Source organism: Rutidosis leptorrhynchoides, chromosome 9 (genome assembly GCF_046630445.1).
Source record: "Rutidosis leptorrhynchoides isolate AG116_Rl617_1_P2 chromosome 9, CSIRO_AGI_Rlap_v1, whole genome shotgun sequence".
Classification (NCBI taxonomy): domain Eukaryota; kingdom Viridiplantae; phylum Streptophyta; class Magnoliopsida; order Asterales; family Asteraceae; genus Rutidosis; species Rutidosis leptorrhynchoides.
In genome coordinates this window covers 8,974,600-9,046,688 of record NC_092341.1, presented here as the reverse complement: position 1 = coordinate 9,046,688, position 72,089 = coordinate 8,974,600, and the positions used below count along the sequence as shown (strand labels likewise).

Genomic DNA, 72,089 nt, shown 5'->3' with positions numbered 1-72,089 from the left:
CGGAGGATATGAAAAACAATTAAATAAACTAAATCGAACTCGTGGTATTTAAAAAGATGTGGCCAGTACTGTTCCACCATGCGACTCGCATGAGTTTGAAGGGTTTGGCCATGCGAGTCGCATGAGCACCCTTGCCAGCTCACATTGCTTTGTCCCACTCTGCCGACATGGTTAATATATATATTTATTTAATTTAAATAATTAATTAAATATTATATTTAATTTACGTTAGGGGTAAAAATATTATTTTTACAAAAATTACTTTTACGTCGTCACTCAACAAAAGTCCCGGTTCCAGTTTTCCAAATAAAGTTTCGTACGCTAAGAAAACTATCAGTTTACGTTTTGGGACTTGTACCTTTATCAAAATAATGGGTTTTAAATTATAAAAACAATCCCACCAAAAATGTAACTTAATCTTTTAAATGTTGTGGTCATTTACTCGTATAAATAAAAGTTTAATTATTTGTCAAAATATATTTTTAAATTGAAAACGTTTAATATTGTTTTGTAAAATACATATATATATATTTTGAATACGTTTTATTAAATATTTGTTTTTATAAAATCACGGACCGTTACATTTATCGTTTAACAAAAGGTTTCTAGAAAAGTTACGACTTTTAAAAAAAAAACGTTAAAACGTTTAATCTTGTTTCAAAACCTATTACGTATCTAATACTTTGTTTTCGTTTACTATTAATAAATATAACACATATACAAATAAATGTTCGTGAATCGTCAGGCTTGGTCAAAGGGTAACTAATTATCCAAATGAAGATTTCAGACTTTCTAGACTCAACATTAGGGTTTTTGCTTATCGTGTCGGAAACATATAGAGTTTAGGGTTTAAATTTGGTCGGAAATTTCCGGGTCGTTACAAGAAGAAAGACAACACCAAACAATTCCTTGCAGAGAGACTCAAGAGCCCTGAATCAAGAACATCTAAATCCGCACACAAATCTCCTACCACCAGCACAACAACTGGAACTCCAAGCAAACGCCCCACTACATCTCCTCTCTTTGGATCTTCAAAGAGGATTACGCGTTCCAGCTCGGTTAATCCTGCTGAATCCGAGACTGGTAATTTTCACACTTTGCGTTTTATTAGTTTTGCTCTAAGCGACACCTATAGTGTATTTGATTCTAATGCGTCTTTCTAATACGATTTTTAGCAGAAACAATCATTACCCCGCCACCAACAACGCAATCAAGCTCTCCACCTACATTCGACCTTTCCAAGTATGAAGATATTTGGCGTACTCCACCCAGCGCACTAAAATCCATTTAAGTGGATGGCCTTAAAGGCTACTTATGCGTATCCCCAGAAGCTGCTCTGGATCAACGACAGCACATGAAGCTAGCCCTCCCCCATGATCTGCGCGATGAGTTTAGCAAACTCTCTCACAGCGACGCATTCAACTATTTTGCTCAAAACTTCTTTATGACATTTGCATTTGCATTTGATGCAATGTCCCGTAAGAAAAATTTCTTGATTTTTTGAAAAAAGAACAAACCAAACACGCAATCACTCAATCACAGTTATCCTCCGCCACTGTAGAGTTACAAGCAACAAAAGAATCCGTAGAGGATTTGAAGAAACAACTGTCTGAAAAAGCAATTGAAAAGGACAATCTTCAAGCATCACATGATACCATGAAAAACAAACTCCTTCAATCTCAAGCAGATCTAACTACAGCCTTATCCGCGAAAACAACTGCGGAATCTAACTTTGCAAAGCTTCACGAACATTTGCCTGAACTTGGGCAAAAAATCATGGATTCAGACGATGTTTCCCAACGTTTTGAAACTTATGTTACTGCACTTCAACAACTTGAGCGAGTGAAGTTTTTGCAAGAAATTAGAAAGGTAACTGTACTGACGGAGCCAATGCCGGAATATATTGAAAACCTGATTTGCCCTCTTGAAGAGGCAGAAGAGATGGTCGCATTAGCCAAATAAGCTAAACCCTAATTTCTAAACCCAAAACCTTAATTTCTAAACCCAAAACCTTAATCTCTAAACCCAAATAGCTAAACCCTAATTTATAACCCCTAATTTCTAAACCCTAATTTCTAACCCCTTAAAAAAAATCAGCAGCTAAACATTCAATGCATTGAATGTTTTTATTTTTTTCTTCGAGCGTTTTCCCGCCAAAATAATGACATTCATCAGAAAGTGTTTTTTTTAAATGCTCATATTTTCATCTAATCTATAATGTTCGTGTACAAAGTTTTTTCAAAAAACGAAAAAAGTTTTTTCCCCTCACTTCCCTCCAAAAAGGTGTTTTCCTCTTGATTAAATCTCTCTCTCTATCTCTCTCTCTCTATATATATATATATATATATATATATATATATATATATATATATATATATATATATATATATATATATATATATATATATATATATATATATATATAATCAAAAGGAGTTCATCGGAAAAATTGAACCCGTTAAACCTACAACTCCAATAACATACGGAGTACGAGCTAAACTAAACCATCAACCAAAAGGAAGCGCAAACCTAAAACAACACAAACTAAATAAAGGGTAACCAATATACATAACAAAATAAGATTAGAATCCATCTAAATTGAAAATCAACCACTAAGACTGAAATGTCCCGCTCTTATTGATTAAAAACGTTCCATATTAATTGATTTCGTTGCGAGGTTTTGACCTCTATATGAGACGTTTTTCAAAGACTGCATTCATTTTTAAAACAAACCATAACCTTTATTTCATAAATAAAGGTTTAAAAAGCTTTACGTAGATTATCAAATAATGATAATCTAAAATATCCTGTTTACACACGACCATTACATAATGGTTTACAATACAAATATGTTACATCGAAATCAGTTTCTTGAATGCAGTTTTTACACAATATCATACAAACATGGACTCCAAATCTTGTCCTTATTTTAGTATGCAACAGCGGAAGCTCTTAGTATTCACCTGAGAATAAACATGCTTTAAACGTCAACAAAAATGTTGGTGAGTTATAGGTTTACCCTATATATATCAAATCGTAACAATAGACCACAAGATTTCATATTTCAATACACATCCCATACACAGAGATAAAAATCATTCATATGGTGAACACCTGGTAACCGACATTAACAAGATGCATATATAAGAATATCCCTATCATTCCGGGACACCCTTCGGATATGATATAAATTTCGAAGTACTAAAGCATCCGGTACTTTGGATGGGGTTTGTTAGGCCCAATAGATCTATCTTTAGGATTCGCGTCAATTAGGGTGTCTGTTCCCTAATTCTTAGATTACCAGACTTAATAAAAAGGGGCATATTCGATTTCGATAATTCAACCATAGAATGTAGTTTCACGTACTTGTGTCTATTTTGTAAATCATTTATAAAACCTGCATGTATTCTCATCCCAAAAATATTAGATTTTAAAAGTGGGACTATAACTCACTTTCACAGATTTTTACTTCGTCGGGAAGTAAGACTTGGCCACTGGTTGATTCACGAACCTATAACAATATATACATATATATCAAAGTATGTTCAAAATATATTTACAACACTTTTAATATATTTTGATGTTTTAAGTTTATTAAGTTAGCTGTCCTCGTTAGTAACCTACAACTAGTTGTCCACAGTTAGATGTACAGAAATAAATCGATAAATATTATCTTGAATCAATCCACGACCCATTGTATACGTATCTCAGTATTGATCACAACTCAAACTATATATATTTTGGAATCAACCTCAACCCTGTATAGCTAACTCCAACATTCACATATAGAGTGTCTATGGTTGTTCCGAAATATATATAGATTTGTCGACATGATAGGTTGAAACCTTATATACGTGTCTATGGTATCTCATGATTACATAATATACAATACAAGTTGATTAAGTTATGGTTGGAATAGATTTGTTACCAATTTTCACGTAGCTAAAATGAGAAAAATTATCCAATCTTGTTTTACCCATAACTTCTTCATTTTAAATCCGTTTTGAGTGAATCAAATTGCTATGGTTTCATATTGAACTCTATTTTATGAATCTAAATAGAAAAAGTATAGGTTTATAGTCGGAAAAATAAGTTACAAGTCATTTTTGTAAAGGTAGTCATTTCAGTCGAAAGAACGACGTCTAGATGACCATTTTAGAAAACATACTTCCACTTTGAGTTTAACCATAATTTTTGGATATAGTTTCATGTTCATAATAAAAATCATTTTCTCAGAATAACAACTTTTAAATCAAATTTTATCATAGTTTTTAATTAACTAACCCAAAACAGCCCGCGGTGTTACTACGACGGCGTAAATCCGATTTTACGGTGTTTTTCGTGTTTCCAGGTTTTAAATCATTAAGTTAGCATATCATATAGATATAGAACATGTGTTTAGTTGATTTTAAAAGTCAATTTAGAAGGATTAACTTTTGTTTGCGAACAAGTTTAGAATTAACTAAACTATGTTCTAGTGATTACAAGTTTAAACCTTCGAATAAGATAGCTTTATATGTATGAATCGAATGATGTTATGAACATCATTACTACCTTAAGTTCCTTGGATAAACCTACTGGAAAAGAGAAAAATGGATCTAGCTTCAACGGATCCTTGGATGGCTCGAAGTTCTTGAAGCAGAATCATGACACGAAAACAAGTTCAAGTAAGATCATCACTTGAAATAAGATTGTCATAGTTATAGAAATTGAACCAAAGTTTGAATATGATTATTACCTTGTATTAGAATGATAACCTACTGTAAGAAACAAAGATTTCTTGAGGTTGGATGATCACCTTACAAGATTGGAAGTGAGCTAGCAAACTTGAAAGTATTCTTGATTTTATGTAACTAGAACTTGTAGAATTTATGAAGAACACTTAGAACTTGAAGATAGAACTTGAGAGAGATCAATTAGATGAAGAAAATTGAAGAATGAAAGTGTTTGTAGGTGTTTTTGGTCGTTGGTGTATGGATTAGATATAAAGGATATGTAATTTTGTTTTCATGTAAATAAGTCATGAATGATTACTCATATTTTTGTAATTTTATGAGATATTTCATGCTAGTTGCCAAATGATGGTTCCCACATGTGTTAGGTGACTCACATGGGCTCCTAAGAGCTGGTCATTGGAGTGTATATACCAATAGTACATACATCTAAAAGCTGTGTATTGTACGAGTACGAATACGGGTGCATAAGAGTAGAATTGTTGATGAAACTGAACGAGGATGTAATTGTAAGCATTTTTGTTAATTAGAAGTATTTTGATAAGTGTATTGAAGTCTTTCAAAATTGTATAAATACATATTAAAACACTACATGTATTGATGTCAAAGCAGAGGGGTATAAAATACTATTAATTTTTACAAGGAAACACTATTAAATACGATACAATTTTACACAAGATATTTATTTATTTATAGAATGGATATACTTAAACCTTGCTACAACACTTATAGGCAGTGTACCTAATCGTACAGTAGTGTAGTTTTTAGTAAGTCCGATTCGTTCCACAGGGAAATCTTTAAACAAAGCTCAACGCTATATTAGTTTACTTTTATAAAAATACAAACATATATATAAGTAATATTATTATTATAAAGGGGGGTTTTTACCGTTTAATGACCGGTTTGTCGATTTTAAAACTTTAGTCGCAGTTAAAACCTAATGTAAAATATAAAATAAATACAAGACTTAAATTAAAGCGTAAAGTAAATAACGATAATGAAATTGCGAATAATAAAAGTGCGATAAAATAAAATTGCGATAATTAAAAAGTACGATAATTAAAAGTGCGATTAAATAACAATAAATAAAAGTGCGATAATTAGAAGTGCAATTAAATATAAAATAAAGGAAATTAAATATGAAATAAAAGAATTATGCTTATTTAAACTTCCGTAATCATGATGTTTGACGTGTTAATTTTAGTTTTATACCCATGGGTTAATTGTCCTTTGTCCTGGATTATTTAATCTGTCCGTCTGGTTTTTGTCCATAACAGTCCATCAGTCATAAATATAAAGTGCAAGTGTCCTCATCAAATTATTCTTATACCCGAAGTTAAATATTCCAACTAATTGGGGATTCGAATTGTAACAAGGTTTTAATACTTTGTTTAATGAATACACCAGGTTATCGACTGCGTGTAAACCAAGGTTTTACTACTTTGTTAACAATTACACCAATTACCCTTGAATGTAATTTCACCCCTGTTTTAATTATTCTAGTGGCTATTAATCCATTCCCGTGTCCGGTTAAATGAACGATTATTCGTACATATAAATACCCCGCCCATCGTGTTCGATCGAGTGTATATGGTAATTTATAGGGACGCCCAATTGTAAATCTTTATATTAACATTAACAAACTTTCATTTAGTTAAACAAATATAAAGCCCATTAATAGCCCATAGTCTAATTTCCACAAGTGTCGTTCTTTTGTCCAAACCCCAATTATGGTACAAAGCCCAATTACCCAATTTTAGTAATTAGCCCAACATCATGACTACTTCGTTTTAAATAAGCATAATAATAACTTAGCTACGAGACATTAATGTAAAAAGGTTGAACATAACTTACAATGATTAAAAATAGTGTAGCGTTACACGGACAGAATTTCAACTTACACCCTTACAACATTCGCTAACATACCCTTATTATTAGAATTAAAATTAAAATTAAAATATAAATTATATATATATATATATATAAATTTTACGTATGATAAGAGAAGAAAAAGATGATGATTTTGATCAGAATTCGGTTGGCTTTATAGGTAGTTTTCAATTTTGGGGCTCCGCGACTCGCGGTGAAAACCTCTTCAAACACCGCGACTCGCGGAGGTTACTTTTACAGCTCAGTCCTTGGAGTTTTTCTCTGCCGACGGTTTTTTATTTATAAATATAATATATATATAATTAATATAATTAATTATATATTATATTATATTTATATACATAGTTAACTTGTAATTTTTAGTCCGTTGCGTCGAGCGTTAAGAGTTGACTCTGGTCCCGGTTCCGGATTTTCGAACGTCCTCGCGTACAATTTAATATCTTGTACTTTGCGTTTTGAATCTTGTACTTTTGTAATTTTGAGACGTTTCTTATCAATAATTGGAACCTTTTTGATTGTCTTTTGTACTTTTGAGCTTTTTGGTCATTTGCGTCTTCAATTCGTCGAATCTGTCTTTTGTCTTCACCTTTTATTATACAAACGAATATCACTTGTAAATAGAACAATTGCAACTAAAAGCTTGTCTTTCTTGAGGAATAATGCTATGAAATATATGTTCGTTTTTAGCATTATCAAATATTCCCACACTTGAGCGTTGCTTGTCCTCAAGCAATATTGTCTTGAAATACTAGAATCACTTCTTTATTCTTCACACTTTGTACATCAGTGATTTCTATACGGCGGTATAAACAATGGTAGTAACGATATGGTTTACAGTCCCACATGACTATAAAAATTTAGATCCATTAAGGAAATTGGATCTTTATGAAAACATTTGATCTTTTGAAAATTAAATCTAGTTTTTACCCTAGATAAGTTTTCCGGAACAACCCTTTACCGGTATTTGCAAAATATTTTTGTGGGTTTGGTGGGTTTCAGATTTGAAAATTTTAGCTCAACACTTATGGTTTTGTGTTACCCACTTGCTAACCTTGTATTAGGAAAGCAACACGTCCAGTTTACTTGTTCCGTATATTACCTTTCGATAAACTACCGTCCGGTTGTAAAGGAAAGCGTTGAACAAGCAACTGTTAAGGCAATGTCCCGTGACATGCTTTTAATTATGGTCTATAACGTGTCGGGCGCAATTACTATCCTTGGTAGGAGCAATAGTAAAGCTCACCCTTATAATTTTTCGGTCTGGCACAAGGTCCTGTCTTTGACCACTATGCAACCACCGTTCTTACGGTTGACACCCGATTTAGTTCAGGTGACCTAATGAATTCCAGGTGAATTCCTAGGATTTTACGTTCAATGGTAATGAACGCATTGAAAATAGGGTTTTCAGAAAACAAATCGGTTTGTAATTTTGATCAAAATATTTTCTCGTTCAAGCTCGAGTTTAGATATCATTGAATTCCATGAGTTTGAATTCTCAATCTTTAAGGTCAATCTTTAGGATTGAGTAATATCAGTCTTAAAAGCTGATTTTTAATCTTTAAGGAGATTATCCTTTCTGGGGATCTGATTCATTAGTCTTATCCAGCTAATTTGCATGGTGCCCCCCCATTATACGAGATAAATCCTTCTCATGGTTAGGATAAATCTGACCACTTGGCGACCCTGTTTAATGCTGAGGTCCGTGGATTTCCTGCTGATTTTAGTGATGACTTTTCTAGATTTTTCGTCAACCTACAGCTGGTCTGGACGACAACTTCTTGACCTAAATCAAGAAGCGCGTGTCTTTTTCGGAAGACTTTACTTCCTTTTAGTGATGGAATTGATTCATCGTGTAGATCCATCTCTTCTTTTCTTTCATCGGGTAAAACAGTTTAGTTTAGTTCAAAGCAAAAGTATTTTCAGTTATTTGTTACAGATATATGTGACATATGTTTAAAATAACTTGGTAAATTTTCCCGCACTTGGCTTTTATTTTCCTTTTTATCGTCCTCTATTCCATTTTAAATGAATTTTAACATTTTAGTTTGTTTCTTAATTTATGTCCTTTCCGAGGTAACAATAATTTCGGTGTTAAAACCTAGTTTTATCGTTCATAAATATGTATAAACATGATTTTGTCCAAACCCCAATTATGGTACAAAGCCCAATTACCCAATTTTAGTAATTAGCCCAACATCATGACTACTTCGTTTTAAATAAGCATAATAATAACTTAGCTACGAGACATTAATGTAAAAAGGTTGAACATAACTTACAATGATTAAAAATAGCGTAGCGTTACACGGACAGAATTTCGACTTACACCCTTACAACATTCGCTAACATACCCTTATTATTAGAATTAAAATTAAAATTAAAATATAAATTATATATATATATATATAAATTTTACGTATGATAAGAGAAGAAAAAGATGATGATTTTGATCAGAATTCGGTTGGCTTTATAGGCAGTTTTCAATTTTGGGGCTCCGCGACTCGCGGTGAAAACCTCTTCAAACACCGCGACTCGCGGAGGTTACTTTTACAGCTCAGTCCTTGGAGTTTTTCTCTGCCGACGGTTTTTTATTTATAAATATAATATATATATAATTAATATAATTAATTATATATTATATTATATTTATATACATAGTTAACTTGTAATTTTTAGTCCGTTGCGTCGAGCGTTAAGAGTTGACTCTGGTCCCGGTTCCGGATTTTCGAACGTCCTCGCGTACAATTTAATATCTTGTACTTTGCGTTTTGAATCTTGTACTTTTGTAATTTCGAGACGTTTCTTATCAATAATTGGAACCTTTTTGATTGTCTTTTGTACTTTTGAGCTTTTTGGTCGTTTGCGTCTTCAATTCGTCGAATCTGTCTTTTGTCTTCACCTTTTATTATACAAACGAATATCACTTGTAAATAGAACAATTGCAACTAAAAGCTTGTCTTTCTTGAGGAATAATGCTATGAAATATATGTTCGTTTTTAGCATTATCAAATATTCCCACACTTGAGCGTTGCTTGTCCTCAAGCAATATTGTCTTGAAATACTAGAATCACTTCTTTATTCTTCACACTTTGTACATCAGTGATTTCTATACGGCGGTATAAACAATGGTAGTAACGATATGGTTTACAGTCCCACATGACTATAAAAATTTAGATCCATTAAGGAAATTGGATCTTTATGAAAACATTTGATCTTTTAAAAATTAAATCTAGTTTTTACCCTAGATAAGTTTTCCGGAACAACCCTTTACCGGTATTTGCAAAATATTTTTGTGGGTTTGGTGGGTTTCAGATTTGAAAATTTTAGCTCAACACTTATGGTTTTGTGTTACCCACTTGCTAACCTTGTATTAGGAAAGCAACACGTCCAGTTTACTTGTTCCGTATATTACCTTTCGATAAACTACCGTCCGGTTGTAAAGGAAAGCGTTGAACAAGCAACTGTTAAGGTAATGTCCCGTGACATGCTTTTAATTATGGTCTATAACGTGTCGGACGCAATTACTATCCTTGGTAGGAGCAATAGTAAAGCTCACCCTTATAATTTTTCGGTCTGGCACAAGGTCCTGTCTTTGACCACTATGCAACCACCGTTCTTACGGTTGACACCCGATTTAGTTCAGGTGACCTAATGAATTCCAGGTGAATTCCTAGGATTTTACGTTCAATGGTAATGAACGCATTGAAAATAGGGTTTTCAGAAAACAAATCGGTCTGTAATTTTGATCAAAATATTTTCTCGTTCAAGCTCGAGTTTAGATATCATTGAATTCCATGAGTTTGAATTCTCAATCTTTAAGGTCAATCTCTAGGATTGAGTAATATCAGTCTTAAAAGTTGATTTTTAATCTTTAAGGAGATTATCCTTTCTGGGGATCTGATTCATTAGTCTTATCCAGCTAATTTGCATGGTGCCCCCCCATTATACGAGATAAATCCTTCTCATGGTTAGGATAAATCTGACCACTTGGCGACCCTGTTTAATGCTGAGGTCCGTGGATTTCCTGCTGATTTTAGTGATGACTTTTCTAGATTTTTCGTCAACCTACAGCTGGTCTGGACGACAACTTCTTGACCTAAATCAAGAAGCGCGTGTCTTTTTCGGAAGACTTTACTTCCTTTTAGTGATGGAATTGATTCATCGTGTAGATCCATCTCTTTTTTTCTTTCATCGGGTAAAACAGTTTAGTTTAGTTCAAAGTAAAAGTATTTTCAGTTATTTGTTACAGATATATGTGACATATGTTTAAAATAACTTGGTAAATTTTCCCGCACTTGGCTTTTATTTTCCTTTTTATCGTCCTCTATTCCATTTTAAATGAATTTTAACATTTTAGTTTGTTTCTTAATTTATGTCCTTTCCGAGGTAACAATAATTTCGGTGTTAAAACCTAGTTTTATCGTTCATAAATATGTATAAACATGATTTTGAATTCATTTAATTGAAAATTTTGAAAATTTTTACTAGAATTGGGTAGTCAGTATATAAGACTAGGGCTGTTCTTTTTTATCAGAGAGCACTAGATTCTAATACAACTACTGCTTTACTAGTATTTTTAATGGTAACCAAGTGTTTAAGATAAAAATTTTAAAATCCGAAAGAATTTAACCCATTCCCACACTTAAGATCTTGCAATGCCCTCATTTGCAAGAAATCAGTAACAATTTAAATTATTGAGGGTGCTTTGTGTGAAAATGATTAAATTTTTACCAAAGTTTCCAAATATATTGGCGTTTGTTTGCTGAATGATAAATGGTGCACATCATTTGTTCATTCCGTCTTGTTGTTATTTCACATATATTTTGCATCTTGTCGTCAAAATTAGTTGCTTTTGCTGAACTTAATGCCAGTCTTTGAAAATGCGTTGTTTTACCCTGTTGTGTACATAAGATAAACTGCAAACATATATACATATTTTTGAAGTTTGGTATATTACCCCACATTCAAAAATTATTAAAATCGAAGAATAAAAGTTAGATAATTATAAAAAATGATTACAATATTAACAACAGTATTAAATTTATCAATAATTACAAATTACAAAATAAATAAATAAATAAAAAATAATAAGTATACTAAGGATGATATTGGTACCAATAGGGGTTCCAGGCATAACCATAAGTGCTATAGAATGCTTCGGCAGGGTCATACGTAGGATATGGTGGCTGCATCTCTATAGACCAAGGAGGGAAGATGGGTTTCGGTGTAGGAATATAGTTTCTACCTATATGTTGGCAATGAGCTATGATTTGGTTCTGATGAACTTGCCAATCTTCAAATGCTCTCTGTCTAGCATTTTCGTATTCCTGAGAAGCTATAAACCTATGCATTTCTTGCATCTCATTCCCCCCTCCTACATTACCTTGTTGCTGGTTTCTCTCCACCTGTGGATGTCTACCATGGTATCGTACTGCGGCGTTATTTCGCCTCTTCAAAACTTTCGCACCATGGTATACATTTAAACCTATAGTATCGCGGGGTTCCGGCTCTTCTAGTAATAATCCCCCCCGACTTATATTCACACCGAGATATTCACCAATCAAAGTAATAAAAATACCACCTCCTATTATGCTATGTGGTTGCATCCCCCGAACCATAGCTGATAAATAATAACCCACACAATATGGTATACTTACAGCGCTTTGTGGGTCTCGAATACACATATGGTAAAACAAATCCTGTTCATTTACTTTTTCCTTGTTTTTACCCCTTTGTGTAATCGAATTAGCTAAAAACCTATGTATCACTCTTAATTCGGCTCTATCTATATCCAAATAAGAGTAATTTCCCCCTTTGAAACGGTGATGGCTTGTCATTTGACTCCACACACCGTGTGTATCAAAATTTTCATCTATCTTTCTACCGTTTAGTATCAATCCTCTACAATCGGCAGACGCTAACTCCTCAGGCGTATATATACGTAAAGCCTGAGCCATGTCCAGTAAAGACATGTGGCGCATCGAACCGCCTAACAAAAATCTAATAAAAGAACGATCGGTTAAACTAGCTACCCGATCATTCAACTCTATACTACATAACAATTCTTCACACCATACTTTATATACAGGTCTACGTATGGTGAATAAACATATCCAGTCATTAAAAGAAGAATTACCATACCTCTGTACAAGTAATTCCCTAATTGGCCCGGCCAATTCTACAGCTTCTAAGGGTCCCCATTCTATGACCCTCGGTACCTCAACAACCTTAGAATGAAGAGTATGCAAACCCCTTTGATATTTTGGATAATCTATCCAAAGTCTGTCAAATCTCAGTTTCGGGTGCAACTCTTCCAAGTGCATATCTGAAAAGGTCATGACTGGATGAGGTACATCCTGCTTGTAGTAGTTATCCACCTCCTGTTGTTCCAAATTCTCAGCAGGAGCATTGCGGGCTTGGGATGAAGATTCACCCCTTTCATTCTGCAAAACACATCAAACACAAATTTTGTGCATCCAAATATGCATTAGTGTCAGCAAAATCATCAATTACAATGACATTATCAATCTATATCAAACTTAAGCTCATTTTCATATTTTCATCAAATCTACACTTTTTCAAATAAGCATATACAAAAATTTTCGCCAAGTTCATAAGCATTCAACTCAAATAACATGTCAAAATAATCATTACTAGCAAATAAACAAGTCTCAAATGGCATTATCTTTCAAAAATCAAGTTCATGAATTTTAGACTTGAAAAAGTCCACTTTAATTCTCAAAATCATGTTTAGGCTCAAAGTTTGGATCATTTAACTACCTAGACATGTTACACTACTTAATTTAGCAACAATTCATGACAAAAATCGGCCATAACCTGTTTATATCAAAAAGCCCCAAATTTGCTCAAGAACACAAACCCTAGATTACTCAAAATTTGAATTTTAAGGCTTCTAATCATGTTAAACAGCATCAATCTAGGTTATACAAGCATAATACATAAACAATTTAAGCCTAATTACACTAAAAAGCATCAAAATCAAATTGGGGAAAAAATAGCTCAAGAACATCAAATTTCGAATTAAATGGTGTTTAGGTGTAGAAATTTACCGTTTTTCTTGAGTAATTCTTAGATAGCATCCTTCTCAACATGATTTTAGCAAAAAATTTGGTGATTAACGGTTAAAAATTGGGATTTTTGGGGTGTTTTTGGGTGGTTTTTCGGGGTTATGTTCGCAGTATTTTTGGGTGTGGAGTGTGAAACTGAGCTGTTGCAGCTCTTATTTTTTTTCTGTAATCCGGTCCTCCCGCGAGTCGCGGGGATTTACCCTCCAAACTCCGCGACTCGCGGAGTTTGGTATATTTTTTTTTTTATAATCATTAACTTATTAAAACAATTAAGTAATTAATTTTAAAATTTTGTTTCCCTTGTTATTTAGGACGAGGTCGTTTCGGATCGATGTCCTAGTCCGTCCTTCGACAAAATTTTAAAATTTGTCTTTTTGTAGCGATTGTTTTAAAAGCTAAGATTTTTGGGTTTTTTCAATGTTTTTGGCATACTCTAATTCAATAAGATTAAAAATAATGATAATAAAAGTTCTCGTCCCTCCCTCGGGTAAAGCAATTTCGGTTCAAAGACCTAGTCTTCAACTTACGACGAATTTTAAAAATCATATTCTTAACTTAATGAGATAAAGTAAATTTTTGTTTTTAAATTCACACAACTTAAATATAAAATTCAAAATTAATATTAAAAATTCACACCAAACTTAAAATTTGAAATGCATAAAATTAAAAATTAATATTTTAAAAATTAAAAATTCACACCAAACTTAATTTTAAAAATTCATAAATTCATATCAAACTTATATTAATTTTTCAAATATTTACAATTTTAAATATATTGTTTTTATAAAGTTTACAATATTAATTTAAGATTTAAATATTAATTTTAAAAACATGGTAAAAAAAAATTATAAAAATCTTTTTGTCTTTTTATCCCACTTTAATCAATCAAATATTATCAAAAATATGCGCCCCTCTTTTCGGTAAAGTAATTTCGGTTCCAAGACCTAATTTAACTCATGACGAATTTTTGAAATATTTTGGGTTGATTGATTAAAGATATTTATACCTTAAGAATAAACGTTAAATTTCGCAGTGATGTAATAAATTTTTGAATGATATCAATAATTTCGGTCGCCAAACCTAATTTTATTCAATACCAATTTAATACTTTTTAGCGAACAAATTAGCGTTTATTATCAAAAGGTTAAAAATAAAAATAAAAATAAAAACTGTACAGACATACCTGTGGAATAGATTTCTTAGTTATATGATCTATCCCATTCATAAGATAGTCGGTTTAATTGATTTTCCATGGCTACATAGGCGTAACCTCGAGCATTCAGTGTCTTTTCTTCTAAACATATGAACGGTCCGTCTCTGCATAAAGTAACAAATTCGGTATTTGAATAGGTTTGATTATTTGAACATTTACCTCCATGTGACCATTTTCCGCATTTGTGACATCGTTCTAGGTGTCGTGCTCTTCTTTTTGCTGCGGATTTTGATTTTCCTTTACCAAATTGTAACTTATTATCTTCGCATCTGGATTCTTTTCTAACTCCGTCCATTCTTTCTCTGATTACTGATACTATTTCACTCGGTAGTATGTCATTATTTCTTTTAGTGATCAAAGCGTGTAGCATTAGACCATGGTTTAGTTCATAGGCAGTCTTCATTTTGTAAAAACCTAAAAAAAATAAAAATTCAGAATGGGGGGAGAAGACTAGTTCTTTAGGGTCTGCTAGGGAAAGACCATTCGGGTTCCATTTTCGAGAACTACACGAAAACAGACAATCTAACTCTAACGTAAATACATATTATCCTTTAAAGACTTGGTTCTCCCCACACTTAGTTAGCTGTGGTGTCGAAATTGTGATTAACTTCGTTGTCGACTTCCATCGGACCATGTATGTAATGTTTAACTCTGTGACCATTAACTTTAAATTCAATCCCATTTGAATTTATTAATTCTATCGTTCTGTATGGGAAAACTCTTTTGACTATGAATGGTCCAGACCATCTTGATTTCAATTTTCCAGGAAATAGCTTGAATCGTGAATTGAAAAGAAGAACTCTGTCTCCTTCTTTAAATTCTTTTGAACTTCTGATTCTTTTATCATGCCATTTCTTCGTTCTTTCTTTATAGATTAACGAATTTTCGTATGCTTCATGTCTTAATTCTTCTAATTCGTTTAGTTGACTTAATCGTAGACGTCCAGCTTCATATAAATCAAGATTACATGTCTTCAAAGCCCAAAATGCTTTGTGTTCAATTTCTACTGGAAGATGACATGCTTTTCCATAAACAAGTCTAAAAGGTGTGGTTCCAATTGGAGTTTTGTAGGCTGTTCTAAAAGCCCAGAGTGCATCCTCCAATTTAATGGACCATTCCTTCGGATTTGATCCTACGGTTTTCTCTAAAATACGTTTTAAAGCTCGGTTGGTATTTTCAACTTGTCCACTTGTTTGTGGATGATATGCGGTGGAGATTTTATGAGTTACTCCATATCTTTTAAGAACTTTCTCAAGTTGATTATTACAGAAATGAGTACCCCGATCACTTATTAAAGCTTTTGGTGTTCCAAACCTTGCAAAAAGACGTTTTAAAAAGTTGACTACAACTCGTGCATCGTTAGTTGGGAGAGCTTGTGCTTCCGCCCATTTAGATACATAATCAATGGCTACGAGTATATATAGATTATTATGAGATTTTGGAAATGGACCCATAAAGTCAATACCCCAAATGTCAAATACTTCACATACTTGGATGACATTTTGTGGCATTTCATCACGTTGACTTATTTTTCCGGCCCTTTGACATGCATCACAGGATTTGCAAAGAAGGTGTGCGTCTTTGTAAATTGTAGGCCAATAGAATCCAGCTTCATAAACTTTTCTTGCTGTTAGTTGAGGCCCATAATGCCCTCCTGTTGGTCCTGTGTGACAATGGTTTAAAATTTTACTAGCTTCATCTCCAAATACACATCGGCGTATTATTCCATCGGGACAACTTTTAAACAGATGTGGATCTTCCCAGAAATAGTGTTTTATATCACTGAAGAATTTCTTTCGTCTTTGGTACGATAATCCTTTTTCAAGGAATCCACAAACTAAGTAGTTTGCATAGTCTGCAAACCATGGGATTTCTTTATAATCTATCTTCAATAGATATTCATCAGGAAAGTTGTCTTGTATGGCCGATTCATTTAGAACTTCTAATTCAGGATTTTCAAGACGAGAAAGATGATCAGCGGCGAGATTTTCTGCTCCTCTTTTATCTCGGATTTCAATATCAAACTCTTGTAAGAGTAAGATCCAACAGATTAATCTTGGTTTAGCATCTTGTTTTGAAAATAGGTATCTAAGAGCAGAATGGTCGGTATAGACCACCGTTTTTGCTAGAACGAGATATGATCGAAATTTGTCAAAAGCAAAGACAATAGCAAGGAGTTCTTTTTCAGTAGTTGTATAGTTCGTTTGTGCTCCTTGTAATGTCTTACTAGCATAATATATAGGTTGAAATCGTTTTTCAATCCTTTGTCCTAAAACGGCTCCCATTGCAAAATCACTTGCATCGCACATTAGTTCAAATGGTAGATTCCAATTTGGTGTTATCATGATCGGTGCATTAGTGAGTTTCTCTTTAAGAATATTAAAAGATTTGATACACTCATCTGAAAAGATGAATGGCGCATCCTTTTCTAGGAGTTTATTCATAGGAGTGGCAATTTTAGAAAAATCTTTTATGAAACGTCGGTAAAAACCGGCATGCCCTAGAAAACTCCTAACTCCTCTAACATTGGTGGGATGTGGAAGTTTAGCAATTACATCTACTTTAGCTCTATCCACTTCAATTCCTTCTTTTGAAATTTTATGTCCAAGAACGATGCCTTCTTTAAATATGAAATGGCATTTCTCCCAATTAAGTACTAGATTTGATTGTTCGCATCTAATTAGCATTCGTTCCAGATTAACTAGACATGATTTAAATGTATCACCGAAGACTGAAAAGTCATCCATGAATACTTCCATGCATTCTTCTATCATGTCGTGAAAAATCGCCATCATACACCTTTGAAAGGTTGCAGGGGCATTGCAAAGTCCAAATGGCATGCGTTTGTAAGCAAAAGTACCATAAGGGCACGTGAATGTGGTTTTCTCTTGATCTTCGGGTGCTATTGGAATTTGAAAATATCCGGAAAATCCATCTAGAAAACAATAGTAACTATTTCCGGCTAATCTTTCCAACATTTGATCTATGAAAGGTAAGGGAAAGTGATCTTTTCTGGTGGCGTCATTTAATTTTCTATAATCAATACATACACGCCATCCTGTTACAGTCCTAGTAGGAATAAGCTCATTTTTCTCATTTGTAATGACAGTCATGCCACCCTTCTTAGGTACGCATTGAACTGGGCTTACCCATGGACTATCAGAAATTGGATAAATTAAACCTGCATCCAGCAGTTTAATAATCTTTTTCTTAACTACATCTTGCATATTAGGATTTAGTCTTCGTTGGCGTTGCACATACGTTTTATGACCTTCTTCCATAAGGATTTTATGTGTGCAATACGAAGGACTTATTCCTTTAATATCATGAATCTTCCATGCAATGGCTGGTTTATGAGCTTTCAACACAGAAATGAGTTGTGATTTCTCATTTTCAGTAAGAGAAGACGATATTATTACAGGTAATTCAGATTCACCATGTAAATAAGCGTATTCCAAATGGTTTGGAAGTGGCTTTAACTCTAATTTCGGAGGTTCTTCTATCGATGATTTATATCGATATCTGTCTTCTTCTTTTAGCATTTGAATTTCTTCTGTTGTTGGTTCATATCCATTAGCTATTAGTGTAGCTAACATTTCAGCTTCATCAATTGGTTCATTACCTTCTCCTAAAGAACATTCTCCTGTTCCTTGTAATTCTGGAAATTCTTCTAATAATTCTGCATGTGCATCTATAGTTTGAATATAATAACATGTATCATCTGCAGATTGTGGTTGTTGCATTGCTCTATCAACTGAAAAGGTAACACTCTCATCCTCTATACTTAGGGTCAGTTTCTTACCGAACACGTCTATCATTGCTTTAGCCGTGTTTAAGAATGGTCTTCCTAATATGAGAGGAACTTGAGAATCTTCTTCCATGTCCAAAACAACAAAATCTACTGGAAATACTAAAGTACCAACTTTAACTAGCATGTTCTCCATTATCCCTCTAGGATATTTTATTGATCTATCGGCTAGTTGTATGCTTATTCTGGTTGGTTTTAATTCTCCAAGGTCTAGTTTAGTGTATAGTGAATACGGCATTAGATTTATACTAGCACCTAAGTCTGCCAATGCTTCTATTGAACTAAGACTACCCAGAAAACATGGAATTGTGAAACTTCCTGGATCAGATAGTTTTTCTGGTATCTTATTCAACAGCACTGCTGAATAATTAGCATTCATAGTAACAGCCGAGAGTTCTTCCATTTTCTTTCTATTTGAGATTAGATCTTTCAGGAATTTAGCATATCTTGGCATTCCTGAAATCACATCAATGAAAGGAAGATTTACATTTATCTGTTTAAACATATCCAAGAATTTGGATTGCTCGGCTTCAAGTTTCTCTTTCTTCATTTTACTCGGGTAAGGAAGTGGTGGTTGGTATGGTTTAACATAAGGTTTATCCTTAACTGTGTTATCTTCATTAACCTTTTCAACTACCGGTTCTTTTTCCTTATCTTGATCAGGTTGTGGTTCTTGTGGAGTAGGAATAGTTTCATCAGAAGTTACAGGTATTTCAGGTGGTTTAAGTGTTGTACCACTTCTTGTGGTAATAGCTTTAGCTGTTTCATTCCGGGGGTTAGCATTTGTATCGCTCGGTAAACTTCCCGGTTTTCTTTCACCTATCAACCTTGCTAGGTTACTTACTTCTTGTTCCAGATTTTGAATAGAAGCTTGTTGATTTCTAAATGCTTGAGCATTTTGTTCATTAGTTTGTTTTTGAGATGTGAAAAACTGCGTTTGAGTTTCAACTAGCTTCGTCATCATATCTTCTAAATTTGGCTTTTTATCATCGGTTTGTTGTGGTGGTTTGTTTTGAAAATTAGGTCTTTGCTGATTGTAATTATTATTGGATACTTGTTGATTGCTAGGACCTTGTTGGTTGTTGTATGGAATATTTCGGTTATAATTCTGGTTTTGATTGTAAATCGGTCTTGGCGGTTGATAATTATTCTGATAATTATTTCCAGGCCTTTGGTTTATGTATGAAATATTCTCTCTTTGTTCCATTGTTAATTCAATACTGAGACAATCTTTTGTCAAATGTGGTCCTCCACACTGCTCACAACTAATTCGTATTGAGTGAATATCTTTAGTCATCTTTTCCATTCGTCTCTCCACAGCATCTATCTTTGCGGAAATGGAATCTAAGTCATGGCTAGAATCGGCTCTAGCTGCTTTAGATGATCTAATGATATCTTTTTCTTGGTGCCACTCATGTGAGTGGGAAGCAGTGTTATCAATAATTTTGTAAGCATCAGTTTCGGTTTTCTTCATAATAGAACCACCAGCTGCTATATCTATGTCTTTCCTTGTAGTGATGTCGCATCCTTGGTAGAATATTTGTACTATTTGACAGGTGTCTAAACCATGTTGCGGACATCCTCTTAATAACTTTCCATATCTTGTCCACGCCTCATATAGAGTTTCATTTGGTTTCTGTGTAAACGTAACAATTTCTGCTTGAAGTCTTACGGCTTTAGATGCAGGAAAGAATTGTTTAAGAAATTTGTCAACTAAAACGTCCCATGTATCAATCGCCCCTTCAGGTAACGATTCCAACCAATCTTTGGCTTCTCCCTTTAAAGTCCAGGGAAATAACATGAGATATATCTGTTCATCCTCCACTTCTCGGATTTTAAATAGTGTGCAGATCCTATTAAAGGTATGTAGATGTTCATTTGGATCTTCCTTCGGCGCACCACTAAATTGGCATTGATTAGTCACCATGTGTAGAATTTGTCCTTTGATTTCATAATCTGGCGCATTAATGTCTGGATGAGTAATTGCGTGACCTTGGCCAGTGCGTTTAGCTCTCATTCGGTCTTCCATACTTAAAGGTTCCAGATTCTCCATAATTGAATTTGTTGAATCGGTATCACTAGATGATTCTGATTTAATGGTTCGTTCCTCAACAATCTATGTTTGAATGATTGGTGGCTCCGGAGGAAAGTTTAATGGTTCAGGATCTACGAACCGTTCCTGAATATTCTCTGGATTCTCAATTGTGATGTTGGGTTCAAAAAATGGATTATCGGAAATTTGAACTGAAGTACTTGGTCGACTGGATGACGATTCTAAAGAAAAATCAACGGCGGTTATATTTGCTAAATGTCTTGATCTAGTTACAGGTGGTGAACGTACAAAAGGTGATGAACGTCTTGCTCGGTGCATTCACTGAATATCCTATTAGTTTTTAAAAGGAAAGAAAAATTATAATAAGTTATTCAATCAATAGACTTTTCTGATTTTGCCCACGTTTCGAATAGCCAAAAGATGCAGCAGAGGGGCAGGATTCGTTTGGTCTCAATATAATTGAGGACTGTTTGGCTCCAATAACCCGGTCCACGTACAAATCCAACTATTACTACGAACCAGAAAATTTTGATGTCTATTAATTTAACCACTTAAAATAAATTTTCGTAATTTTAAGAAATTTAGAGAAGAAGTAGAAAAAATTCTAAGTCCTAAAAACTAGAATGGCGAGAAATAAGAGAGAAAAAGAGTTCGTCGCAAAAGGTCGAAAAAGAAAAAATGGTTGAAAAATAAAAGGTGACGGAAAAATAAAAGAAACTTATAAAAACTTAAAAATACTTAACTAACCTAATCTTATTACTACAACTAACTTAAAATTATAATCGCAAATTGAAATTACTAATTGGAATGATAATTGGTACATAGTAAAAGGTGTCTAAAAATATTAAAGCTTACAGGAAAAACTAAATCCCAAATGGAAATAACTTAAAAAGAAACTAAAACTTAAAAAGGCGTCGCAAAATTCTAAAGTACCTAAATCTTAGTCTAAAGAAAAAGCACTTAAGGAATTCTACGGCAAAGCCTAAAAATCTAGGAGTAAAAATAACTATGGCAAAAACTAAATTTAAAATTAATTATGAGAGAAAAATACAAATATTATGCTACAACGATTAAAAAGGGACAAAATATAAAAATATACAAAAAGTTGTAAAAAGTACAATTTTTATAAAAATATTATTTTTATATTATTTATTTTATTAAACTATTAATTTTACAATTTAATTAAACTTAATAAACTAAAATATAAATTAAATAAAACTTAAATTAAAATAAAACTTAATTATAATATTAATTAGGGTTAATAATAATAATAATAATTAATAATCCGTAATAAATGCTGAATTAGGGCTTCTGTCCGTGTGTCAGGTACCCTCCGCGAGTCGCGGTATTTATTGCATCAAACCCCGCGAGTCGCGGGGTTTCAAATTTCAGCTGACAGCTTTAAATTTCAACGCGTTTTTTTATTTATTTATTTATTTTATTTTCTGTTTTCTGTTTTTAAATAAATAAAAGATATTAAAATAAAACTTATATTTTTATAAACTAAAATAAAAATAAAGAAACTTATAAAACTTAAATATTTAACAAAATCTTAAAAATACTAATATTTTTGTTTTTCTTTTTATATTTTCGAATATTTAAAACGTATTTTTACAAAAACGAATTTTAATAAAAGTTAACTAAAAATCTTCTTTTTTTTTTTTATATATTATATTAGCGTTGCGCTTCCGGCTTTTAAGATAGTTCCCCGGCAGCGGCGCCAAAAATACTTGATGTCAAAGCAGAGGGGTATAAAATACTATTAATTTTTACAAGGAAACACTATTAAATACGATACAATTTTACACAAGATATTTATTTATTTATAGAATGGATATACTTAAACCTTGCTACAACACTTATAGGCAGTGTACCTAATCGTACAGTAGTGTAGTTTTTAGTAAGTCCGGTTCGTTCCACAGGGAAATCTTTAAACAAAGCTCAACGCTATATTAGTTTACTTTTATAAAAATACAAACATATATATAAGTAATATTATTATTATAAAGGGGGGTTTTTACCGTTTAATGACCGGTTTGTCGATTTTAAAACTTTAGTCGCAGTTAAAACCTAATGTAAAATATAAAATAAATACAAGACTTAAATTAAAGCGTAAAGTAAATAACGATAATGAAATTGCGAATAATAAAAGTGCGATAAAATAAAATTGCGATAATTAAAAAGTACGATAATTAAAAGTGCGATTAAATAACAATAAATAAAAGTGCGATAATTAGAAGTGCAATTAAATATAAAATAAAGGAAATTAAATATGAAATAAAAGAATTATGCTTATTTAAACTTCCGTAATCATGATGTTTGACGTGTTAATTTTAGTTTAATGCCCATGGGTTAATTGTCCTTTGTCCTGGATTATTTAATCTGTCCGTCTGGTTTTTGTCCATAACAGTCCATCAGTCATAAATATAAAGTGCAAGTGTCCTCATCAAATTATTCTTATACCCGAAGTTAAATATTCCAACTAATTGGGGATTCGAATTGTAACAAGGTTTTAATACTTTGTTTAATGAATACACCAGGTTATCGACTGCGTGTAAACCAAGGTTTTACTACTTTGTTAACAATTACACCAATTACCCTTGAATGTAATTTTACCCCTGTTTTAATTATTCTAGTGGCTATTAATCCATTCCCGTGTCCGGTTAAATGAACGATTATTCGTACATATAAATACCCCGCCCATCGTGTCCGATCGAGTGTATATGGTAATTTATAGGGACGCCCAATTGTAAATCTTTATATTAACATTAACAAACTTTCATTTAGTTAAACAAATATAAAGCCCATTAATAGCCCATAGTCTAATTTCCACAAGTGTCGTTCTTTTGTCCAAACCCCAATTATGGTACAAAGCCCAATTACCCAATTTTAGTAATTAGCCCAACATCATGACTACTTCGTTTTAAATAAGCATAATAATAACTTAGCTACGAGACATTAATGTAAAAAGGTTGAACATAACTTACAATGATTAAAAATAGCGTAGCGTTACACGGACAGAATTTCGACTTACACCCTTACAACATTCGCTAACATACCCTTATTATTAGAATTAAAATTAAAATTAAAATATAAATTATATATATATATATATAAATTTTACGTATGATAAGAGAAGAAAAAGATGATGATTTTGATCAGAATTCGGTTGGTTTTATAGGCAGTTTTCAATTTTGGGGCTCCGCGACTCGCGGTGAAAACCTCTTCAAACACCGCGACTCGCGGAGGTTACTTTTACAGCTCAGTCCTTGGAGTTTTTCTCTGCCGACGGTTTTTTATTTATAAATATAATATATATATAATTAATATAATTAATTATATATTATATTATATTTATATACATAGTTAACTTGTAATTTTTAGTCCGTTGCGTCGAGCGTTAAGAGTTGACTCTGGTCCCGGTTCTGGATTTTCGAACGTCCTCGCGTACAATTTAATATCTTGTACTTTGCGTTTTGAATCTTGTACTTTTGTAATTTCGAGACGTTTCTTATCAATAATTGGAACCTTTTTGATTGTCTTTTGTACTTTTGAGCTTTTTGGTCGTTTGCGTCTTCAATTCGTCGAATCTGTCTTTTGTCTTCACCTTTTATTATACAAACGAATATCACTTGTAAATAGAACAATTGCAACTAAAAGCTTGTCTTTCTTGAGGAATAATGCTATGAAATATATGTTCGTTTTTAGCATTATCATGTATATACATTTTAACTGAGTCGTTAAGTCATCGTTAGTCATTACATGTAAGTGTTGTTTTGAAAACCTTAGGTTGACGATCTTGTTAAATGTTGTTAACCCAATGTTTATAATATCAAATAAGATTTTAAATTATTATATTATCATGATATTATCATGTATGAATATCTCTTAATATGATATATATACATTAAATGTCTTTACAACGATAATCGTTACATATATGTCTCGTTTAAAAATCATTAAGTTAGTAGTCTTGTTTTTACGTATGTAGTTCATTGTTAATATACTTAATGATATGTTTACTTATCATAGTATCATGTTAACTATATATATATATATCCATATATATGTCATCATATAGTTTTTACAAGTTTTAACGTTCGTGAATCACCGGTCAACTTGGGTGGTCAATTGTCTATATGAAACATATTTCCATTAATCAAGTCTTAACAAGTTTGATTGCTTAACATGTTGGAAACATTTAATCATGTAAATATCAATCTCAATTAATATATATAAACATGAAAAATTTCGGGTCACTACAGTACCTACCCGTTAAATAAATTTCGTCCCGAAATTTTAAGCTGTTGAAGGTATTGACGAATCTTCTGGAAATAGATGCGGGTATTTCTTCTTCATCTGATCTTCACACTCCCAGGTGAACTCGGGTCCTCTACGAGCATTCCATCGAACCTTAACAATTGGTTTCTTGTTTTGCTTAAGTCTTTTAACCTCACGATCCATTATTTCGACGGGTTCTTCGATGAATTGAAGTTTTTCGTTGATTTGGATTTCATCTAACGGAATTGTGAGATCTTCTTTAGCAAAACATTTCTTCAAATTCGAGACGTGGAAAGTGTTATATACAGCCGCGAGTTGTTGAGGTAACTCAAGTCGGTAAGCTACTGGTCCGACACGATCAATAATCTTGAATGGTCCAATATACCTTGGATTTAATTTCCCTCATTTACCAAATCGAACAACGCCTTTCCAAGGTGCAACTTTAAGCATGACCATCTCTCCAATTTCAAATTCTATATCTTTTCTTTTAATGTCAGCGTAGCTCTTTTGTCGACTTTGGGCGGTTTTCAACCGTTGTTGAATTTGGATGATCTTCTCGGTAGTTTCTTGTATAATCTCCGGACCCGTAATCTGTCTATCCCCCACTTCACTCCAACAAATCGGAGACCTGCACTTTCTACCATAAAGTGCTTCAAAAGGCGTCATCTCAATGCTTGAATGGTAGTTGTTGTTGTAGGAAAATTCTGCTAACGGTAGATGTCGATCCCAACTGTTTCCGAAATCAATAACACATGCTCGTAGCATGTCTTCAAGCGTTTGTATCGTCCTTTCACTCTGTCCATCGGTTTGTGGATGATAGGCAGTACTCATGTCTAGACGAGTTTCTAATGCTTGCTGTAATGTCTGCCAGAATCTTGAAATAAATCTGCCATCCCTATCAGAGATAATAGAGATTGGTATTCCATGTCTGGAGATGACTTCCTTCAAATACAGTCGTGCTAACTTCTCCATCTTGTCATCTTCTGTTATTGACAGGAAGTGTGCTGATTTGGTGAGACGATCAACTATTACCCAAATAGTATCAAAACCACTTGCAGTCCTTGGCAATTTAGTGATGAAATCCATGGTAATGTTTTCTCATTTCCATTCCGGGATTTCGGGTTGTTGAAGTAGACCTGATGGTTTCTGATGCTCAGCTTTGACCTTAAAACACGTTAAACATTCTCCTACGTATTTAGCAACATCGACTTTCATAACCGGCCACCAAAAATGTTTCTTGAGATCCTTGTACATCTTCCCCGTTCCAGGATGTATTGAGTATCTGGTTTTATGAGCTTCTCTAAGTACCATTTCTCTCATATCTCCAAATTTTGGTACCCAAATCCTTTCAGCCCTATACCGGGTTCCGTCTTCCCGAATATGAAGATGCTTCTCCGATCCTTTGGGTATTTCATCCTTTAAATTTCCCTCTTTTAAAACTCCTTGTTGCGCCTCCTTTATTTGAGTAGTAAGGTTATTATGAATCATTATATTCATAGATTTTACTCGAATGGGTTCTCTGTCCTTCCTGCTCAAGGCATCGGCTACCACATTTGCCTTCCCCGGGTGGTAACGAATCTCAAAGTCGTAATCATTCAATAATTCAATCCACCTATGCTGCCTCATATTCAGTTGTTTCTGATTAAATTTGTGTTGAAGACTTTTGTGGTTAGTATATATAATACTTTTGACCCCATATAAGTAGTGCCTCCAAGTCTTTAATGCAAAAACAACCGCGCCTAATTCCAAATCATGCGTCGTATAATTTTGTTCGTGAATCTTCAATTGTCTAGACGCATAAGCAATCACCTTTGTTCGTTGCATTAATACACAACCGAGACCTTGCTTTGATGCGTCACAATAAATCACAAAATCATCATTCCCTTCAGGCAATGACAATATAGGTGCCGTAGTTAGCTTTTTCTTCAATAACTGAAACGCTTTCTCTTGTTCATCATTCCATTCAAATTTCTTCCCTTTATGCGTTAATGCAGTCAAGGGTTTTGCTATTCTGGAAAATTCTTGGATGAACCTTCTGTAGTAACCAGCTAGTCCTAAAAACTGACGTATGTGTTTCGGAGTTTTCGGGGTTTCCCACTTTTCAACAGTTTCTATCTTTGCCAGATCCACCTTAATACCTTCTTTGTTCACTATGTGACCGAGGAATTGAACTTCTTCCAACCAAAATGCACACTTTGAAAACTTAGCGTACAATTCTTCCTTCCTCAATACTTCTAACACCTTTCTCAAATGTTCACCGTGTTCTTGGTCATTCTTTGAGTAAATAAGTATGTCATCAATGAAAACAATGACAAACTTGTCAAGGTATGGTCCACGCACTCGGTTCATAAGGTCCATGAACACAGCTGGTGCATTAGTTAAACCAAACGGCATGACCATAAACTCGTAATGACCGTAACGTGTTCTGAAAGCAGTCTTTGGAATATCATCTTCTTTCACCCGCATTTGATGATACCCGGAACGTAAGTCAATCTTTGAATAAACAGACGAGCCTTGTAGTTGATCAAATAAGTCGTCGATTCTCGGTAGTGGGTAGCGGTTCTTGATGGTAAGTTTGTTCAACTCTCGGTAGTCGATACACAACCTGAATGTACCATCTTTCTTCTTGACAAACAAAACAGGAGCTCCCCACGGTGATGTGCTTGGTCGAATTAAACTACGCTCTAAAAGTTCTTGTAATTGGCTTTACAGTTCTTTCATCTCACTGGGTGCGAGTCTGTAAAGAGCACGAGCTATTGGTGCAGCTTCTGGTACAAGATCTATTTGAAATTCAACGGATCGATGTGGGGGTAATCCCGGTAATTCTTTCGGAAATACATCGGGAAATTCTTTTGCAATGGGAACATCATTGATGCTCTTTTCTTCAGTTTGTACTTTTTCGACGTGTGCTAGAACAGCATAGCAACCTTTTCTTATTAGTTTTTATGCCTTCAAATTACTAATAAGATGTAGCTTCGTGTTGCCCTTTTCTCCGTACACCATTAAGGGTTTTCCTTTTTCTCGTATAATGCGAATTGCATTTTTGTAACAAACGATCTCTGCTTTCACTTCTTTCAACCAGTCCATACCGATTATCACATCAAAACTCCCTAACTCTACTGGTATCAAATCAATCTTAAATGTTTCGCTAACCAGTTTAATTTCTCGATTCCGACATATATTATCTGCTGAAATTAATTTACCATTTGTTAATTCGAGTAAAAATTTACTATCCAAAGGCGTCAATGGACAACTTAATTTAGCACAAAAATCTCTACTCATATAGCTTCTATCCGCACCCGAATCAAATAAAACGTAAGCAGATTTATTGTCAATAAGAAACGTACCCGTAACAAGCTCCGGGTCTTCCTGTGCCTCTGCCACATTAATATTGAAAACTCTTCTGCGGCCTTGTCCATTCGTGCTCTCCTGGTTCGGGCAATTTCTAATAATGTGACCCGATTTTCCACATTTATAACAAACTACATTGGCATAACTTGCTCCGACACTACTTGCTCCGCCATTACTCGTTCCGACACCATTTGTTCCTTTCGTTCTATTAACCCCTGGTCCGTAGACCTCACACTTCGCCGCGCTATGACCATTTCTTTTACACTTGTTGCAAAATTTAGTGCAGAACCCCGAGTGATACTTTTCACACCTTTGTCATAGCTGCTTCTGATTGTTATTGTTGTTGCGGTTATTATTGTTATTGGGATGATTGTTGTAGTTGCTGTTGTTGTTGTTGTTGTTGTTGTTGTTGGGCCGTTTGTTGTAGTTGCGATTGATGTTGCGATTGTTAGGATAATTGTTGCGATTATTGTTGTAATTGCTGTTGTTGTTGTATTGGTGATTCTTATCACCGTTTTCCTCCCACTTTCTTTTGACTTGCTTCACATTGGCCTCTTCAGCAGTCTGTTCTTTAATTCTTTCTTCAATATGGTTCACTAGTTTGTGAGCCATTCTACATGCCTGTTGTATGGAGGCAGGCTCGTGTGAACTTATATCTTCTTGGATTCTTTCCGGTAATCCTTTCACAAATGCGTCGATCTTCTCTTCCTCATCTTCGAATGCTCCCGGACACAATAGGCACAATTCTGTGAATCGTCTTTCGTACGTGGTAATATCAAATCCTTGGGTTCGTAACCCTCTAAGTTCTGTCTTGAGCTTATTGACCTCGGTTCTGGGACGGTACTTCTCGTTCATCAAGTGCTTGAATGCTGACCACGGTAGTGCGTACGCATCGTCTTGTCCCACTTGCTCTAGATAGGTATTTCACCATGTTAACGCAGAACCTGTGAAGGTATGCGTAGTGTACTTCACTTTGTCCTCTTCAGTACACTTACTTATGGAAAACACCGATTCGACCTTCTCGGTCCACCGTTTCAATCCGATCGGTCCTTCGGTTCCATCAAATTCCAAAGGTTTGCAGGTAGTGAATTCTTTGTAGGTGCATCCTACACGATTTCCTGTACTGCTAGATCCAAGGTTATTGTTGGTATGTAGCGCAGCCTGTACTGCGGCTATGTTTGAAGCTAGAAAAGTACGGAATTCCTCTTCATTCATATTCACGGTGTGTCGAGTAGTCGGTGCCATTTCCTTCAAAATAGTCAAATGGAACAAGTTAATCATACAGAATATTAAGTGTAGTTAATAGTATTTCGTAGCATAATATGAACTCATTTATAAAAGCTTTTTCTTCATATTAGCGTTTTATAAGTTTAAATTCGGGTAGTACCTACCCGTTAAGTTCATACTTAGTAGCTAATATACAATTCAACTACTACAATTCTATATGAAAAACTGATTATAATAATATTCCGCGTTCAAACTTTTACACAATATTTTACAAACTTACAATACCGCTTATTTTACATATAGCATGAAATATAGCACACAATAAATTTGATACAAGATGGTTGTGAAGATAATTCTAGCTAGTACACAAGTCGTTCAGCAAAGGCAATAAAGACACGTAATTTATACGTCCAGAAACAAGTCATGCATTCTGGTTTTACTAGGATTACTTCCCATCCTTGGTCTTGTGGAACATAACCGTTATGGCCGTTGATAAGACAGCGTGTTGTAACGTCGTCAAAGGGACGAGGGTTACGTAATGTCCAACAGTCCCGTAACAATCTAAAAACCTCATTTCTTACCCCAATTACCGACTCCGTCACTTGTGGGAAAGTTTTGTTTAATAGTTGTAGCCCGATGTTCTTGTTCTCACTTTGGTGAGAAGCGGACATTACTAATCCGTAAGCATAACATGCTTCTTTATGTTGCATGTTAGCCGCTTTTTCTAAATCACGTAGTCCAATATTCGGATATATTGAGTCAAAATAATTTCTTAACCCATTGCGTAAAATAGCATTTGGGTTCCCCGCAATATATGCGTCAAAGTAAACACATCGTAACTTATGGATTTCCCAATGTGATATCCCCCATCTTTCGAACGAAAGCCTTTTATAAACCAAGGCATTCTTGGAACGTTCTTCGAATGTCTTACAAACTGATCTCGCCTTAAATAGTTGTGCCGAAGAATTCTGACCGACTCTAGACAAGATTTCATCAATCATGTCTCCGGGTAGGTCTCTTAAAATATTGGGTTGTCTATCCATTTTGTGTTTTTATACTGTAAAATAGACAAGAGTTAGATTCATAAAAAAAAATACTTATTAATACAAGCAATTTTTACATATATCATAAAGCATAAGCACACTATATTACATATATTACACCACACGAATACAACTATCTTATTCCGACTCGCTTGTTTCTTCTTCTTCGGTTTTGGTTCGTTTTGCCAAGTTTCTAGGGATATATGATGTTCCCCTAATACGAGCCGTCGTTTTCCACATTGGTTTAGAAAAACCTGGTGGTTTAGAGGTTCCCGGGTCATTGTTACAACTTAAGGACTTCGGGGGTTGACGATACATATAAAGTTCATCGGGATTGGAATTAGATTTCTCTATTTTTATGCCCTTTCCCTTATTATTTCTTTTGCCTTTTTAAATTCAGTTGGGGTAATTTCTATAACATCATCGGAATTCTCGTCGGAATCCGATTCATCGGAGAATTGGTAATCCTCCCAATATTTTGCTTCCTTGGCGGAAACACCATTGACCATAATTAACCTTGGTCGGTTGGTTGAGGATTTTCTTTTACTTAACCATTTTATTATTTCCCCCACCGGTTCTATTTCTTCATCCGGTTCTGATTCTTCTTCCGGTTCCAATTCTTCTTCCGGTTCCGACTCTTCTTCCGGTTCCTCTTCGGGAACTTGTGAATCAGTCCACGAATCATTCCAATTTACATTTGACTCTTCATTATTATTAGGTGAGTCAATGGGACTTGTTCTAGAGGTAGACATCTATCACACAATATCAAACATGTTAAGAGATTAATATATCACATAATATATACATGTTAATAATATATAGTTTCCAACAAAATGTTAAGCAATCATTTTTAAAGAAAACACGGTCGAAGTACAGACTCACTAATGCATCCTAACAAACTCGATAAGACACACTAATGCAAATTTCTGGTTCTCTAAGACCAACGCTATGATACCAACTGAAATGTCCCGTTCTTATTGATTAAAAACGTTCCATATTAATTGATTTCGTTGCGAGGTTTTGACCTCTATATGAGACGTTTTTCAAAGACTGCATTCATTTTTAATACAAACCATAACCTTTATTTCATAAATAAAGGTTTAAAAAGCTTTACGTAGATTATCAAATAATGATAATCTAAAATATCCTGTTTACACACGACCATTACATAATGGTTTACAATACAAATATGTTACATCGAAATCAGTTTCTTGAATGCAGTTTTTACACAATATCATACAAACATGGACTCCAAATCTTGTCCTTATTTTAGTATGCAACAGCGGAAGCTCTTAGTATTCACCTGAGAATAAACATGCTTTAAATGTCAACAAAAATGTTGGTGAGTTATAGGTTTAACCTATATATATCAAATCGTAACAATAGACCACAAGATTTCATATTTCAATACACATCCCATACACAGAGATAAAAATCATTCATATGGTGAACACCTGGTAACCGACATTAACAAGATACATATATAAGAATATCCCCATCATTCCGGGACACCCTTCGGATATGATATAAATTTAGAAGTACTAAAGCATCCGGTACTTTGGATGGGGTTTGTTAGGCCCAATAGATCTATCTTTAGGATTCGCGTCAATTAGGGTGTCTGTTCCCTAATTCTTAGATTACCAGACTTAATAAAAAGGGGCATATTCGATTTCGATAATTCAACCATAGAATGTAGTTTCACGTACTTGTGTCTATTTTGTAAATCATTTATAAAACCTGCATGTATTCTCATTCCAAAAATATTAGATTTTAAAAGTGGGACTATAACTCACTTTCACAGATTTTTACTTCGTCGGGAAGTAAGACTTGGCCACTGGTTGATTCACGAACCTATAACAATATATACATATATATCAAAGTATGTTCAAAATATATTTACAACACTTTTAATATATTTTGATGTTTTAAGTTTATTAAGTCAGCTGTCCTCGTTAGTAACCTACAACTAGTTGTCCACAGTTAGATGTACAGAAATAAATCGATAAATATTATCTTGAATCAATCCACGACCCAGTGTATACGTATCTCAGTATTGATCACAACTCAAACTATATATATTTTGGAATCAACCTCAACCCTGTATAGCTAACTCCAACATTCACATATAGAGTGTCTATGATTGTTCCGAAATATATATAGATGTGTCGACATGATAGGTCGAAACCTTGTATACGTGTCTATGGTATCTCAAGATTACATAATATACAATACAAGTTGATTAAGTTATGGTTGGAATAGATTTGTTACCAATTTTCACGTAGCTAAAATGAGAAAAATTATCCAATCTTGTTTTACCCATAACTTCTTCATTTTAAATCCGTTTTGAGTGAATCAAATTGCTATGGTTTCATATTGAACTCTATTTTATGAATCTAAATAGAAAAAGTATAGGTTTATAGTCGGAAAAATAAGTTACAAGTCGTTTTTGTAAAGGTAGTCATTTCAGTCGAAAGAACGACGTCTAGATGACCATTTTAGAAAACATACTTCCACTTTGAGTTTAACCATAATTTTTGGATATAGTTTCATGTTCATAATAAAAATCATTTTCTCAGAATAACAATTTTTAAATCAAAGTTTATCATAGTTTTTAATTAACTAACCCAAAACAGCCCGCGGTGTTACTACGACGGCGTAAATCCGGTTTTACGGTGTTTTTCGTGTTTCCAGGTTTTAAATCATTAAGTTAGCATATCATATAGATATATAACATGTGTTTAGTTGATTTTAAAAGTCAAGTTAGAAGGATTAACTTTTGTTTGCGAACAAGTTTAGAATTAACTAAACTATGTTCTCGTGATTACAAGTTTAAACCTTCGAATAAGATAGCTTTATATGTATGAATCGAATGATGTTATGAACATCATTACTACCTTAAGTTCCTTGGATAAACCTACTGGAAAAGAGAAAAATGGATCTAGCTTCAACGGATCCTTGGATGGCTCGAAGTTCTTGAAGCAGAATCATGACACGAAAACAAGTTCAAGTAAGATCATCACTTGAAATAAGATTGTCATAGTTATAGAAATTGAACCAAAGTTTGAATATGATTATTACCTTGTATTAGAATGATAACCTACTGTAAGAAACAAAGATTTCTTGAGGTTGGATGATCACCTTACAAGATTGGAAGTGAGCTAGCAAACTTGAAAGTATTCTTGATTTTATGTAACTAGAACTTGTAGAATTTATGAAGAACACTTAGAACTTGAAGATAGAACTTGAGAGAGATCAATTAGATGAAGAAAATTGAAGAATGAAAGTGTTTATAGGTGTTTTTGGTCGTTGGTGTATGGATTAGATATAAAGGATATGTAATTTTGTTTTCATGTAAATAAGTCATGAATGATTACTCATATTTTTGTAATTTTATGAGATATTTCATGCTAGTTGCCAAATGATGGTTCCCACATGTGTTAGGTGACTCACATGAGCTGCTAAGAGCTGATCATTGGAGTGTATATACCAATAGTACATACATCTAAAAGCTGTGTATTGTACGAGTACGAATACGGGTGCATAAGAGTAGAATTGTTGATGAAACTGAACGAGGATGTAATTGTAAGCATTTTTGTTAAGTAGAAGTATTTTGATAAGTGTATTGAAGTCTTTAAAAAGTGTATAAATACATATTAAAACACTACATGTATATACATTTTAACTGAGTCGTTAAGTCATCGTTAGTCGTTACATGTAAGTGTTGTTTTGAAACCTTTAGGTTGATGATCTTGTTAAATGTTGTTAACCCAATGTTTATAATATCAAATGAGATTTTAAATTATTATATTATCATGATATTATCATGTATGAATCTCTTAATATGATATATATACATTAAATGTCTTTACAACGATAATCGTTACATATATGTCTCGTTTAAAAATCATTAAGTTAGTAGTCTTGTTTTTACATATGTAGTTCATTGTTAATATACTTAATGATATGTTTACTTATCATAGTATCATGTTAACTATATATATATATCCATATATATGTCATCATATAGTTTTTACAAGTTTTAACGTTCGTGAATCACCGGTCAACTTGGGTGGTCAATTGTCTATATGAAACATATTTCCATTAATCAAGTCTTAACAAGTTTGATTGCTTAACATGTTGGAAACATTTAATCATGTAAATATCAATCTCAATTAATATATATAAACATGGAAAAGTTCGGGTCACTACAAAGACGAACCTTTCAAACCGGACCTCAAATATCCTTGAACCGAGTTGTTTACTCTCGGCCCCTAAACCGGTCTTTTCTTTTTTTGTTTTCTAACTTTAGTCGGTACCTTAGGCGGTCACTTGAGTTGATAAGTACAACCTTAACCGGTTCGCCTTCAATATTACTAATCATCTCATCAAATGCCGCGAATGACTCCTTTTCTTCCCAAATCTATTTGTCAATATTTTTAGCAACAGAAGCAGAATCATTGGTCACAACCTCATTGTCTTCTAAACCATCTAAATCGAAACTCAGACAGAAACATCTTGAGCACTCTTGACTTGTCCCGGATCCAACGAAGAACCCCCAATAACCTCATTACTCGGACCGATCATCTTCCTCCTCTAAAATATTAACCGAGTTGAACCCCGACAACGAAGAAGGAATAGTCCCAACCAAGATACCCTTATATAGGGGTCTCGAACAAGGTTGAACCAACGGGGAATCGACCAAAATGTTACCTGGATCGGGCTTGACGACATCTTTAACCCCACATATCCGTTCGTATTTAAAACCACACTACGCAGACAACACAACGGCAACTCTGAATTGTCACCATTCTCGACATGTTGAGTAACCTTGCTAGCACAAGCATCATTTGAACGTCATCTGTTCATGGCATTTGCAAACTTAAGTGAAATAATTGCATATCTGATGTTGCATGGACTTCCATCAAACTTACTTCATGAAAATGTTGAAATGTACATGAGATGATCTATCTTTTAGGCAAACACACACTCATATCACGAATATCGAATATTTATAAATAGTCACATCTCAAAAATTGATCACGTTACCTCAAAACTGATAGGTTATTTCAATACCGTTATCTCAATGGCCCTTCGATATCTATTTTCTTCTTTGTATACCAAAGGTCTTGAAAGGATCGACAAAGCATTTCTAATTATCGGAGTTGAAGATTGCAAGATCTTTGCGTTATAAAAATTCTAAAGATTTTTACGGCGAGTGAACGAACTGGCCTTGAACAGGTTCGAGACTGCAGGTCGTCTGATAATTGCATGGTACAAATTGACCGTCAATTTTAGTAAGTTTAAGAAGATTATGAAATGTAATTTCAACTCTTTATTACAAGATCATCTCATATGATTCAACAAATGTAGGTTGGTTATCATTTGAAGCTTCATGTACTGATGTACACATTTTCTTTTTCTGTTTCTTATTCATGACCACAAACACATTAGGCAGAATTATCATAATTTGAAATAGCTCAAATATAAAAAGATAAAAAGATCTTGCTTATATTAAAATGAGTATTTATTAGTTTTCACAATTTAAACCATTACACACAATCCTACATCACACAATTGTTTTCCTTATCAACAACTGTCTCATTCTTAAAATTGGTCTGCTTATAGACAACAATCTTCATCTACAAACTATATATACGCGTTGAGCAATTAACTTCCTCATTTAACGCCTTACAACATGATCAAACTACACACATCCTTGTTCTGACATACTGCTAGCAATCGTCAGAAACGCAGAGATGACTGCACCATGTATTAAAGCCCTGGGAGAAGCAATCGAAAAAAAAAAAATTAACACCAGCACTTTGGGCCCATTTAAATTGAATGGTCAATTTGGGTTGTGTTGTATTGTATCTCAAACGGGTTGAGAATATCTTACTCAGGAGACTCTTTCTGATAACCAAATTCAACAGCTGCTTTGAGAGCTCGTTGATAGGTTTGTTTCATTGCTTCCTACCATTTAAAAACAAGAAGAAATTTTTAATCAAGATAAAAATTCATACTTCACGCATCTTAATAACGAAAATAATGATTTTAAATCTATATTTCGTTGGTATCAAATACAGAAATGGATCTTTGCCTGTAGTTTAGACTCAAAGTCTTCTGGGGCCCAGTTCAGATTGTACTCTTTTAGTTCAAGCTCGCCAGCAACAACCTGAGCATATATCACATATAAAATGACAACTTCGAGGAAACATTAAGGCCAAATTATATGAGATTATGAATGATAAATTGCATAAGTTAGGTTTTGTTGATGTATAATGGCTAATCAAAAGTCGCTCAATGTCATTTTTTTCCAATGCATACGGTTTGTTAAATATCTTTGTTCAGATGAATTAGGTTATTATGTAACAATATAGTTTTTTTTCTTTTTTTTTCTGAAAGGCAACAGTCGGCATCGAATACTCCCATTTGCCACGCACGCACGCATTTTCGAAAGAAAACCCGAGTCGCATTGGAGGAACCCGATACTTAAACCATCCCAAGAGGCAGGCGGACCGGGTTTGAATCCTAGATGGATCCATGAGAAAACACCCCTGAGGTCAATCTGGAGCTCATATTTCAGGCACAACGATTAATAGGATGGGCCGAGCGAGGCTCGAACCCATGACCTAACCCTCGCCCCAACACACAAGATGTTGGGAATACTGTTGAAGCAAAGCTTCGTTGGTTAACAATATAGTTTTTGCAATCATATTTAATGCATTGGTTATATTTAAAAAAAAATTAAAAACTTAAATCATGGATAAAGAAGTGTTTGTCGGTCAATCGGTTCAACCTCCTTCGGCTCGTACTAAAAACTCAAATGTTTGACCTGAACAAGTTTACTCGTGTTACCCAACCCGCCCATATTGCCATTTCTAGAAAACGGTCTATGTTAAGCATACCCCTCCAGTACCAGCAGCTATAGAAGGAGCAATCAAAACAATGGCCCCCTTTAAAACATCCATTGCTTCAGGAGTACATGGCATGTTGGAACCTGAAGAAGCATACGAATTTAGTATCACAATTTTTTATTTATTTATTATTATTATTATTTTTTTTTTTTTTTTTTTGTGAAAAGCAAAAAAAAGTAGTTTAGTATCACAATTTTTTTAAAGCAAAAAAAAAGTACACACTTTTAGTATCACATTTTTTTTTTTTTTGGAAAGCATAAAAAACTTAGTATCACAATTTTTTTTTTCTTTGAAAAGCATACCAATTTAGTATCAGACTTTTTTATATTAGAAAAAATCAGTAATGTTCAATAAAATGTGGATCCGTTACCTTCAACAAGTATACGACATCCCGAATTAACCAAGTTAATAGCATCAGAATGGTCGATTTCATTTTGTGAGGCGCAAGGAAAAGCAACATCGCATCTTTCATTCCAAGGTTTTGCTTCATCATAGTACTTGGCACGAGCATATGTCTTTGAATAATCTCTGTAGATTATAAAATAAAATAAAAATATAAAAGTTGATGAAGAAAGTTTCACGAGATTAGATTAACTTTGTGTTTAAAGAGGTACACGAACCTTAAGGTTCTATGTTGTGCTTTGATGTCTCTAAGGAAAGATAGTTTCATGAAATCGAATCCGTCTTCATCCACCAAATAACCTTTTGAATCTGTAGATATTTTTTGAATAAAAATCATAATTTCAAATGCTAAGACATTAAAAAAATTAAAAATGCCATACTGAATATGAAAGTTACCAGATACGGTAATTGGAAGAGCACCATATGCAATAAGCTTCTCTAAAACATGCATTGCTATTTTTCCAGAACCACTAACCACACATCTGAAAACACAAAACAGATAAAAAAAAAATAACTTTTTTTTATATTATTTTTATGAAAGGCAAACAGATAAAATTTTAAGGGGGTGTTTGGACATTTGTTTTGGAAAAGATTATATAATTCATTGTTAAACCTTAGCCCTTTGAGTTCTTTATTCATGTCTGCGAGCATAAGTTGTGCAAAGAAAACCTGTAAAAACCGGTCGATTCTGTTAAAAAAAAAAAAAAATTAATAAAAATGCAGAAAAATACAAAAGCTAAAAACAGGAAGGCGAAAGGTTACCAATCCATAACCAGTAGCTTCGGTACGCAGGCTAGAACCGGACCAGTTTAGTCTTGGGCCTGTAAAACTTCCCTGTATACAGATTTTATAATATCACACGCGAAATGCGGACCAAATGAGGAATCCAGATTCAAAAAAAAAGACATCATAATGTAAATATAAAAATGTTAACAATTAATATAAGCACAATTAACATTGAAGTGAAGTAAATAGAGGTGGAAATTTTGACCCATTTGATGATAAACGGGTCAATTCATCTTCGCCTCGAAGAAGTTGTTAAGTAAGGAAATGTAAGATGAGTCAAATGTCTCTCACAATGCTTAAAACCTTCTAAATTGTCATATTTGAGATTTATATGGTAACAATGTAACTTTAATAATCAAATGTAGCTCAAGAAGAAGAAAAAGATAGAAAGTGTTGTAGGTTTACACAACCGACCCGTTTTATCTATTACCCAATCCGCCCATTTTGCAACTTCTTGAGATGAGTAATGCAACCTTACCTGAGAATGTCCAGCCAGACGTCGATATTGACCATAAAGAAAACCCATTTCACGAGTGCCAACACCCATCTCCTCCGAAGGAAGATCCTAAAATCAAAAAATAACATAAAAAATAAATAAATATAGTGTTTACACATTTATATGTAGTATTAATGAATATAAAGTAATGAAATTGAATAAATACCTTATCAGGACTAATGTAACGATACAGCTCATCCATATAGCTCTGGCAGAAGTGCATAATCTAACAAAACGAGGTCATAACATTTATTAAAGGCACGACATATTAACAAATGTATACGATTTAAATCTACAAATACCTCGTTATCACTTTTCCCTTTTGGATCAAAATCACTTCCACCTGATGCTCCTCCAAGTCGATAAGGAGATAACGCCGTCCTTAACGTCTGTCGAGTAAAACAAAAAAAAGTAACAAAATTTTCAAATACCCGACAACCGTATCAGGAAAGATGTCAACTTTATTTAAAAAGAGTGTAAAATTTTGAAGTACACCTGCTGAAAACCAAGAAACTTAGATATACTTAAGTTCATCGATGGGTGAAAACGAAGGCCGCCTCTACATGGACCCAAAGTTTGATTAAATTGGACCCGAAATCCTCGATTCACGTGCATTTCACCCCTATCATCAACCCATGGAACCCGAAAGATAACTGTACGTTCAGGCTCTAACAAACGTTCCATGGTATTTACGTAACTACAGTGAAAAGAACAAATTAACTCAAACGGGAAAGTAAAAGTTTGTAACTTTAATCATTATTATTGTGTATTGCTAATATCTAAGGTATCGAATATGATTGGTACTACAGAAAAACCTGGTCTTTTTAAGAAAACTATATAGAAGGTAAAGTTAAAAGGTAAATGAACAAAATTAACTCAGACAGGTCACTCGGGTTGGAGAAAAGGTAAAAGTTTGTAACTTTTATTATTACTATAATTTCGTATTATCAATAATTAATAACTAAGGCATCGAATATAATTGTTACTGTAAAAAAAACTTTCCTTTTTATGAAAACTACATTAGATGACATAAGTAACCTACCCTGAGTTTTTTGAAATAACTCTTTCTAGAGCATGAATAACTTCTTGTACAGATTGTATGAACTCGAGCTCATTTGGATCTCTTTTTAGTGCAGCTTCAACAATCGATCCAGCCGATTTTGACATGAGAGCTGTCGCAAAAGGTTAAAACCATCAACAATTATCTAACTAAAGATAAATAAAAAAGGACTTTTAACATAATTTTGATCAAAATAACAAACCTTTTACATATATGGGCTTATCAGCAACAATCTTACTAAAAAGATTGATCTTACTAAAAAGATTGTAACTTTAATTTTGATACAAAATAGTATAAAGAACAAACCTTTCACATATATGGGCTAATCAGCAACAATCTTACTAAAAAGATTGTAACTATAAGATAATTTTGATACAAAATAGTATAAAGAACAAACCTTTCACATATATGGGCTTATCAGCAACAATCTTACTAAAAAGATTGTAACTATAAGATAATTTTGATACAAAATAGTATAAAGAACAAACCTTTTACATATATGGGCTTATCAGCAACAATCTTATCTTTAGATGCCATTTGAAGACGAAGAGCTTCTTTATGAAGTAAACTGTTATTGTGTTCTTCTAACGCACTCATTTGCATATTTCTACTACCTTCATTACCGTAAGGATTTCGTCTATGTTTCCTACCATATTCCCTGCAAATAGAACAAAATATTCTCGTTGTACCTTCTTTAACGTCTACATACGCCCATTTGTATGTATCGGCCCATTCTTCTCGCCATCTTTTAACCACTTTTTTCTTTCGTTTAGCGGGAAGTGACTTTAATAGTTCTTGATCGTCATTTGGAAGTTGTGAAACGAGCGGCATATTCTTGTTTTCGTCATGATCATCGGCTGAAGATTCTTGTGGTGGAACGTTAATTAATTGGGTGTGAGCGAATTGTGAATCTTCGTCCCCGGGCCCAATTTCCAAATCGATCTCGCTAACCACAAGATGATGCCTTTGTTGAATCAAGCTAATGTCATCTATTGCAGAATTCATCCCTAACCCTACAACTGGTAGCAACATTCAGCATCACATGTGTAGTCCACACTCGGCCTATTTTTACTCTGCGTAAATGCAGAACCACAATTTTTTTTAGCAAAAAAGAGAGTAGACAATTTCGCCCTATTTGAAAAAAAATAGCTGCATTCACTTATAGTGCAAAAAGCTGCAATATAAACCAAGCCATATCCTTTGGTTGTACATTACTTGGCTAACTCAATTTTTATTTTTTCTCATATAACAAAACCACAAATAAGCTCAAAATCAAAATAATAACTAGGAAAAGTTAATGATTTGTCAATATTCAACGTCATGAATAATTATATTGACCCCCACTTTCTAATTTCCTAAAAGTTATGTCAAACTGAAATTAAATTTCAACATTGAGCATACAGACAGAATAAAAATCTACCAGATACACTTCATATGTAAGAAACTGTAAATTAAACAAGGAAAAAGATTGTAACTTTATTAGAAATAAAACAAGCTAGTATTGCAAATTAGAAACCCAATTACATAAAACCCTAATTATAGTTTCAAGCATAATTCCAAAAAACACCTAATTCAAGATTTCATAAAACCCAATTGATTTCCACCCAAAGATTGTAACTTTATTACAATATAACAAAATAGTATTACAAATAAATTCAACCCAAAAGAAATTAACTAAATTCGGGAACTTACTGGACTCTGATTTGACTTCTTGAGTGTTGTGTGAAATTAATGAAGAGAGTCAACTGGTTATTGAACCTTGATCAGGCATTAGTTTTGGGAGTGGATCATACTTAAATTAGAGAATTAAGCATATATACGAACTATAGATATGAGATATAAGAACCCTAGATGATGAGTAAAAGGAAAGATGGTAACTTTATTGTTGTGTATTTAATTTAATACTACAGGAAGTGAGTTTTTTATATGGAAACAGAGCTGAAAAGAGTATGAACCAACAGAAGAACAGAAGATAATAGTAGAAAGAAATTGGGGGAAGTGAAATAAAGAGAGATGAATTTGGTGAAAAAATTAAATAAAAATATAGGAAGTAGTTTTTCTTGAATTAAGGTTATATAATAATAATAATAATGTCAAATGTTATTAGAAAAAAATAATTATTTACTGATCAAACTGTTATAATTCGGTAGGCTTATAACTACCTTTTTAGTGGTTCTTGACTGTAGAAGGTATATAGAGATAGAGATACTGTAAAACGGAGAAAAAAGGGTTGAACAAAAGGTATGAGTAATTGGTTTTTTATTTATAGGAAAATGTACAATGAGAGTTTGGTGGCATTTGAAATCTATAGAGAGAGTGTGTGTTAACCAAAATAATACCTCTCATAAACTCTAACACAACACACCTATTTATACTCAAAAAAATATACTATGCAATATATAAAATAATAATAAAATTATCATCCAATTATTACTTTTATAACACTCCCCCTTGGATGACAATTTTATTAGAGAATAACTAGTACCGCCTCGTTAAAAACCTTGCTAAAGAAAACCCAGTGGGAAAAAACTTTAGCTAAGGAAAAAGAGTGCAGCATGGAGTTGACTCCCCCTCAAGTAGACATCGCTTCAGTTGTTACATCTTTTGAACATGTCTCATGCCAATGTTGTGAACGTGTGTTCTGAAAATAGCAGTTGGAAGTGCTTTCGTGAAAAGATCAGCAGAGTTTTTGCTGGACTGCACATATCTCATTTCAATCTGGTTGTCCTTAATGAGATTTTGAGTGTATGAGAAGAATCTAGGAGGTATGTGTTTTGTTCGGTCACTTTTGATATACCTTTCTTTCATCTGTGCTATGCAAGCTGCATTATCTTCATAGATAGTTGTTGGACTTTTATCGCGTTCTAGTCCACAAGAATCAGTAATGAATTGTGTCATTGATCTCAACCAAAAACATTCTCGAGTAGCTTCATGTAATGCAATCACTTCAGCATGATTTGATGATGTTGCAACAAGTGTTTGTTTTTGAGAACGCCATGATATTGCAGTACCTCCATTTAGGAATATATATCCATTTTGAGATTTAGCTTTATGTGGATCAGATAAATAACCTGCATCTGCATAACCAACCAAATCTTGTTTTGATTCGTTAGAATAAAATAATCCTAAATCAGTAGTTCCTCGAAGGTATCGAAATATGTGTTTGATCCCATTCCAGTGTCTTTTGGTAGGGGCTGAGCTGAACCTTGCCAACAAATTAACTGCAAAAGAAATGTCAGGTCTTGTACAATTTGTAAGATACATAAGAGCTCCAATTGCACTAAGATATGGTACTTCTGGTCCCAGGATATCTTCATGATCTTCACAGGGACGAAATGGATCAGTGTCAACATTAAGTGATCTAACAACCATAGGAGTACTTAATGGTTTTGCCTTGTCCATATTAAAACGTTTTAAAATCTTTTCAGTATATGTTGTTTGATGTACAAGTAAACCATTAGGCATATGTTCAATTTGTAAACCAAGGCAATACTTGGTTTTTCCGAGATCTTTCATTTCAAATTCTTTCTTTAGAAGTTGAATGGCTTCATGGATCTCTTTATTTGTACCTATGATATTAAGATCATCAACATAAACAGCTATGATCACATATCCAGATGTTGTTTTCTTAATGAAAACACATGGGCAAATAAGATTATTGGTATACCCTTTGCTTATCAAGTAATCACTTAATCGTTTATACCACATGCGACCCGATTGTTTCAACCCATATAAAGATCTTTGTAATTTAATTGAGTACATTTCTTTGGGTTTTGCATTGGATGATTCCGATACCTTAAATCCTTCAGGTATCTTCATATATATATCACTATCAAGTGATCCATATAGATAAGCAGTAACAACATCCATGAGATGCATTTCTAAATTTTTAGAAACTGCCAGGCTGATTAAGTATCTAAAAGTAATTGCATCCATAACAGGAGAATACGTTTCCTCATAATCAATTCCTGGTCTTTGAGAAAAACCTTGAGCTACAAGTCTAGCTTTATACCTTGTAATTTCATTTTTCTCATTTCTTTTTCGCACAAAAATCCATCTATACCCCACAGGTTTCACATCTTTAGGTGTGAGCAAAATAGATCCGAAAACTTTTCTTTTATTGAGCGATTCAATTTCAGCTCGTATTGCTCCTTTCCAATGATCCCAATCATGTCTATTTTGACATTCCACGACAGATTTTGGTTCTGGATCATCATCATCATTCATGATGTAATATGCAACATTATATGAAAATATCTCATCAAGATTTTTCATTTCATTCCGGTTCCATACTATTTTTGAATGTGCATAATTGATTGCAATTTCTGTATTGACATCATCAATCTCCTCTGAAGAAGGAGTATTGATTTGTGGTTCTTCTTGAACACTTTCTTTTACCTCATTATCAGCTGATTTTTTCTTTTTCGAGGATTTTTATCTTTGGAACCAATTGGTCTACCACGTTTCAGGCGTGGCAAAGACTCATGAGTGATTTTATTGTCAGCTTTTGGAATTTCAATTCAAGCTGGAGCATTTACTGCTGGTATATATGATTTAGTTACTCTTTTTGTATCTGTAAATGCATCAGGCAATTTATTCGCAAGTTCTTGCATATGCATTATTTTTTGAACTTCGGTCTCGCATTCTTTTGTACGAGGATCAAGATACATTAATTGAGGTTCATACCATGAAACATCATTTTCTTTATTTTTTATTTCTCCCCCTAATCTAGGGAACAATGTTTCATTAAAGTGACAATCAGCAAAACGTGCTGTAAAAACATCACCCGTCATGGGTTCAATATATCTTATGATTGAAGATGTTTCGTATCCAACATATATTCCCATCCTTCTTTGAGGACCCATTTCAGTGCGTTGTGGTGGTGCGATAGGAACATAAACCGCACAACCAAATGTTCTAAGATGGGAAATATTTGGCTGATGGCCAAAAGCAAGTTGTAAAGGAGAATATGTATGACTTGCACTTGGTCTAATGCGAATTAATGATGCAGCATGTAAAATTGCATGACCCCATACCGATACTGGGAGTTTTGTTCTCATTATCAATGGTCTAGCTATTAACTGCAATCGTTTAATTAGTGATTCAGCTAAACCATTTTGTGTATGCACATGAGCAACAGGATGTTCAACAACAATCCCAATAGACATGCAAAAATCATTAAATGCTTGAGATGTAAACTCACCAGCATTATCCAGCCTTACCCTTTTAATAGTATAATCAGGGAAATGTGCTCTCAATTTAATAATTTGAGCAAGAAATTTTGCAAATGCCATGTTTCTACTTGATAATAGACAAACATGAGACCATCTACTAGATGCGTCTATTAGGACCATAAAATATCTAAATGGTCCACATGGTGGATGAATTGGTCCACATATATCACCTTGAATTCTTTCAAGAAACATTGGTGATTCTTTTTCAACCTTAAGAGGTGATGGTCTTATTATCAATTTTCCAAGTGAGCATGATGTACATGGGATAAGTGCATCATGAGGGATCCTTTGATCCGCCAATGGATGTCCATGTGTATTTTGTATTATTCTTTTCATCATTGTTGATCCTGGGTGGCCTAATCTCTCATGCCACAAACTGATCATTACAGGATCACATGATTTTTCTTTAACTACCACATTTACTTCAGGTACATTTATATGTGTATAATGTAAACCAGAATGAAGTCTTGGTAGTTTTTCAATTACACGATTCTTATCAGTGATACTTAAATATTTTTCATTTTCTGTTGTCACTGACTGATAATCATATCCATTTTGGTATATGTCGGAGAAACTTAACAAATTTCTCTTTGACATGGGAGAAAATAAGGCGTTATTTATCAGAAAATTCGTACCATTTGGTAACATGAATTTTGCCTTTCCCATTCCTTTTATTAAGTCCACAGGACCTGATATAGTATGTATAGTTCCTTCCGTTGCTTTCAAGTCTGTGAAATACTTTTTAGATTTGAGTATGGTGTGAGTGGCACCACTGTCTGCAATACAAATATCTCCACCATTTGATTGATTTTTTACTCCGGCAGTATACATCATGAACTTCAAAAAAAAATATGAGAAACAAATAATGAGTACATAATTCATCAATATATTACATTCAAAACATGTTACAAACGATAGCACATAATAAGGAAATATGTAGTAAACTAGATATGGTGTAGATTGAAAATCTACAACCATTTATTTAACGAGAACATATAATAGGATATCTATATATATAGATATTAGAAATTTATTCATTAAAGTAGTCACAAGTTGGCTCAGTGATTTTTGTATCAAGGTCATCCACAAGATTTGCTTCTTTTCTTTTTCCCTTTAGGGATTCTTGATACCGTTTAACAGAATGCTGATTTGTTCGGCAGTTTTTAGACCAGTGGCCAATTTTACCACATCGGTAACAAGAATCTTCAACATTCTTTGAAGAGCCTTCTTCAACATTGTGATTTGTGGGATTGTATGGTGTTTGGATTTTATAATTTTGTGGATTATTATTACTTTGTCCACGACTACGACCACCACGACCACGACCACCACCACGACCATTACCATAAGGGTGATTTCGAACATAGTTATGATTTTTATTATTGTTATGGTAATTTCCATGATGATGGTTTTGGCCAATATGGCTACGACCTTGTCCACGCCCTCGTCCATGTGCATTTCTTCTTTTATTATTATTATTGTTAATAGCATTAGCTTCAGTAAATGCTAGCGCACCGGTAGGACGAGATTCTTGATTTTTCATCAGTAATTCTTTATTAACTTCTGCAACTAAGAGATAAGTTTGAAGTTTGGAAAAAGTTTTATAATTCTGCAATCTTAAATTTTCTTGCACAGTTATGTTTGCAGAATGCATTGTGGAGAAAGTTTTCTCCATCATATCAGCATCACTTATTTCTTGACCACAGAATTGAAGCTTTGAACGGATCTTGAACATGGCCGAGCTGTATTCACTTACCTTTTTGAAATCTTGGAACCTTAGATTTCTCCATTCTTCCCTCGCAGCCGGGAGTAATATTTCCTTTTGATTATCGAATCTACTCTTGATACTTTCCCATAAAACATGTGGATCTTTGATAGTGAGAAACATATGTTTTAAGGTGGTATCAATATGTTTGCGAATAAAAGCAATTGATTTTAATTTATCTTGATCGGAACAAGTATTATTTTCTTTTAAAGTTTCTAGAATACCCAATGATCCAAGATTTATTTCTACGTCCATAACCCATGATGTGTAGTTTGTTCCCGATACGTCTAAGGCATCAAACTCAAGCTTTGATAAGTTTGACATTTTCTATTTTCAGAAAGATGAACAACATAAATCATAATCATAATCATAATCATAATAATTTTTTTTTTCATAGACAAATAACAACATGAAATTAGAATTAGTTTAGATTCATAAGTAGCAAACAAATGAATAATGGTATGATTACAAATAATAATATCATAAGAGAATATAGGTTCATATTATATTATTAATGATATTATTATAATATATATTAAGTTATAATATATATCATTATAATATATTTTTCTTATTTTAACCTTTAAGATTTACTTTTAATAAAAATACAAACTACTTTTTCTATTTTTAACTTTTAAGATTTACTTTTAATAAAAATACAAACTACTTTTTCTATTTTAACTTTTAAGATTTACTTTTAATAAAAATACAAACTACTTTTTTATTTATTTTAACTTTTAAGATTATAAATTTAAGAATAAACATTAGTATGCATGAAATAAATAATGATTAATTGCATAAGTAATCATAAATGTTAGATAACATATAAAGACCCCATCGTATTCGTATTGATCGGAATTAATCTCGACCCATGGTACCGTGTTGTCAAATGACGTGTTGCGTACATAAAGTACCGTGTTGTCAAATGACGTGTTGCGTACAATCATGAGGTCTTATTAACATAAATATAAATGTTAGTGAAGTTAATAAGAGTTAGATTACAGAAAATATAATTCAGGCGGTATATTACAGAAAATATAATTCAGGCGGTATAACCGGCCATATATAACATAAATATAAATGTTAGTGAACATAACTGTAAATGTTAGTATACATAAATAAATGTTAGATAACATAAATGTAAATGTTAGTATACATAAATAAATGTTAGATAACATAAATGTAAATGTTAGTATACATAAATAAATGTTAGATAACATAAATGTAAATGTTAGTATACATAAATAAATGTTAGATAACATAAATGTAAATGTTAGTATACTTAAATAAATGTTAGATAACATAAATGTAAATTAGGCGACAGTGTCGACCATATATCATTTAGGTGGTATAACCGACCATATATTAGTTAGGTGGCAGAGCCAACCATATTTAGTATAAATGTTGAGATAATCGTGCTGATAACGTGTTATAATTCGGTAGGCTTATAACTACCTTTTTAGTGGTTCTTGACTGTAGAAGGTATATAGAGATAGAGATACTGTAAAACGGAGAAAACAAGGGTTGAACAAAAGGTATGAGTAATTGGTTTTTTATTTATAGGAAAATGTACAATGAGAGTTTGGTGGCATTTGAAATCTATAGAGAGAGAGTGTGTTAACCAAAATAATACCTCTCATAAACTCTAACACAACACACCTATTTATACTCAAAAAAATATACTATGCAATATATAAAATAATAATAAAATTATCATCCAATTATTACTTTTATAACACAAACATATTTATAGCTTTTAGCTTTCATTTTTTATTAGAGCTAGTGAGCTACAGGCAAATAACATTCTTAGTTTGAAATTTGTGTTGGTAAATCACCAAGTATGTTACATTCAATTCGTAAAATTATAAAATTTGATGTAATTAAACTCATCTCACATAGATAATTGGTCAAAAAAATTCATCAAAATGTACTTAATAGTTTTAAAAAAATAATATATAGTAACAACTAGTTGTGGAGCCCTCGCTTCACGTCGGGGGCTCCGTTTTGAATGCAAGTTAAAAAAAAAGTCTTGATCTATTTTTATAAAAAAGAATTTTTTTCGACATCTAACATTGAAGGGTTGTTCCTTTCGTGAAAGTTGCTTCTTTTAGAGTTTTTTTTTTTAAGTTAGTTGATCTATTTTGTAAAAAAGAATGTTTTTCGACATCTTTTGGTAGTATTGAAGGATTGTTCATTTTATGAAAGTTGCATCTTTTATCATTGAGGAAGAAAAGAGAGAAGAGAAAAAAAAAAGTTAGTTGATTTTTTTGTAAAAAAAAAATAAAAATTTCGACATCTTTTGGTAACATTGAAGGGTTGGTTCTTTTATGAAAGTTGCTTCTTTTATCGTTGGGAAAAAGAAAAAGACGAAATGACCAAAATACCCCTGACACTATTGATGAATAGTGAAATAGTGTTTTGTCTATTAGTATTTAGTATATATATAAATAAATTTTAGATCATTTAATAAAATAAAATTAATACTCCGTACATGTTCCACGACAACTGTCCACATTATAATTTTAAAATGTACGTATCAAGTATCCACTTTGTATTTCAACCAATCTGAAAATGTCTAAAAAAAACATTTTTGATTAGTGGAGAATGACGTTAACAAGATTTTTAAAAGTGTATTAGAAATTAAGTGAACAGAAGGAAACGTACGTGTCATACAGAGTGAAGATGGACAGAGAAGAATTGGTGTTTTCATGGTGCTGGAAACGTCCATTAACGGGAAGGGCTTTAGGGGAGCAGCGTAATATCGAAACAAAAATCAAGTCGCTCAATGGTTTAAACGATGGCGAATGCAAATGGCTCTTCAAACCAAGTGGCAAAGATGTTTTCTCATCAAAATTGATCGCCTCAATTATCGATGATCTACTGCTAGAAAGTAATCCTTCCGAGCCCGAAACGTTGCGAAATAATCTCCTTCCTAAAAAATTAGGGATATTCGTGTGGAGGGCCATGAAAAATCGATTACCGACTAGAGTAGAGCTAGTGAAGCGAGGCATCAAAATTGAATCATCTCTTTGTCCCTTGTGTGGTAGTGAAAATGAAACCGTAGAACACACTTTACTTGCATGTAGTCACGCGAGTTCGATTTGGGAGGGCATCTTCAAATGGTGGGATGCGAATGCGAGATATATCTTGGAGGCATACAACATCTTTCGTGGTTCTAGCTTAATGGAGTCACCAAATCATTCAACTAATCATTCATCGAAAATATGGCAAGCAATTGAATGGGTGACGGGCTACTTTAGCTGGAAGAATAGGAATACAAAAGTTTTCACAAACGACAATTGGGCTACACCGAAGATCATCAACGAAATTCAAACAAAGTCCTTCGAGTGGATTACAAACCGTTCGAATTTTGGTCGAATAGAATGGCATCAATGGCTTTTACATCCGAATAATCTAAACTTTCGTGATCCAGGTTAATAATCCCTTGTAATATAATGTAGTCATTGCGAAGTATATTTTTGTACAGTATTCGAGTTGTATAGCTTTGAGTTGTACAGGTTATTTGTCTTGTACAGTTTGTGATTTTTAATAAAAAGTTGCTTTTCAAAAAAAAAAAAAAAAAAAAAAAAAAGTGAACACTTATTACAGTGAGACAGATATAGCATTATTTAAAGTTTCTTTATTCCTTTGATTATGCCCATTAATTTAATTAATTACTTAAGAGTAAGTTATATGTCTTGAACATAACATAAAATTATAAAATTTTAAAAAAACTTATAGCTATGACAATCTGGTACAAACCACGAAATCGTCCGTGTAAGTTTTGTAAAAAAAAAAAAAAATTAAAAATCAAATGAATAATATCTGTAAGAGGAAAAACATTGAACCATGTAAATATTTTGAATAATTTTTACACGTATAAAGCTAGTACAAATCAAACAATGACGAACTTTAAGAAAAAACAGGGTACGTTGACACATCGACTCATGACCCGATATCAACTTCAAAAATTTAAATGAATAAACACCATAAGCAATGTAAGCTCCAAATTTGGGTGGATAAACCTCCAGAAACATAATTCGTAGAGAACTAAAAATTAAACTAACGAAAAAGAAGGTTACATAGAGGAGAATGAAAATTATACCGCATTAGATCCTACTTCAGAAACTACATAACCTATTTGCTGACTCCATGACTCGAACCAAGACCAAAGAGAAGACCAGGTTCATGGATATTTTACTTTGTACAACCGAATAATGCTCTTGAGATCCAGTTTTGGATCCGGGAATTCAATCAAACTAATTAAATACTTAGCTCTACATAACTGTGTACTACAAAGATTACATCCATAAAGAAACCATTTCTGACGAAAAGATGCAAAATTAGAAAGAATTAAAAAACACTAAAAGTACATGTACAGTGTTTATATACCATCGCCCTGTAACTAATTCAAAACTTTCCTTTTCCAGTAAGTCTACCGAGAGCTCTGTGCATCATCCTTTCATGTATTTGTTAGCGAAGTCTTTAATCATCTCCTTCAAATGCTGGTTACAAAATAAATGGTTGCAATCAATTAGGAACATCTTGCATCTTAAAGAAAACAAGTACATTTACCAGCACGTTACGACAGAATTTCTAAAATAAATATCTTCCGACATACAGAATACTATAAGATATGCATCAAGTTTGAATATTTAAAATGTCATAAATGAAATTACCTTTAAAAAATGTTAATATATATTTTGATAACGATTTCAGCTCTTGCTAAATTTCAAATTCATATATTAATAACGATTTCACTATAGACCCACCTCCATTTTGTATAGTACACCAGGTATTTTTCAAAATAATTGTCAATTAGTCAACTTTCAAATGCGGTGGCAAATCTAATGCAGAAAAACGATTGAGTGGTTAGATACAAACCTGCAGTTCGTGATGCAGCACAATAAATATCTTCTTCAGCCTTCTATGTTTCTGCAAGCATCAAATGTTTTCACAATTAAGACTAAAGCACACAAAAATTTAGTAGTTAACAAGAATTATGTTAGTCCTCATGCCACGGTTCTCAAAGAAAAAATCTATGATGATAAATATATAAAGTTCAGCGACGAAACGAAAATTAGACATCTCTTATCATATTTTACCCTAAAATTCATAAATTCAAACCTCACACAAAACATATATATCTTCCCACAAAATTTAAAATTTTCTTACAGAAGCAACGTTTGTTCATTCAGCATTTGCAATAAGATTCCATTAAACATTCTACTATTATTAAATTAAATTGACAAAAAAAAAAAAAAAAAAATTGGTTTTACCTTTCCACACTGGTGATAAGAGTCCATTAACTGTTCTACTATCTTTTTATATCTATCATTATCCCTTCCTTTAGCAAGTTCAAGGTCTCTAGCAAAGGTTTGAAAAGTGTTCCTGGACATTCAATATGAAAGCTCATTAGATAACAATATCAAGCTGGATACAGTTCAGATAATGAGATAACAAAGAAATGATAAATTCAAAGCATCAATTGAAATTTCCAAACACCTGTACGAATCTAAAAGCGTGTTCAACGTGTAGTAGATATCAAACTTCTCACGATACTCCTGCACATACTCTTTGTACCTAAATACACAGAAAGCAACCATCAATGTTCTTTAGCGAGTTCAGCTATTTTTCAAATTTACCAGTTTGATCTATTATAGATAAACGTACCCCCCCCCCCCCACCCCGCTCCCCCCCCCCCCCCCCCCCCCCCCCCCCCGAGTTCCTATTTTAACGTAAATAAGTTTAGACTGCTACCTTTAGCAAAGAATTAAGAAATAAACGGTACTTACTGTGAATGATCCCTAATTGGTCCTTTCATCTCTGGTTCTTCTTTCTCGTACTTGGCATACAAAGTGATACAATCATCTGAAAAAGGCTCCATCTCTCTCTTCTTATTTACTGGCAAAAAATCCTTCTTTTTTTCTCCTAAATTTTTTGACTTATGCCTTTTCTTATCTTTTGTGGTAATGGAAACTGCTTGATTCTCATGCTTAGGTGGCACTTCCCTTTGACCGTCTATGTAACCTTCTGAACCAAATCCCATGCTTGCCCCAGCCTCATGACGTCTACCTTTACTATGCTGTGAATCAGCTTTTGCATGATCTACTCTTGCGACAGGCTTGCCATTAAATTTTGTAAAATGGTCAACGTGATCCTCATGAACAGCCCGTTTAGGTTGGATCTGCTGAAATGGAGACGCTTTTACAGAATCTACACTTGTTCTTCCAGCAAGCTTTCCATTACTTTCATCCAAATTCCAGTAGTCTGAACTTGATTTGTTATCTGATTGCTTAAAGGAATTATGTTTCTCGAAACTCTTTTTACCCCCGGAGGCTTCTTCAGTTAAATTCTCACGAAGTTCACCCATTTCCAAGTCCGAGACCTCTCTTCGGAGTGTGGGCCCACGTCCATTTACAACAGGCGGATTTTTTAAATCCTTAATTTGTGACATTGACACAAATTCAGACTCCTTACCATGTTTCCTTTGATGTGAACCTGAATGTTTACCTCCCGAATTCTTTGGAGGTCTTTTATCCTTGGAATGACCATCTTCATCTTGTATTTGTTTGTTGGCTTTATTATCTTTTTGCATAAAAAATACATCATTCTCTTGTGGACCCCTTTCATAATCCATACTACCAGAAGCTTTTGCATGTGCATTAAGATCAAATGATCTTGGGCCTGGGCCTGGGCCTGGGGAATCTGAAGTAGAGTTCCCAATGAATTCATGGTGGTCAACTTTATCATATTCATTAATAGGACTATCTGAATAAGAGTTTCTTCCTCTAGAGCTTATTACTTGAGCCTGGGTCCCAGATTTTAATCTTTTTGCATGTCCGTTTTCATCGAAATTATTCTCATCAGATCCCCTTTTGAAGTTATTTTTCGATTCGGATCTTCTAGCTTGAAATTCACTCTCTTGTTGGTGATGATTATAAAGATCTGTAGTGTTATCTTCATAATTATCTCCATCTTTATCAGGATACAAGTTAGTAGTAACATTAATTTCAGGTTCTTGGTTATCAAACATATCTTTTTCGGGCTCAACCAAAACAGACGGGTGACCATCATCATTTACATCAACCATATTATGTTGTATATCATCGTCACTCATAATATCTACCTCTTCATCAGACCCCTGTTTGCTGTCACTTTCACTATCACTACTACTTTCGTGACTTCTGCTTTCACTTCCACTATCACTGCTGTCACTATCACTATCACTACTGCTCGAGCTGACTGTGGGCCCGTCACTATTGTGAGAAACGTTTTTGTCATTTAATACATCTGGGGAAAGATGATTGATATCAATCTTTTCAGAAGAATTTAAGTCTTGATAAGGGTCGGGAATTTGGTGAGGTGGTTCATCAAATTCCTTCGCGATATCATTTTTCAAAGAAAAGTTGGATTTGAGTGCTGCTGCTGCTTCTATTTGGTGATTATTGTTCTCCAGAAAGCTGATAAAGAGAAAATCATGCAATGTTTATACAACATCAGATTGTAAACATACAACATAAATTATCAACTAACAATAATACATCATGCATGAGGAGCATAAAAGGTTCAATAAATTATCAAATACAAACACACAACCATAGACAACAACTAACATATTTCTATATATGAGCATATGAGCAGTCACTTCTCAAAAGCAAAATTTGAACCTACATTAAATTAGTCCAGCCCAGATAGTGTATCGAAAGAACACCACAAACACATTTGTCCTATTGATTTCACAAGTTCATTCACACCGTTTTAAATTGCTAATGTATGGGCAAGATGTTGAGGTCAACTAACATATAAAGCTCTTCATCACATTGACACTTATGACTGAAGTTTAGATTTTTTTTCAAGTCATTATTTCAAGTAACTTCTTCATCTCATTTAGTAAATCCTTATGGTCATGAATACAAGAACCCAAAGGATGCAAAAATGACCCGCCTTATTAGTGGATGTAAGACAGGAACTCACAACAAGATTGGACCAAGAACACAACTTACTTAGAATACACACTCAGTAAAAACAAAAGAAGGCCAACAAGAGAGACAAGTTTTGATTAGTGAAGCTACCTTCCACTTTCAGATGAAGTTTTCTTGAAACTTTCTAACCCGACACCGGGTTTCAAAATATATCTTCCCGGAGCTTGGAGATCAGCAATCTGAATGAGATGACAACGTTATTCAGCAGGTCTTGATGAGCCACGGTAATAAACTATAAATAGTATGACTTACCTTTTTCAAGATGGGCCCAATTTGCTTCACAGATTTGGGAAAGGTTTCTCCGACAGCTGTCTCCAGAGCCTACAAGATAGGGTAAGAATGTATGAAAGCGTATAGAAAAAAACCACCCAATGTAAAAACAGGTATTCATGTTAACATCTGACAGGTAAAGTGGAATTCATGCAAGACATTTGATTGGACACAGCATTTAATGTACTAGGAAAATGATTTATAAAAAAAAAAAAAAAAAAAAAAAAAAAATTCTTCTGAAAGTTAACCCGCACAAATAAGATCACTGAAATCAGTAAGAGATGGAAAAATGGATGGGATAGATTACGTTTTGTTTTCCATTCTCAAAAAAAAAATTATAAGTTACTAATGTGTCCAGTATGACTGTAAAAAAAATAAAAAAACACCACCAAGTATTACAATCAGAATCAAAACCTCATAATAAAAAGTAAAAAACAACTGAGAAAGCATTAAACTTTAAGAAATTTGCTGCTTGATTGACACGTTCTCCTTTTACCTAGTTTTTTATTTCACCCGTTTAAGATAAAACACAGTCCAAATTGACCCATTTTTACAAGAAAAAATAGTTAAACTTGTCATCTCAAGACCAATTCCCATACTTACCTTAAAGTGCATTCCATGTGGCTTATCCATGAGAAGAGTAATTAGCAAACTTTGCAAGTCATTCGGTTTGTTTCCAAATCTTTCATTGCTTCCTGGTTTACTCTGTACAACACCTGTGCTGGCATTTTCTTTACTATATTGAGTCAAACTATCATCTTCTGTGTTTGCATGTATTTTAGTAATGTTACTATTTTTTAGAGGGGACAACGGGGCCCCACACTGCTCAGGTGTAGAAAGTAGTGGTGAAGCCGAAGCCCTGATTTTGGAAGGAGTTGACGAAGAGAATCCAGGTTTTACACCAGATTTAGAAGGGATTGTTGCTGAAACAGAAACATGATAACAATGAAGAGTACAACAATTTAGCTTTACAGTACAACTTACTTTTGCAGATGTAATATCGTATCACTATACCATCAGACGATTTATTTACCTGAAGAAGGTTCAGCTTTCAGCTTTTTGAAAGGAGGCTCTTTCTTTTTATTGTATGACCCTTTCCATGTATTATTTACTGAGACCAAAAGAATGAATGAATACATAATACATTAAAAATTAAAAAAGAAGCAAAAACTTAACTATTAAGAAGTTGTTATAAGCAATATCTAAATCTAAATTGGCAACATAAGTTACTAAGGGGTGGATACTAAGGAAAGTTTCATGAATTAAGTTGCCCATTCAATTCATCAAATACAATTCAACACAGTATGATATTTTCTCACAGTTGCTGCTTTAATTATATCGACTTCATGAATAAACCACAAATTGCTAAACGACTCTGATAGTTGTTTACTACTTCATTAAAGATTAATAAAACATTTGGCAGCGTAAAACATGGAATACTTGATTCACGAAACATATGCAAGTTGTCAAATGGAAAAACGAGAAAATAAAGATGACAGCAGGGAACCCTGATAAATACGAAAAAGTGAGATGATAATCGTGATATACTTCTTGTGGGTTACAAAAAAGTGAGTTCAGAAACAAAATGAAGTTTAAAAGGCATAACAAGTTGTAAATCACGCTATATGTGTTTCCTGAATCAATATTCCATTACAATTGTATGAAAGTTGTAAATCACAATATATAATTAAAATCTTGCAAATAGCCATTACAATGCATTCAGTTTTCAAAGTATACCCTAGATGACAGCTCATGCTATAGTTATACATCAATAGTTCATACATAAACTAAAGGCTTAAAAAAATGATCATTTTTAACAAGGACATATGAGTAACCAGGGATAGCAATGATAGAATAACAATGATACCTTCGGCGGCAGCTAGGGCCTTCATTTGATTCTTCAAGGATGGATTTCCATGGTCTAAAATTACGGTTCTGTCAATAAAAATATCATATGATTAATATAAGTTCAAAAAAAAAATGATAATGTTGCCATATTACATGACATTAATCAGGCAAAGGCTGTAACTGTAAGCTAACAGCACTAACCCAAGTCCCCAACCCAACAGATATACAAAAAGGCACCACCTAAATATCCCTGACTTTCTATCAATCTTTCACGGACAATCAGAAAGGAAGTTAAAGGTGTTTCCAAATTTCTTATAAGCTATAGTAAGCCTCTACTACATACCTTTACTAACACCCTGTAATTAAATTTGTGCTCACCACAAAAGTTGAGCTATTGCCACTAGAAAGTCTTGCTTAAGAGATGCAACAAGATATCATAGGTGCTATACGTGTATGTTATTTCTATAGCTCTAGCCTCTAACTTATGTAGAACTTGAAAAAGGTGAGCATACTTCACTTAATCATTGAAGTGTACGTTTCTGACAACTTGTTTATTAGTCATACAACACAAGATGTGAGCTTGAATTGTGACAAAATAGCATTAGATCCCTAATAAAGAGTTGCAACTCTCGTGGCAATGATAAGAAGGTTCAAGATGCAACAAATAGTGTGAGTAAGGGCTACAAAACAATGAAATTCAGGAGTATAGCAAAACGTGCTGTACTAGATCTTTGTATTGATCTTTATGTTGAAATAAAGACCAACTCAGGTTGGCCACATGGACATAATGCCACATACTAAACTCCATTTAATTGGAAGTTAAACAGCTATGATGTAGATTATACATAGGTATCCCCGGTTAACTTCTCTTATATAACATATGTCGCCTTTAATAATGTAGGTGCAACCACATCAAATTTCAGGTTACTACAGTCGTGGAACATTGATAAGGACATTGTTACATGGCTCTAAGCAATTGCAGGATATTAAGAGATTCGTGAGGAAAGCAGTCTGTAAGTGCTAATAAACGCATCATATAAAGGAAAACAGAGAGTGGAATGTGTCAGAAGCAGAAATAACTTAGCACTTAGGAGCAAACTGCAACACACGTGTATGTTAGGGAACATTAGTGTATGCCAACATAATACTGCTCAATATAAATATGAAACATACTTGCGTGATTTGTGTTTGCGTTCTGCTTCCACTGTACGCATTTTAACATGGTTCTTGACTGACTCGTCTAGCTCACGTTGCACATTTATCTTTCGCCAAGCACCTCCAGATTCAACAAGTAATCCATCTCCATTATCACCACCCCGTTGTTCTTCGTATATATCACACAAGTCCCCAGTTTCTTGCGACGAAGTGAATCTGAACTCCTTACCTCCAACATCAATAATCTAAACCAGTAGAAGAAAATAAAAAAAGTTAAGAACTTCAATTCATATAAACCTTAGCTGATCATGGACCAATAAATCTTAGAATCAATATATAATATATCACCAGAAGCTATGGGGCACCAAAGGAAACAAACCAGTAACAAACTGAACAAATTTACATAACATGGCATAATGACGAAATAACAGAAGCAATAGAGCTGAGCTACATTGATGTAATCTAATACACATATATAAATCTATACAGTTCTAACCTAGCAACTAAATTCCTTGATCCTAAACAAATGAACATTAGATTCATAATATAAACTACAAGACCTCTAGGCTGAAATTTAACCAATGGCAACAAACTGAACAGTTAATTTCACTGATCTAGGTTGATTAAGCACAAAATTAAACTTCAAACAATATGTAAAACAGTGAGTAATACAGTCAACATTCAGATAAAATTTGACCTACATTTCCTGCAGGATTATTAGCAATAGAATCAAATTTAATCCTCGCCACACCGCCTTGCGCTTCTAGCCGCTTAATTTCTTCAATAAGTACAGGTGAAAGCCTAATAATCATTCCAAAATTTAACGGATTATTCCGAACTAAACTAAAAGTTTCATCGGCCGTTGACACTGTAGCCGGAGCGGCAGGTGTATTACTTCGGCTACGGTGAGCGCTACCGGCGGATAAACGACCACCGGGAGGTGTAGCGGATGGACGTTGAACAGAAGAAGGTTGGAAGGTGGAGTGGATGTTTCGTTTAATTGGAGGACCGCCGCCGCGGCCACGGCCGAGTTTACTGGAACCGCCGTACATTAGCGGACGTCAGGCGATGTAATTAATCGGATGGGAAACAGGAAGGAATTGGTATGTTGCAAACCTGGATACTCGTCACAAGGAAAAGATGCGAAGGAATTTGGGAATTCTTGATTTCTTTTTACTTTTTTTGCTGTTTTTTCTATTTTTATTTACTCCTTTTTATTTTTATTTAACTCAGATATATAAAAAACAAAAAATAAAAAATCAGCTACGCCGTCTTGTTGGAGAGTTAAAAATATCAATCTACGACGTTGATACTTTTCCATTTATCGAGTTTTTTTTTTTTTTTCTTCTTTTCAATTTATCTTATCTTTTTCTAGTTTTTATTATTATTATTACTTTTATTATTATTATATTATTATTATTATTATTATTATTATTATTATTATTATTATTATTATTATATTATTATTATTATTATTATTATTATTATTATTATATATTATATATTCTAAGTCGTGGGATGAAATGTGACTCGGGAATTTTTTATTTAAAGGTAAATTTAATAGATTATATTGTCTCGAAACTAATCAAAATGCCACCATTTTTGACCGGGTTAAGTGGGTTGATAGTTGCACTCATACAAATTGGTGTTGGTCCCGTGGTATTTCGGGAGATTACTAGGGGACGTCACCATTCTTACTAATGTTTTATCTAATTTTGTCCCTTGCAGCTCCGGCCGGAAAGATTGGATATGGTCACTTAGCACGAATGGTACATTTTCGATGAACTTACTCACGTCCCTTATTACTCACGCAGAAACAAGTAACCTTGTTGCTTCCACCGCTACTTTTCGTAATAATCTTGTACCCTTAAAGGTAGAGATGTTTGTCTGGAGAGCTAGACTTGAAAGGATTCCGACTAGGGTAGAATTAGACAAGCGTGGAATTGACATTTGATCGGTTCCATGCCTGGTTTGCGATGATGGTTTGAAGAGTGTTGAAAACTCGCTTATTTATTGCAAAGCGACATCGGATATATGGTCACGTGTGTTTAACTAGTGGAATATAACTATGCCCTCAAATCCTAGTTTTACATAAACCTTCCTAGGTAGACGGTACTCGTTATCCTCACCGGTCGGTTTGCAAATATGGCAAGCAATCGAATGAGTCGTGGGTTACATGATTTGGAAAAATAGAAATGCGGCTACTTTTTCTAAATCAAAGCTAACTTGTGCAATGGTTTCTAATGAAATCCAAATTATGAGTTATGAATGGTTTTCAAATCACAACAAAAAAATCAACCTCGAGTGGAACCAATGGATAAATAATGTGACGACCCGAAAATTTCTGACCAAATTTAAACTTTATCTTTAAATGATTTAATGTTTTCGACACGATAAGCAAAGTCTGTAATGTTGAGTCTCAAAGTTTTGGAACTATATTCATGTAATCAATTATTCTTTGACTGTTCTCGAAGATTCACGAACAATATATATATATATATATATATATATATATATATATATATATATATATATGTATATATATATATATATATGTATATATGTATATATATATGTATATATGTATATATATGTATATATATGTATATACGTATATATATATATATGTATATACGTATATATATATGTATATACGTATATATATATATATATATATGATTTCAAGTTATTTAGTAAACGATAGTAACATTCGATTATTGATTTGATTGATATTTAGATAAGTTAACTAAAAATTTTAAGATGAACCAGTAAAACACTAATTTGCTACAGTATTTTCGAATTGCTACAGTACCCGAAAAGCTACAGTGTTTTTGAAAATCACTATTTGCTACCGTAAAAAAACTTTGCTACAGTAACTTTGCTACAGTAAAACACTATTTCAAAATGGAAATGTATATATGTATATGTGTATACTACGATACGATGATTTATAGAAGCAAATAACCAAAACACTTAATTGATTAAAGCTACACTTCGAGTGACATAGTTTATCAATGATTAAGTTTAATTTTTGATAAAGGTACACGTCGCGTAACGAAAAGTACTAGTTTTCTAAGCGTACGAAAATGCATTCGAGAAACCGGAACCGGGACATAAGTAGAGTGACAGCGTACGAGTCATCAGACCAAAAATTACAAGTCAACTATGCACGTGAATTTAATATAATATATAATTAATTATATAAATTAAATATATTATATATATTATATAATAATATGTCGACAAGCTAAACAACAAACGATCATGAGCTGGAAATAGGGGCCATGCGATCGCATGGTTTCCCCTCACATTTCCCATGCGATCGCATGGTGTGATTTGGTGGCTCAAGTCTATAAAATTCGATGTTTTGGTTCATTTTTTGCACACTTCCTCTGATCTTATATTACACCGTAATTATTTATTTATTTTATTATTAATTATTATTATTAATCCTAGTATTATTAGTAGTATTGGTATTAATATTATTAGTATTATACATAAAATACTACGACGAAGTCATGAGCGTGTCACTTTCAAAATAGGTTTTCAAGCGGGATAGAGCTAAGGAAACTATGGATTATAATTATGGAGGTTATGGGTAATGTTCGCGGGTATTATTTGCAAGTCAAACCTAGTGTTTATCATCTCTATTGCGTCTATGTACTTTCCTGCTATATTGAATCACAATATTGATATGTGAGCATTCATATCTTATCTTTTATATATTAATAGTGTATCCATGGCTAGTGCTCGAGTATATATGTTTATGCATGATTGTATGCTAAATTTCGTCATTAAACAGTTTATGATGAATCACGAATTAAATACATATATTACTGATAAAAGGTATATGATATGCATGTTATTGGAAAGCTGGCGGAAAATCAATAACTTTTCATTTAGAAATCGCGTAATTTCGATGAACGAATTAAAAGATATGGACAACTGAATTATGATTAACATTAATTGAAATTGCTTTTGAATCTGCAATTGATATTTAAACAACTTGTTTATAAGATTGATAAATTAGATTTTCAAATATTACTAATCGAGTAAATGAATCCTTATATAAGGCACGTCTCGTTTTGTTAAACAATTGTCAAAATTGACTGTTTTATCATATTTTAAAGCCTTATAAAAACTATAGTTTAATTTTACAAGAATTGGAAAACTATGTGAAATGTTAAAATGTTTCAATTTCCATGATCATTCAACTATAGTATTGAGTCAGGTTGACTTTTTAAAACGACTTTTGATAACTTTTGTATGTCGATCTCGAGCATTAGGATTATGATACACTATGACCTGACCTAGCTTGATAGACATTTATTGACCAACATATGTTCTCTATGTTGAGATCTACGGTTATTTGGTATTCCTAGTTTCGGTCACATTTCGGTGAACGACTTTATGTGCTGCTAAGGTGAGTTTCATTTGCTCCATTTTTAATTGCTTTTGCAATCTATATTTTTGGACTGAGAATACATGCACTTTATTTTAAATGCAATGGACACAAGTACATACTAAATTCTACACTGAGTTTGAATCGAAAATCCCTTAGCTTTGGTAACTAGTAACTGCCAGTTATAAGAACTGGTGGGCGCGAGTAGTAGTATATGGACCCATAGGGCTTGATATCCCCGTTCGAGCTATAGCACTAGCCTTTTAACGGACGTATGCTATTTGAGAAGCGTACACATTAGTTTGCGTGTATTATTAAGATGATTATACAAAGGGTATAAATTATATATTCGTTAAGTTTAGTTGCCAGGGTGCTCAATCTTGTAGAATATTTTGATAAACGTTTCTGGATGAAACAACTGAAATCTTGTGATCCACCTTTATGTACAGATTATGCAAAACATTAAAACTATGAACTCACCAACCTTTGTGTTGACACTTGTTAGCATGTTTATTCTCAGGTTCCCTAGAAGTCTTTCGCTGTTTGCTTATATGTTGACAAGCTATGTGCATGGAGTCTTACATGGCATGTTTTTCAAGGAAACGTTGCATTCACCAAATCATCACCATGTATCTTATTTTGACTGCATTCTCAATGGAAGTACTATTGTAAACTATTATTTACGGTGATTGTCTATATGTAAAAATCATCAGATGTCGAAAACCTTTGATTTAAATATTCATTTATGGTGTGTCTTTTCAAAAGAATGCAATGTTTACAAAACGTATCATATAGAGGTCAAATACCTCGCAATGAAATCGATGAATGACGTGTTCATCCATATGGATTTGGAGCGATCGTCACAGTTGGTATCAGAGCGTTGGTCCTAGCGAACCAGGTCTTGCATGAGTGTGTCTAACTGATAGTTGTTAGGATGCATTAGTAAGTCTGGACATCGACCGTATCTGGATGTCAAAAGTTTTGCTTATCATTTCTTGTCAGAAATTACATGCTTATCATTCTTAAGTCTATACACATTTACCTGCAACTATTGCATGAATAATGTATAGACAAAATTCATATCTTAGCGTATCTGCTAATACATATCTTAGCGTATCGGTTACTGTAAACTTTTCCTGACATCTTCCGAAAATTTCTCCGTAATTTATGGGATTTTGGTATTATATATACATATGTAAATTATGTATCGGAGAATACCAAACTAAATCCTATAATCTATCTCATATCAAAAATCAATTCCCTAATTATACAAGATGGATCCCGTATCTAGTTCAAATTCCTTAAACTCTGACAGCTATTCCGATATGGATATTCACCTGAATTCCGAAGACAGTGTAACCGGAATGGATCAACCAATCAGCCATCACCTATTCTGGATGAATTGGGGATGAGTTCGTAGCCTACTTAATCATTGGAGACAAGAAGAAGGTGATCCCTTCCATCCACCACATTCCCCTATTGGCGAAGAACCTGAAGCACTTACCGGCGAACCTGTTCGATACACCATTTTCTCTCTCATTTCTAGAGTATCTCGTCACGATAATATACTATCTCAAATTCTAAATCTTATTCATCCGCTCGTCCGAACCAACAATCATCCCGGTGTAATTGAAGAAGTCAACGAGCTTCGCGCTCGGGTAGTGGCTTTGGAGAATATGGTGCAAAGGTTACAAGCACCAGCAACATCACCGGCATCAACAGTATCACCGACAACAACACCAACAGTACCATTACCACCACCAATAACAACCGCACCGCAAACCTCAACTTCACAATCTGTCCCACGAGCATCAACGTCATACGCCCTATAGATACCAAAGAATATCAACAACAACAAATGATGAAGTATTGATTCATAACTTCATCGAAGAAAATTCTGCAGAGAATATGTAGTTTCTAAAAGTTTTAGAGATTTTATAATGTAAATTAGTAGTGGGCGGATAGAAATAATAAAGTGAAACCCTGACAGGAATAGTGCGCAATTTACAAGCTATACTTGTTATACAAGCAGCATCAACAGTACCGTCAGCATCACCAGCACGTCAGTATTATCAGCATCGTCAGCACTAGCAGCACCTATAACATCACGATTTCCACCAGTTCCATAATCACCAACATCATCACAAATCAACAACGCATATATTGTATCAACGAGTTATGAAGTATTAACTCATTTCCTCTGAAGAAATTATATGTATATTATATATATATATATATATATATATATATATATATATATATATATATATATATATATATATATATATGTGAAATTTGAAATCAAAATAAATCTTTTCGTACTAAGCTATTACATGTGAATCATAACTGGTAGGTACTACTCGGTTAGTTCATGTTACTAATATGCTATACATCCTTCGTTAATGACTTAACAATCATTAACTATAATCTCTGCTTCGACTTAATAGATTCCATTTCATAATAAATCAAGTGTATTATTCAAATACATGATTGATTTTAACACTTTCATTTTCGTTGTACTTGAAACTTTCCAGAAAATATCATTCGTACCTTGCGAAGTTAGCATGTAACGTCCCAACCAGTATTAAAACCGGCCCATAAATTTTTTTTCCTTTTAATACGCTTTAAATAATACTTTAGGTCCCAATTGTGTTTCCATAAACATCTTTAATACAATAATAAGTTTAATAACTTTAAAACATTTAATACATTAGTTAATTGTCCAAACGGACATACACGACCCGACTAGTTTAGTTTCCAACCAAACCGAGCATGGTGATTTGGGACTACGCTACCCAAATCCTAATCGAGTACAAAAGCAAGATCTTCTAAGCAACCTAGCCAAGATCTCTAATCCCCAGGCTTACCCGAGCCGCCAAGCATGCGAACCTATAAAAATATCAATAACGAGAGGGTAAGCTAACGCTTAGTGAATGATAATATACTACATACATATATATGTATAAAATGGACACGCCACACAAATATCAAATACCGCATACCGAAGCATCCATATATAAGGCAACTACACTAAGCATACCGTACGATCTCTAAGCAACAAGCTAAAGATACACCAACAAATACAAGTTCACCAACGACGATGTGAACAACGCCAATAAGCTACACCCGGAGGGTTAGCTACATCACAACAATACAACAATATATATATAGAATAATATATAACGAATAAGGTTAACCCCTTAACCCATTACCGAATGTCAAACACCACAATGAAGATTGGCCGAACTACACGAGCCTTAGTAATCCGAAACCACACGAGATTACTATCTTTACAACATCGAGGTTGGCCGAACTACACGAGCCTTAGTAATCCTAAACCACACGAGATTACTACCTCAATAAGATGCCCGAACTACACGAGTCACCATGAATCCGAACTACACGAGATTCATTTTTGATAAGATGACCGAACTACACGCGTCATCGTGAATCCGAACTACACGCGATTCACTTCACCAACTTAAACCAACAGTCACGGGATTATAAAATCCACTACATCGGGGTTATCTACATCACGATAATATCAACCCTTCGCCATTGAGGTTATAACATCCAAATCACAACCACGTGTGATAACGTACACACAAACGTGTACCTCGCCAAAGGTGGTCAACCAAAACGCACAAACGTGCCAATTGGACCTATACACAAGTCCATCAAATCCACCTATATGTGAAGTGAGCTCTATAACCGAGAATCACTTCACCCGACCCGCACCCATCCTACACATACATATGCATATAGGATATTAACACTCACCTTGAAGTCTTGAAGAATGCTTCCAAGCAATCCGCAACTCGTCAATGGAAAGTACCTATTCCATTATCACAAATTAAACAACACACTTAGATTGGATTTACAAACCAACCCAATTCGACACTTAGTGCAAATTCGACCCAAATGCACTTCCAAGTACAAACCGCGCCCAAATTAACCAATCATCACTAACACGAGTGACAATGGTCATAATGTGCCAATTAAACCCAAACACAAGTGTTAAACACGTGTCTCACCCATTTTGACACCAAAACCCTAATTTTGACCCATTAAGTCAAAATCTCACCATTTACAAGTCTTGGCACCAAAACACATTTAACTCGGGTTTATACTTCAACTTAATCCATTTTAAGTTCATAAACCTCATTAATTCACAATCGGGTCATAATCATCACCAAAACCCTAATTTTGACATTAATCAAAATTAGTCAACCAAAAGAACCCTAATTTCTTCCAACACCTCAATAATCACTAAATACTAGTGATTACACCCATTTGCAAGTCTTACAAGCATAAACTTGCACACCAAACCCAAAACCCGCCAATAACAACAATAAACCCGAATATTGGTGTTAATCTCCAATTAACAACTAAATGGGTTCTATCTATGAATCATACAATCAAAAGCCCTAAACTTGAATGAAGAACACAAAAACGAATTTCGGAGTTAGAGCTTACCACTAGTATCACCGTGTAGCTAAGAACGAGGAGAACACACTTGTCAACTACGCCAAAGATCAACTCCCGATCCTTCCTTTCCAAAAATCCTTTTGAAATCAAATGGGTGTTTGAGTTTGAGAGGAAAAATGAAAAGAAAAGGGAAATTAAAATGAGAAATGAAATGAATGGATGAGGTTAAATCCTCAAATCTGGCTCAAACGCAAAAAGACCAAATTGCCCTTGAACCTTCATTTAAATTTACAAGAATCTGGCGCCAGTTCGTGCAGTATGCCGCGCCGCGGCATTAATGGTCGCGCCGCGACCTTTGCCTGAGTCTGGTACCTTCTTTACCACACTTTCTGATCTGGATTTATTCAAAACGCCACGCCGCGGCTCCCTTTGTCGCGCCACGACACTCAACGTGGCCTGACTCATTTTCTCGCATACGAGACTTTAACACCCAAACATGTATCGAACCCTTCGTACGCCTGTCGTACATACACAATACACCTATAAATCATATACGGGGAAAACGGGGTGTTACAACTCTCCCCCACTTGTGATCCTCGTCACTTAACCAAACGGATCACACTTCACGGTCCTCAAACATAAGTCCCAACCGACTTTCCTATGCAATTCTTCCCAATGAATTGCCTTTAACAACTAAATCGTCACCCGCGATTTATCAAATCCACAATCCGAGCACTAAAACCATGCTCATTCCCTAACATCGGGAAAACTCAACCAATCTCGTACCGAGATATCAACCCCTTAGCGTACCCTTACCGAGTACAACGCTAAAAGCAACCAAGTCTCAACCTAAGGTCAACAATCCGAAACGATTAAGACCGAACCAAACGAATCCTGACGGATAACACCAATCACTAAACATCCTTTGTAGTGCGCAATACAACCAATACGCCACTATCCTAACATCATAAGCAACGACTAAAACCAAAAGCGCCCAAGACGACTATGGCAACGCTAATCCTAAGGTGTACAAAATCAACTATCGTCACACCCGTAACATCATGTGAGCGAAACACGGCTATCGCCTCACAAATCATACAACATGGTCCTCACGACCCCACCATTGGTGTATCAAACAACCAATAGATCAAACATCATGGTCCTTACGACCCCACCATCGGTGTATAAAACAACCGACAGATCACACAACCCGAAGGCTGGCCGAAAACACACGCGCCTTAGTGAATCCGAACTACACGCGACTCACTACCTTCACCACAACAACAATCGGGAATGGCCGAACTACACGCGCCATAGTGAATCCGAACTACACGAGAGTCACTATCCCAGAGGAATGACCCAACTTCACGAGTCATTTGTGAATCCGAACTACACGAGATTCACTTCCACAATAAGATGACCGAAACCACACGCGTCATCGTAAATCCGAAACCACACGCGATTCACTACCATGATGAAGTCAGCGGACCCGAAGATCATGCTTCACCAATCAATAATCCCATGATGAAGTCAGCGGACCTCGAAGGTCATGCTTCACTAATCTCAACAACGGATGAAGTCAGCGGACTCCGAAAGTCATGCTTCACCGATATAACACCTCGCTCATGATGAAGTCAGCGGACCCCGAGGGTCATGCTCCATCAATCGTATACTCCCATGATGAAGGCAGCGGACCCTAAAGGTCATGCTTCATCAATCACCAATACCATGATGAAGTCAGCGGACCCCGAAGGTCATGCTTTATCAATCAACGCCCTTTTGGCCTCGAACGATGAGTAGCGTAACATCGCGCTCTGCTACGCCATAGTGAATCCTAACGGATACCACTAACCATTCCCATACTCGAGCAAGAACCACCTATAACAAACATAGGCACAAAACAATAATTCTCTAGAAGAGAATCCGACACACACCTCCCTTAACCGAAGGATTTCACCTTGCTCGCCAAACACGTCCATTATCTCTCAACGAGATTTACCACATTACCACTTCGGTGATAATTTAAATCCAAAATCATAAGTACAATTTAACCAAAATTGCACTCTGCCACAAATCGACCAAAACTAGGTCCCCACAATTTTCGGATCTACCATAAGCACATCCGAAGTCTCACACGAAAACTTCCTCGGGCGGGAGTGCAACTCTCCCACTTGGAACTACGTTCCATATCCACAACTCGTACAACCGTACAATGCTACCAAAGGTAGACTTTACAAACGATTGGGTTCACACGACCCATCAACACATCTTGCTCCAACCTTGTCGGTGTTCATCGGTTCGGTTTTCGGTTTGTTCGGTGTAATCGGTTCGGTGTATTCGGTTTTGAAATTTTTTTGGGCAAAACCGAAAACCGAATTCAAAGTTAAAACCGAACCAAACCGAATTCAAATTCGGATTCGGTTCGGTTTTCGGTTAAAACCGAATATTATGAAAAAGTCGAGAACGATGGTAGTTTAATTGTGGCGTTACCGATGTCTTAGTTATATACAACCTAAAACAATAAGGTAGTATTAAATTATCAAGAATTCGATGATTTATTAATATTTACAGCTTAATTATGACGTTTATTGCTTCTGTTATTGAAAAGAATAACATAATAATTTGAGTAACATAATTATAATGTGAGCTATCAAATCGTCATATGGGTGAGAACATATTTTATTGATTGGATCCTAAATTATAGTGACATTTGAACATAAATATATAAATTAATTTTATATAAATTTTGAATTCGGTTTTGAATTCGGTTTTCGGTTAAACGAAATTCAGAATTATCAAAACCGAATTAAAATTCGGTTTCGGTTTGACTCGATCCGAAAACCATTTTTCAAATTCGGTTTAGGTTTTTTCCGGTTTGGTTTCAGTTTGGTTATCGGGTTAAACGGTTTCAAACCAAATACTGACCACCCCCAAACCTTGAGCACACGGAAGATTTCGATCAATCCTTAAACACTTCGAACGAAAAGTGTACCACGATTACCCAAACCATACCCTAGCAATCATCCAATTGCTTTAGTTTGTCAAATTTCACCCGATCACTCATGTACCTAAGGGTTTCACTTCGGTACCCTAAGTACAATGTAACCGCAACACAATCGGAGTCGAGACCACGCTAGTAGGTATGAAAGAGGAACCTAATGTCACGTCACGTAGACTCCTTTTCCAACGTACATCGAGATCAAACACTCGATCTTTTTCGGGTTCCAATCCACCCGACGAACCTTATGGTTCATCAACTTCAACACAAAAGCGAACACGCGCTTAACAATCTAACACCAAAACCCATTTTCATGGCTTGGTAGAAACATTTTACAAATATCAAGGAATGCTTGGTTACACCAAGTCTTACGCACTTCGCCCGACAATCAAACGTCACCATAGGGTACTTCCATTAGGAACGTCACCCATAACAATAATATGCACAACACAATGCATTTAACAACTCAAACTCAACGGCACTTAATAAATAACCAAAGGACATATTTATTAAAATGAAACGTACCTTAACGTCTCCTTGCCGCACCCGTCCCCGCTAGCTTGGGACATTCCGACTTACGATGTCCTTCCTCTTGGCAATTAAAGAACACCATGCCATCACCCTTTGGTACCGAACATTCCCACGACTTGTGACCCCTCACGCCACAATTATAACACCTAGGCGCACTAGATTCTGACATACTCGTCCGCGTACCACCCGTGCTCACACTCGGACCCTTAGTCCTCTTATTCGGAGCACCATATGAAACAACCCTTCTCTCGCTCAAAGGTTCACCCTTCTTTGATCGTGAGTACGACTCGAAACCTCTAGCCACGGCGAATAATTCCGCAAACGATTTCGCGTGACCCCGGCTAATCTTATTCTTCAAGTCATCATTCAAGGTTCGATAGAAATCTTGCATCAACAAATTATCATTCCCCAAATACTCTGGGCAAAAACGAGCCTTCGCCATAAAGGTCGTCTTGAGAGTATTCAAATCCATAAAACCCTGTTGCAAATTTCACAACTCCTTACGCATTTTCGACAAATCGGCTGAAGTCCGGAACTCCTCGAAGAATTCCTTCTTAAACCCGTCCCATGATAACGCCATAAACGGTTCACCACCGACAAGATCAATCTTACCATCCAACCAATCCTTTGCCCTACCCCGCAACAAACTAGTAGCGAGTCTTGTCCTCTTCTCAGGAGGGCATTCAATAGTACGAAAACACCCTTCGACGTCCGAAATCCAAGTGGTGCTTATCAAAGGATCCGGTTTCCCATCATACATCGGGGGTTTAGTCCTCATGAAGCTTTTAAGACAACGCTCCATTTCACTACCACCCCGAAATTCGGAATACTTCCTATCCATTTCTTCTCGTAACGCACCCACTTGCTCCAAAACGGCGGCCGCAACTCTACCGTTAAACTCCACGTCGTTCGTCTTGATCCCATTTCCCGTCGCCATTCTAAGGAATGCAAAGTGATTAGATCACGAACGTATAAAACGCACATTCCACAACGCCCCATCTTGCTAAACACTCGTCGTACATCACTTGTTAGACACGATTTGCACCCGTAATAAGGTTTGCAAGTCCTTATTACGCACACACGCCGTATCCACTCGTTAGTACAATGGCCGCCTCGCTCGATGATTTAACC

At 34.2% G+C, this 72,089-nt stretch overlaps 3 protein-coding genes across 4 annotated transcripts; 1 reads left to right on the top strand and 2 right to left on the bottom strand.

Annotated features, from left to right (window-relative positions):
- Positions 1–36,168: 36,168 nt before the first annotated feature.
- On the bottom strand, positions 36,169–42,327 carry LOC139869428 (uncharacterized). 2 transcript variants are annotated; one of them, XM_071857746.1, is made up of 16 exons: positions 42,035–42,327; positions 40,831–41,415; positions 40,325–40,454; positions 39,778–39,979; positions 39,585–39,671; positions 39,449–39,508; positions 39,265–39,351; positions 38,763–38,834; positions 38,614–38,669; positions 38,397–38,482; positions 38,219–38,309; positions 37,969–38,126; positions 37,590–37,681; positions 36,782–36,856; positions 36,581–36,654; positions 36,169–36,464 (listed from the first exon to the last, which is right to left on the bottom strand). In XM_071857746.1, the coding sequence occupies exons 2-16, from the start codon at positions 41,372–41,374 to the stop codon at positions 36,389–36,391; spliced, it is 1,890 nt and encodes a 629-aa protein (XP_071713847.1). In that variant the 5' UTR covers positions 41,375–41,415; positions 42,035–42,327; the 3' UTR covers positions 36,169–36,388. The 2 variants fall into 2 exon arrangements, with proteins under 2 accessions (XP_071713847.1, XP_071713848.1); XM_071857747.1 differs by lacking the exon at positions 42,035–42,327 and having other exon boundaries at positions 40,831–41,637.
- A 7,696-nt stretch (positions 42,328–50,023) lies between these two features.
- Positions 50,024–50,779, top strand: LOC139867721 (uncharacterized). Its single transcript, XM_071856084.1, has one exon. It carries the CDS (start codon positions 50,024–50,026, stop codon positions 50,777–50,779), a length of 756 nt encoding a protein of 251 aa, XP_071712185.1.
- Positions 50,780–51,456: 677 nt separating this feature from the next.
- On the bottom strand, positions 51,457–59,765 carry LOC139866025 (uncharacterized). Its single transcript, XM_071854156.1, has 12 exons — positions 59,301–59,765; positions 58,618–58,844; positions 57,464–57,531; positions 56,630–56,707; positions 56,200–56,519; positions 55,579–55,647; positions 55,417–55,505; positions 53,137–54,804; positions 52,847–52,924; positions 52,621–52,732; positions 52,226–52,276; positions 51,457–51,846 (listed from the first exon to the last, which is right to left on the bottom strand). Exons 1-12 carry the CDS (start codon positions 59,649–59,651, stop codon positions 51,796–51,798), a joined length of 3,162 nt encoding a protein of 1,053 aa, XP_071710257.1. The 5' UTR covers positions 59,652–59,765; the 3' UTR covers positions 51,457–51,795.
- Positions 59,766–72,089: the final 12,324 nt, after the last annotated feature.

Bases quoted from the DNA above. Each gene is read 5' to 3' on its own strand.
- LOC139866025 (XM_071854156.1), bottom strand. From the start codon at position 59,651: ATGTACGGCGGTTCCAGTAAACTCGGCCGTGGCCGCGGCGGCGGTCCT. The intron at 58,845-59,300 runs GTAGGTCAAATT...CTACTGGTTTAG, and splicing joins CTAATAATCCTGCAGGAAAT to ATTATTGATGTTGGAGGTAA. The intron at 54,805-55,416 runs GTAGCTTCACTA...TCTCTTTATCAG, and splicing joins ACTTCATCTGAAAGTGGAAG to CTTTCTGGAGAACAATAATC.
- LOC139869428 (XM_071857746.1), bottom strand. From the start codon at position 41,374: ATGTTGCTACCAGTTGTAGGGTTAGGGATGAATTCTGCAATAGATGAC. The intron at 39,672-39,777 runs GTGTACTTCAAA...TTTACTCGACAG, and splicing joins AGTTTCTTGGTTTTCAGCAG to ACGTTAAGGACGGCGTTATC. The intron at 38,127-38,218 runs GTTCGTGTACCT...TATAATCTACAG, and splicing joins GCACAACATAGAACCTTAAG to AGATTATTCAAAGACATATG.
- LOC139867721 (XM_071856084.1), top strand. From the start codon at position 50,024: ATGGACAGAGAAGAATTGGTGTTTTCATGGTGCTGGAAACGTCCATTA.